Source organism: Drosophila tropicalis, unplaced genomic scaffold (assembly GCF_018151085.1).
Source record: "Drosophila tropicalis isolate 14030-0801.00 unplaced genomic scaffold, ASM1815108v1 contig_586, whole genome shotgun sequence".
Lineage (NCBI taxonomy): Eukaryota > Metazoa > Arthropoda > Insecta > Diptera > Drosophilidae > Drosophila > Drosophila tropicalis.
This window is the reverse complement of record NW_027173062.1, coordinates 45,753-111,197: the sequence shown is the minus strand read 5'-3', so window position 1 is coordinate 111,197 and position 65,445 is coordinate 45,753. Positions and strand designations below refer to the sequence as shown.

Sequence of the window (65,445 nt, the reverse complement as noted above, 5' to 3'; positions counted from 1 at the left end):
ATATGTATGTAGAGTTGTTCCTATTAAAGCTCGCACGTTTTAGTAATATGTCAAATCAAAACTAACGCGCAGTCTCCGCACTGCATTTGCAATTAGTTAACAATACAAAAACAACAACAGCAACGACTACAACAACAACATCACTCAGAATCTAACAAAATGCAACCGCAAATTAAATTGCTAACAAATTACAAAACAATTAGAAGGCATTCCAAAAATGGCAGCCCACGACTGGAAAAAATGTCAAGATGCGCCAAGCATTTTAACTAAATTCAAGTGGAATGAATCAAAATGTCATAAGATAAATACTCTAACTTAATACATACAATCATATAATTTGAAAAGTGTAGAAGATTATAACAAACAATATTTTGGTTAGTGTTTCTTTAATCTTCTAGTATTAAGATGGATGTGGAAAAGAAACTCCCGATTTGTTGGATTATATAAAACCATCGAAAAAGTTTGTTAATACAGTAGAAAATCTATCAAGTTTTTAGTTTTTCAAATGTGTTATTCAAAGACTGATAAAAAATCAACTTCAATAGATTGAAATATATTCAAAAATTAAGTCATAAATGAGTTGTTTCCAATGCTTATTAACTTAAGACTTTTACGACCTTAAAGAAATAATCTGAACAAATTTTTGTCTCGGAGTTGGTTATCTAAGAAATTATAACTAAAATGTATTTGAACATTTATATTTGAAATACTTATTCTTTTAATGAAATAAAATAATTTGTTAGGGGAGTCTTTTGAATGGACCCATTTAAGCCCGTTATTAGTTATAAAAGAGTACTCACCCATGGATTTAGTAATACTCAAAAGAAAATTACAAGAATTACGTTAATATTAAGGTATTTCCAATTGGTTGCAAATCCTATGTTAAGAGTCTCCAAGTCTCCTCTGAGATTAACAAATTCAACTAAAAAACAACATATACCCCACATGGATTAGGGTAAAGAACATATTTGCGGCAAATGTAGACAAGATTTGCATTTTGTTAACAAGTTTGTATTAATTTGACAGCTGCAATTTCAATTGCCTTATTCTATTTCTGTCTCTTTATTTTTTCAAAAATGTATTTATTTATATTTTTTTCTTTTTGATGGCTTTACCGAAATTGGCCTTCAAAAAAATGCTTTACGAAACGAAAAAAATGTCGATTAATTCTAACAAGTTACTTAGGTGGTCTGTTGCCTGGCAATTGTTGGCTCACGTTTTCCCAACTCATGTCGTTGAGCGGCATGAAAATATTTCAAATAGTTTTCTAATAGACATATGCATGAATGAAATTGTTTTTCCCATTATGGTTAGCGATTGGTTTTTGTTTTTTTGAAAAATGAAAACTGCATTTCATGCCCATAAGTGATTAAAGTAGCGATCAAAAATGCCAAGTGTCAGATTGGAGAAGATGTTGTTGTTGCTACTTTTGTTCTGAGAATTGAAACCAAAAAAGAAAAAAAAAAAAAAAAAAATCAAATTGTAATTAGCTGTAAAACTGTTTTCAAGCTTGGATTTTCTTCATTCATAAAAATCGAAATTATATTATTTATACGTTTCGTTAATGGTTTAATATCGGTTCTGATCATTAAAAGTTGCAGCTTATCAGTTCAATAATCAGCTGAAGCCAGAGTCACAATGAATAAATGTATGAGTAAATACATATGTATATATGTATGTATTTTGGTCCCGGTTGATTTTCTCATCGTTTTTTTGATTTTGTTGTTGTTCCTCAAAAGACAATAAAGTTCAGAAATGTTTAACAACTTCTTCATGTTTGATTCGGAGTTGGAGCCATAAACTTGAACTTGATTGGGTTGATTGGGATGGGTTGAGCAAATACAATGGCTGTTTGATGTCAAAGCTTATCTAATTTTTATCTCTGCTTTCTAACTCAAAAGTAGTTTTCACCTCCTCAGCCTCTGCTCCCGGTTGCTCTTCATCTCCATCTCTCTCCCTCTCTCTTTCTCTCAGTTTTGACTAATTAATTAATATTTTATGAAACACAAAGAGCAGCGGGAGATGTGAGTAGAAGAAGTTTGAACATTTTTTTTTTTAGATATAGGATTTATTTGGCAGTGAGAGGAATTTCGGGTGATGATATCATGATACATATGTATATATGTGTATGTGTATGGCGTATGATCCAAGCGAAGGGGGGTCGCAGCAGGTGTTTATTCCTATACCCACACCTCAACCCACTTTACCCCATCACCTCCTCTCCATCATCATCATCATCATCGTCGTCGTCATCAACAACAACATCTTCTACATCATCATCATTATCATCATCATCTGCTTCTTTCTCTTTGTGTGAGTTTTGTGTAGCAGCAGCTCTACGCAGCATGCTATAAAATGTTTTTTGCTTAATAAATAAAAAAATTAATTTTTATGAAACGTGTTTAAAACAAACAACAAAGATTGATTGGCCAGATAAGATATGTATATAGACACGCACACATGCATACACCTAAATGCTTATCAAAGAAATGTGCCAGCATGTGTCTTGAGCGTTTTTCTCTCTCTCTCTCTCTCTCTCTTTTTTCCTTTGCCTTTTCAAGTTTTTTGTCTCAGTCTTTTGTTTTTTCTTCCCCTTTTTTTGTGTTGCCAACGTCGCAACATTTGGCGCTGTGTTGTCTACGACAGCAACTTCATGAGCATCATCGTTCCCGGCTAAAAATATATGTCCAACAACAATAACAACAACAACTACTTGATTCGTATACGCCTTGCAATTTAGACTTAACTTAGATAGTTTCTCACTAGTCAACAAATGTTTGAAATAAATAGACATTGAAGATGCCTTCATAGGAAATTTTGAGGAAATTTCGAAAAGTCACCGTTAGATACATTGTTAGTCATTAAAGAAGTTTGCAAAGATGGCAAACATTCTATCGACCTATTAGAAACTGAAGTCATAGATGAAAGTTATTTTCTATGTTGTTCGTTTTGTCGTTGCTTCAGACCTTTACTATGTTGGCTACTGTAAAGTTAATATGTATACAATATAAATGAAATATTTATACTTATTTTTCTCACTCTCTTATTGTTTGTGTGCATTTTGCGATTTGCCTTTGATAAATTAACCGACAATTACCGATTACACAGTGTCACACCCAGACATCATGTATATTTGTATGTATTTATATGCATATTTAAACACGTAATCATAGGTATGTGTGAGTATGTTCAATATATATTGCTTGTCAATAGTTGATTTTATTGTTGCTGTTATTGTCGATTGTTTATTTGTTTAGCTAATGGATTTATTTGGTAAACAGCTGTCGCATGCTTTCACATTTGTCAAAAGTATATACAGATCGAAAATAATATATATTTATACTCTTACGAAAGGTAATATAGCTCGATAAACAGATAAGTGGATTGTAAAGCCATAAAAGAACAATCGCAATTATGTAAACTTGATGCTGTAATACGATTTCTTAGCTAAATTTGTAATGTTAATGGAATAACTACCGAATTTCGACCTACGATTGATTTAGATGAAGCAACCCACAGTCCCCGGAGTTATGACTTTATTTGTCATTGATTCTTTTAGAATCAAGTTATGATTATCAGACATATACTCTTCTTCATATCCACTTACATTTCTAAGACTAGATCTACATAGATTTCCACATACATACATGTATCTATGTAATATCACTTATACGACGCTTTAACCCATAAACATATAATGATTTTTTATAGGTCAACAAAAGTGAGCTACATAGGTTCAAAAACTGGCGAAACCCCTATATTTACACTTTATATTAATGATATGCCATAACCCTCAGCAAATCTGAACATTTAGAAGAATTAATATTCTTGCCTTACGCCTGCAAAATGCATAATCTAAGTTGGAGCGTTCTCCAAAGGTTTTCTAAGAAAATTTACCCCAAACACACCAACAATGCTTATAGGGTTATGTTTATTTGAATATTTAAAATAAAATAATCTAAAGTATTCCACACAAAAACAAAATCTTTTGGTACTATGTTAGAAGTTTAAATAATTAAGATAAATATTTGAACTAACTGACTTTACCATTTCCAACTAAGTGACGAACTTGCCCATCTTTCTTTTATAAATAAGTAGATCCGAATAGCTTTGGGATATATCAGATCTTGGATTCAAATTTTAGATTATGTGTTTATTTTATTTCGTTAATGACAATTATTTGACCTGATCAAACCCAATTAGAATTTAATTTTAAAATTATGCATTAGCCAAATGTTTAAAGGCAAAATACAATTAATCTTTTCATTTATTTTAATTATACAGCATTTTTGATTGTTTCTCCCTCTCTCTCTCTCTCTCTCTCTCTCTATCACTACACTGTATTTGGCATTTGGAATTCCCCATTTTTGAATTCCCCAATAGCAAGTTTGTGGCTTAAGTCTTTTGTATATGTCTTCACTTTCAAACTGAGACTAAAATTGGAGAGCCTGCAGCAAAAGCAACTACAACAAAACGGAGAACTTAAAATTCCTTTCCATTTTGTTTAGCAGCAGCAGCCGCGGCATCAGAATTAATGTCTTGCGATAGCAAATTTAATTTATTACGATAATTTTTCATTTTTGTCAACGAAACGAACCCGCGCGGGACAGGCAGAAGAACAAGCGCACAGAAAACACACACACACACAAGCACAGACATTTGGTGGACAAAAAAAGAAGCAGAAAATACTTAAAAAATAAGCTCAAATTTGAGTGTGCCGAGTGTGTGTGTGTGTGTGTGGTGTGTGTATTTGGAGGAACGTGCGATAAGCGGGACTAATAATGGCTAATAAGCCATTAAAAAGGCATAAATTGTTTTGTTAGCACTCTTAATAAATTCCAATGAAAATTGTTTGCACTTGATCGAGGGTGAATAAGGGACAAATACAAGAAGAAACACAAATACATATGTACATGTGTATATGCAGATGGGCATGGTCATGGTTCTCTGTCTTTAATTTATGTTAATGGACGCCTCACAACAAATTGCCAATGCCCTTTTTATATTTTGTCTCATTTTTATTTTTACAGATTTTTAATTTCACCTTTTTGTTCCCCTTCATCGTTCTTGTTTGCATCTGTCTGAGCCTGATTCTTGATACCCTACAAGCGCAAATAATTGCAAGAGGTATATGGATTCTTGATATTTAACGAGGAGGGTCTGATAGCCTCTCGGCCAGACATTAGATAAGATGACTACTTTCAAAGTATCATCCAAATCAATCTCATGGTGTTGTTTTGACTATGGAAATCAAAGCGGATTTAAGAAACTGGGGAAAAAAGCAATAGCAAACAATGTTATGATTCTTATTGCAAGGAAGAGCTTGGCTATACTACTCATTCCATCATCATATTTTGGTTTAAGGAAGCAAAGATTGTAAAATCTATGCCCACTACGGTCCGCGAGGAGTAATCATTTGAAAAGTACGTGTGGATTATATCCTGCATAATGTTTTGAGTATAGGAAATGCGTCCAAGTTTAGGTCAACAATAATTATATTTTGGCAATTAAAAGCTGTCCACATTTTGGTTAAGAAACTGACACTAAAGACCCCTTTAGAACAGTGTTTTATGGCGTTTATGGTAATAGAAGCCACGAAGAAGCACATTTTTAGTTTGGAGAGCTAAAATAAGTCTATTTTGAACCTTTCTTAAAGAAGTTTTAGCATTGACTGTCAATATCAAGAACATAATAGTTAAAGAAACATATAAAGAAAGACTTAAATACCATTAAGACGATCAAGAACAAATCCAAGGGGGTCGTCCAAAGATGACAACCGCCAATCCCAAAATTTCAGACTTTAGACTCTTTTAATTTAAGCCAGTAGTTTTACAGTTTCTTTATTATTTTGTTTTTATCACACTAATACTGCTTTACAGGGTATTTCACCGTCTAATTTCCACGTGAAGCCGTGTTGTTTTTTTCTTGTCGGCACTTTAGTCTTTGTTCTGTTTATTGTGAGTATCGATTGTTCATTGTATTGTCTCGCTGTGGGTCTGCTTAATGTGGTGGCATTCTTAACGAACTTCAAATTTATGAGTTAATACAAAAATAAGCCTACAAAAATCTTTTTTGCCTCTTGCTTGGTGAAATTTCATTTCATAAATAACTCATTTAATTGCCAATTTGCACTTAATTTTTGTTTTTGCTTTTTATTTGTGTTTTGCATTTATATATATGTATATATATTTTTTTTAGCTGTCGTTGTTAATTAAGCTCTCTCGCATATTGCGCATACGCAGCGTATGCCCAAATTAGCTGCAGACTGAGAAACGAATGGAAATTGCTTTTGCTCTTTTGACCTTGTCTCGAGGCCCAATATGGTTATGCTGATTACCAAACAAAACTATAAAACAAAATCACAAATCTATAAAATATAAAAAATAATACAAATAGGCAAACTATAGGAAGTTGTCAAGCGTTTTGCTTTTTTTAAGTCTCAACACAACTTTTGTCACACTTAGCAACAAAAATAGTTAAGCTATAATATTTTTCTATCTAGCACCTTTATAGATTTTAGCTACAATTTCAATTTGGGGTACATATAATAGATAAACAGTTTACTTTCTTTCAGGCCCAAAATCTTAGTCTTAAAATTACATAAAAATGTTAAAGGGTCAAATTTTATTTTTTTTTTTTTTTTTTTTTCTGTTTTTGGAATGTATTGTTTCCTCTACAAAATTTTAAGCAAATCTGACAAACATTTTCCCAGATATTTCTCAATTTTCTGAAACTCTTATGACGGTACCCAAAATTTATGGAAACCAATGAAAAATTATTTCAAACATTACCTTGTAATAGAGTCTAGTCATATCATTTTTTGATAACTAGTTTAAATAATTTTGTTTTACAGACAATATAACAACCAGCTTTTGCCCTAAAATTAAACTTTTGCTCATCCGGTTGCCATTTTGACAATTGGGCTATACCGAGGACAAGATTTCAATTTCAATAATCTTTCGGTTTTTTAGTTTTTCTTGGTTCGGGAAACGTAATAATGAATAATGAAAACTATCAAAGACAAAGCGCTGGGAAGTTTGACAAGGGAAATATTGGTCAAAGCGATTCCTGTCAACATTTGAAATCGACAAATGAAAAAAGCATTATAGTCCAGTTTATCTCTGATAGTTTTCCTGATATTACATTCAAAAAAAGTTATTGAAGAACATCTTTCTGGAGTTATCTGCAAAATAAATAGTTATTATTGCACAGTAAAGTGTATTGTTTAAAAACTAATACACAGTTCTTAGCTGTGGGTCTTTTTTTGGCAAAGCTACATTGGCAAAAGTTTTGTGAGAATTTATTAGTCATTTTGCGGTTGGTCAGATTAGCGACTTCCTTTTTAAACATTTTCGACACCCTCACCAATTAATTTGTCCAAAATCTTCTTATCCCAATCGTCTGAGTGTGTGCTTGTGTGTGGTCCTTTTTGACCGCAAAATTGCTAATCAGCTCACACTCATAAAATTTATGCAGCTTATTAGCGCTTCTCAAATATATTTTGTTTTTTGTTCACCCTTCTCTCTTTCTCTGTGAATCTTTTGGCTGGCAAACAAATTAGCCTCGCCACTTGATGGTCCATCTGAGATGTAGACGGGGGATCCAAAATAATTTCATCTTTAGCGGAATAAAAGCGAAATGATGTTGTTCCCTGCTCTTCTCACCCAAAGTGTCTATGTCTACACCTTGACTATAACTTCGATGCGATTCCCAAGACGAAACAAAGACATTAAAAGAACAGGAATGGTGGCAAGGGGTGTGGGGGAGACACCAAAAGAAATACAGAAAATCATATAAAAAATCGTTAATAAATTTCACACAGGGGCAAGGGCAGGCCAAGATGCCGGATTCAAGATGCTGCGTGAGCAGCTGCAGCAGCAGCAGCACCACCAGCATCAGCTACCCTTTTATGTATGTATGTGTGTGTGTCCAGCTTTTGGGTCCGAATACAGATAATCTAAAGTAAAACTCGTGGAGCATAAATAAAAAAGAAATTACTTAATTTCTTAATAATGTTTGTTGTTGTTGTTGTTGTTGTTGCTGTTTCTGTTGCTGTTGCCAATGGCTTGTTTCGACAACTTTTTTATAATCCTTTTAGAGCGGCGGCTGCTTCTGCTTGCTGCAGTGCCTCAGCCGCTTGTGCGGGCCGGTTATATTTTTTTTTTCGATTTTGTTGTTGTTGTTTTTTTTTACATTCTGTTGAAATGAAATCTTTATTTCCTTTCGTGACTATAATTAATAATTTTTGGTTTTGTTTCTTCTCCTTTTTTTTTTTTGGTTTTTGTTTTTGAAAAGAAGGAGGAGCAGATCACTGATCACACCACACATACTCACACACACACACACTCACACACTAACACTAACACACACACGTAATCATCATCATCATCTTGACCCATTCCGAGGCCAAGTTGCAAACAAAAAATTGTTTTATGTCTGTAAATTGTTGGCTGTTTCTTGTTATTATTGTTGTTGTTGTTGTTGTTGGTTTTTGTTTTAATGTTTGCTTTGGTGGCCAGCAAGTCTCCTGCGGTTTGCCTTTAAGACTTTTTGGGTGGTTACATTTTTGTGGCATAAAGCAAATGCCTGACGTAGTAAATCATTTGCTAATTAACCAAGCAAAGTTTTAGGTAAAAGAACTTCAAATGCCAAGAGACACAATGAGCTAGAGAGGGATCCGAAGCAGTCACGTGGGCCGATACCTGCTAATTTGAATATAATTATATGGAAACAATATGGATGATTAAACATTTTTCTGTTCGTTTTGCTTCAAAGATCAAAGTAAGGCACGATTATGAATTGAGACAAATCAATTGTTTGACGAGCCTAAGAAGGTTAATATATATATATAGCATAATTTATCTTCTATATTCCATTTAAGCAGAATTTTATCATAAATATCCTTAAAAGCTAAGTAATTTCCTTTCTATTTATGCTCCACGAGTTTTACTTTAGATTATCTAAAATGTCATATACATAATTTTTTTAAAAATCCTTCATTCAGTCGCAATTGACAAACCCCTAATCTTAATATAGATCTGTTTTTAAGTACAACTTGTCAAATTAAACCAAATTTATTTCTTAAAAAAAACCAAATTTGTACTCTAATATTAATTTCTTGATTCTTAAGAAGCATTTTAATAAAGTTATATCATTCGAAATTGTAATATACTAAAAAAATGTCTTCCAAAATGTTGTTTGTATTAATAAGACCTTGAAGTAATATATGTACTTATCAGAAATAAAATGATAAAAAAATCCAGATGTTCCAAATATCTATGTATTAATAATTGAGTTAATATTTATATTAATCTTTAGAACAACATTACAAACATTTCGAAACGGAATTTCGCCCAACTTTCTTTGCCTCGACGTGGAGTGACTTTCTTTTCTCTGGAATACTTTATATAGGAAGGCAAAGTTGTTGCCCCTCACAGATCTTTCCTCTGATCTGACTCCTTATTGATTTTTGCCAACTTCAAAAAAACAATGTGCGCTATTCATTGTCGGCATTTGGAGTTCTCTCTTTTCCTCCTTGGGTTTTTGTTTTTTTTATTATTATTTTTGTTTCCCGCAGTGTGCCAAAAAGTAGCCAAGCGTGTGGCGGCTGCTGATCTGCCCATCTTGGGGCTTACAAATTAGAAATGCCAACAGCAGTTGCCGCCGCTTACAGGATGAAGACGAAGCTCTCACACAACTCACAGCATGCCTATTGGGATGATGATGCTCATTCATCATTATCATTTATCATGCTTAAATATTTCAATGCGTTTTACGTGCAAAAACTGAATGAAAAAAAGTGTTTAAAACAAATAATAAAAATGTCTGTATGTTTGGTTGGCCTTTATGACAGGTAAGTAATATGCATACATATGTATTTGCGATTGAAGACATATATACTTATTGGATACATATACATAATTCTAATGATTTGTAATGGTTGCCACGTTTTGGAGGCTAGCATTTGAACTTTTAGAAGAACTAAAGTTTTTCTTTAACTTTGTTTCCCCCCGTTGATTAAATTAATTGTGTAATTAAATTGTTTAATCTGATGAAATATCTCTATTAATGAATATAGTCTCAATTGTTCATTAGTAAACTATCGGTTTTAACTAGAATTGCGAGCCAGGTTAATCCGCAGAATCAACGATTGAGGCAAATGTGGCGATTTCTAATTTGACAAAAGGTGCGCCCCTCGACACTCGACAACTAATAAAGTATATTTTTTTGCTCTTTCTTTATTTCTTATTATTATTTATGCCAAAGCAGTAACAATCACAGACAGCGTGTCGCTCCCAACCCTTGAGCAATTGGTTGGACTTGCCCCTTCCCCCTCCAATGCGATGGCACCCCTTTTTAAAAATAATTAATAACAATAATTTGCTGCACGATAAGAATTCCATTAAAGACGCAAAATGTATTGATCAAGTTAGTGATGAGGGAGGGCGGCGGAGGCGTGGCATGAAGCAATCCAACGAGTTTAAGCCTCAATATGCCTTTGTTTCATTTGGTTGGGGCTTTTTTCGAGTGTGTGTGTGTGTATGTGTGTGCTGAAGCACTTTTCGGTTGATTGTCGATGGTTGTTATCTAGATTAATCCCTTGCGGCAATATACATGTATACAAAAAAAAAACTGTTCATTATTGAAATCATTGTGTTGATGTTAAAGTCTTTTTTTTGTAATTTTTTTTTCTTTTGATCGTGTGTAGCACTCGCAGCTAGACATTTTGGCATTTCATGACAGTGGAACTCAGTCTCAGCCTTTGAAACTTGGTCTTCTTCAGAGTCGTTCGGCTCTGGGTCTGATCTGGGACTGGAGTCTTGAGCTTTTGTCATGGCAGACATGATGGCAACGCCAAATGCTTTTGTGTATTTTCCCCTTTTTTGTTTGTATCTTTTGTTGGAGGTCTTTGGCTTTAGGGGGACGCTTATAAATGGTCGAGGGTAGCTTAAGAATACATATATATAGGTCATTAATGCCTCTCACCATTTGGAATTTTAAGTGGATTTCGAGTAAAATGAAAACTAGTTCCATTAAAGTTTCCTTTAGAATATTCCTAAATTGCTTTCAGTAATATTAATTAGTAGGTATTAATAATGTTAAATAATATTTTGATCTCTTCTTTTTTTGAAATTATTGACTTGAAGTTATCATTAATAAAAAACTGGTTACAAATTGTCAAAAGACCATGCCCTAACAAGTTCCAAAATGACTTCAAACTGTTTTGAACTGGTTCAAACTGATCTTACATTGGTTTTTAAACACTTTGAAAATTGAGTCAAAACTGGTTTCAAACTGGCTAAAGAAAGGTGAAAAATTTTATATCCTGGTTTCTTTAATAAAAGACTGGTTGGGTTATGGTTAAAAACTTATTCGAAACAGGTGTTTCAAATGATTTGAAATATTTATATGAGAGTTTTGCTTTAATCAGCCCTCGATAATAGATCGACTGATCATCGTTTCGCTCAGTTCATGTGCGGGTGTTATTGGTGTGTTCTTATGGTGGGCCAGCCCTCCATACTTCGTGCTCCATGTATTTCTTCGGTTTGCCATCATCATCTTCATCATCAGCATCAGCGTGATCATCATCAGCAACATCATTGTCATCGGGGTGGTCCAATTGTACTTGGACTTGAACGATTGGCTGAAGCTGTGTGTGCCAGAGCAGTTGCCGATGCCGCTGCTGCTCACGAATTGCATTAAAATTGCAATTTCAGCAGCGCGCAAAGTTCATGTCAGACATTATGTTTGCTTAGCTTCAGCTGTGACTGTGTGTAGTAGGTGTACATAACTATATGTGTGTGGGTATGTATAGGGATTCGGCGGGGCCACACTGGCTGGCTGGTTGCAATTTTGAGGGAACGGCCATTTTATTTTATTTTTGTGTGGTTGCTGTTGTTTGGTTTGGTCCCATCTTCTGTTTCAGGCAAAAGCCACGACGATTTCAACGCTTTGTCGTGTTCGCAGTGCGATTTCTTTGCTCTGCACCTCACCACACTTCTCACTACCGCCTACTTCTCCAGCACCACCACCATCACCACCACCACCCTGTGTGTCGGGCCTGCTTGCCTTTCCCAGTCTTTCTACTAAGTACAAGAGTTCTTGAGCTTGAAGTTGGGGCCGAAAGTAATTTATTTCTTTATTGTTTTACGAATTTACAATGCAACTGGGAGAAGCAACAACAAGGCAACAGCAACACAGCCATAACAATCACGCCGCAAATGTTGTTGCTGTTACTGCCGCTGTTGTTGTTGTTGTTGTTGCGTGTTGCATTTGGGGTGACCACCTTGACTGCCAGATGCTGCCTCAACTACACAGCTTTAGCCTGAAGGCTCTGGCAATATTCTCTGTTCTCTGATCTGCTCTACTCAGCTCCAGTCTTTTCTGTTCTGTTTGGTTGTATTCTGTTCTGTTCTGTTCTGTTCTGTTCTCTGTTCGGTTCTGTTTCTTGCCTCATCAGTGTCAAATGCTCTGGCCCAACGGTCGTCTCTGTTGGCGTTCGTCTCCGCTTCCTTGGTGTGTGGTACGCATGCGCCTTAAGGAATGCGTTGCACGAAATGCAAAATGTCAGCAACGGCGGCCCAATCGAATGGTCAAGACTGGTCGTCGACTGGTCGTCCACTCACTCGCCTTAACATTCCTTTAGTTCAAATGGAATTTCCTTTGTTTTCTGTGAGAAATTTCAAACCAACACATAAATTGTCGTAGGCGCAAGTCAACTCCTTACCCCAAAAAATAAAACACAGCAATTGTTACTGGTTCCAGTAGCTTTTTCAGATGTTGCTGCTGTTACGTTGATCATCATCATCATCATCATCATCATCATGATCATCATCCGTAGTAGTAGAAGCAGCAACTTTGGCATTTAGACAATTAAAATACTTCAAGTGTTTGTCTTTCGCTCAATGTCACATTTTGTTTATTTATGTGCATTAATTCGCTTGGTAGCTTATAAATTTTCGTTAAATATACAAAATACAAACAAAACAAAAAACAGAAAACAAACAATGAACCGAAACTGAAAGCGAAAAGTTGAAACATTTTACTGAGTGCCAAGTTCGTTGCCTAAGTCTTTCGTTTCATTGTTGTTTGTTGCTGCTGCTGCTGCTGATATTTGCATTGCTTTATTTGCCAAGTCAGTCAGTCTATTTTTAGATGAGAAGTCCAGTCGATTGACCGTCCAACCACTTACACAATTCGCTTACATTTGCGAATTGCTTATTCAACTCAATCAAAATTCCTAGGAAAAAATTCCCGACTCGTATCATTTACAATTTACACTTGCTGCTGGTTTGGTCATTCAATAAATTGGCACTGTCAGACTTCTTCCCCACAACCACCGCCATCTAATCCCCCTTCTCATCCACTCTGACAACATTTTAACTAACTGCCTGACAAATACCAAACAGTATAATTTTTCAATTAACAAATGATAAATCAAACTAACACCAGCGGGGGCAGAAAATTATAAAATTGCAAAATTGAAATTGAAATTTCAAATGCAATATTTAAGTCTTTATTAATGGCCCAATGCCTCGGTGCTCGATTCGATTCATAATTACGCAGATGAGAAACTATTTTGTTTATTTAATGCAATTAAGTGCATGGAACTTGATCTGAGTGAATTGTGCAAATGAAATGAGCAAACAATCCAATAAAAAAATATAGATTAAACACTTAAATGCTCTACAGGATAATAAAAAGTTTTGCTTTAAACTTTCGCTAGAACTTATTAGAAATTTGTTTTATAAGACATTCGATTTCAAAGTATCGAAAATGTTCGAGCGTTTTGCTAATATAAATGGTAGCCCTAATTTCCTAAGCGGAAAGTGAGAAATCATCTTAAAACCAGCAATTATCTTATCCTTTGGCCCCAAGCCAGGGATTTGAAACAACTCGATTAAGGCTAAAAGCAAATTCTTTTGAAAAGTTGAACGATTTGAACGCAAAAGTGGATTCATTCTCTTCAACGTTTAAAGGGTATCAAAAGATCATTAATTCTTTTAATTAGTTATGGGGCAGGGCGTATGTATATAGAAATACATATGTAATAAATGTATAATATCTATTTAATAAAATATGCTAATCTCGAATAGTTAAAGTCATTGGCATTTGTAATTTATGCTGATTAATTGTTTTGTTTTTTTCCATTTAATATGACAATTGTCAGTAACTTGCTGTCGATATCATGCAGTAGCAGGCACTTCCGTTTTTTTTTTATTTTGTCTCCTTTTTATTTTCTTTCCTCTTTTTGTGCACTAACGAAAGACTTAGGCAACGAACTTGTTGCCCTCATTAAGGAAAGCTGGACTAGCTTATATGCTAATACATGAACACAGATACATTCATATATGTATGTATGTTACAGGGGTGGCATCGGTTTCACATTGTGGGGTCCTGCTGATGGTGGTGCGGCTGCTGCTATTGTTGCTGTCAGGCCTGCCACTAAACCTGGCATTTATAGGCAGCACCTGCTGCCTGTTAGAGACATTAATCCATGGCATTTAGTTACGCTTTAATAAGATTTTTTTTTCTTTCCTTCTGCTGCTGCCACAGATGCTTGTTTGGCTGCTAAGGTAGCCACCAAGTCTTCTGGCTTTTGCATGCATGCAGCATGCCAGAGAAGCAAGCAAACGGCAACCCACGAAGCTCTCTGCAGACAAAGCGACGCGGACAACGCTTTCCCACTTGAATGTGGCGGCTGCAGCTGAAGCTGGTGTGGCGCCCCATTTTAACACCCAAGACTATGTCTGTGTGTGGTTATTAAAATGCCGAGATTTCTTCTTGATACCCTCTACTAAGAAGCATGGCAGGTATTGCATAAAATTTGATGCAGACTGCTTGGTTGTTGAATCGCTAGTCATGTTTTTGTTGGAGTCAAAGACAAGTCCCTTATTATATACTTATTATAAGGTTTCATTTCAATTTGAAGTTCCTTCTTCAAACATTTCATTGTGTCTTCTTCTAACTATTTCAAATATTCTTAGATAATAGAGTATTTCAGCAGTCACATTCGCTCATATGTCTGTATGTGTGCAACCTTTCATTTCTCAACTATTGGAATTTCAATAATGAGGAAAAAGTTGTTCAACAACGATGGGTATTAAGTTCTGCATGCCATCGTGATCATCATCGTCTTCATCATCATCATTGAGTTTGGCATTGGCATGCAAATGCCAAATGCCTGTGGCTTTTGGTGTATATGTCTAACCATAAGATCGCTGAACTAGTTAATTAAGGCCCCCAACTAAGGCTTCCATCCATTACGAGGAAATTACACGAAATTTCGACAGAAACTCAAAATCAACAACAGAAACTTGCATTTGCTGAAAGGTTAAACACACTTGAGTTTTATACACTGTATAACAACCAACCAACCACTTAAAGATCCCGATCCAGATTCAACATAAAGACCAAAAAAAAAGACCCAAGCGCAAGCAATTCATTCATATTTGTATTTACTTAACTTGCCGATCTTGATGTTGCTGTTTGATGATGATGATGAGGAGGAGGAGATGCGAGAATGACTTGCAACAACTTGGACAACAACAGCTGAGCGAGAGTCGACGATTCAGTAAGTTTTTTGTGGCGTTGTTGTTATTGTTTTTTTTTTTTTTGTCTGTTCTTTATTCATACACGCTTATGAAAGGCCAAGTCGATCTCATATATGTATTTTATGGGACGCCCGTTGCCGTGTAAATGGAGTTTCGACAGCCTAATTGGAGATCAACGCAGTATAATTGTCTGAACCGAGGGCTGATGCTGCTGCTGTTGAGGCTTTGGCTTGGGTATCTGGATGAACGGACGGATGCTTGCTTGGATGGATGGATGGATAGATGGATGGCGATGATGATGAAGTCGTGGCCCGAGAACAGGTGAATGAATTTGTGACAGCCAAGACAAAGGCAAATGATGTATTGATAGCATCTGTTTGGTAGCTGTGGAGCATATATAGCGGCAGGACGTCTGCTACCACAATTCCTCAACCTGAATGTGAGTCAAAGAGATGTCAGAGAGATTGCTTTGCATTGTACCTTAAAGATGGAGCAATAAAAGGAGACTTGAATGCAAATTGATGACTGCAATTTCGATACATTTAGCTCCCTTTTTATTCCCGAAGGCCTTTGACACATATTCGATAGTGATTTAAAGGTGAGAGAATAATACAATTTATATTCAAGATCATATTGATGTAAAACATATTTTTTGAAAAGTCAAAGGATTTGAAGGATTCAATATATTGTCTTTATTTTCTAAGGTTTATAGTTCAAAAAATCTGGATTTAAAATAAGTGTATTTACTTATTAAACATTGAAACAAACAAGATGTAACTAATTCAGTGTAATTAAAGTAACTAAATTTCTATAAATTTAAATTTTTTTTAGAGAAAACGCTGTTCAAGTTTGAAATTTACAGAAAAGGAAAACTCAAGCTAATAGTTATCTACTTTCTAAAACAATTTGAAATGGATTAAAGTTATCCCAATGTAGTTATGCATATTTAGTACTCAGTTTATTGGATTTTGACTTAGGTCTATTTGATAGGGTAATATTTAGTTTAGATGATGAGAAAAAAGTATATCGACATTTATAAAGAAAACTTACAAATGCAAAGATAATGGCTTTTGATCTGTTTAAACAAATATGTGGATGTTTCAACATATTAGCTCTGATAAGACGACTTTGATTAATTGTCTAGTCAAATAATTGTATATTATTTAAAACAAAAAAATCCTTCGAGCCGGATTTGAACCAGCGACCTATGGATGTCTACTGAATGTAAATTTACCGCTCTACAGTCCACCGCTCTACCAACTGAGCTATCGAAGGTATATATAGAGCGTGCTGCCAAACCAGATTGAAAAGCCAAAAAGTGAATGGGCGACAACTTATCGGACCAGTGGAATGCATAATTCGATTTTGGGTTGTTTTTTTTTTTGTATTTCGGTGAGATGAAAAGACCGAAGTATAGTGTGAAGAAGGGGGCCACCTAATATGTACTACTAAACGGTGATCATCTCTGAGGTTTGGGGTTGTGATTGCATCGGATGACTCAGAAGTCATCTACATATGTATATCCATTGCCGTATCCCGATGCCTGTGGCCAAAATGACTCATGCCACGGCCATGCCATGCGTTAATGTCTCTAAGCCAGAGTCAGTAGTTCTTATCAGTCAAGTGCTGGTGGCCCTTGGCCTAGGCACAAACTGTTGCTGCTTCGGTAGACGGTTCGGGACGGCAAAGTGTGTTCTCCGATAAGCTAAAGGGGCAATTTTTGACGGCCAAAAAGGTAAGGAATGAAAACAATGGAAGAGGGGGAAAAAATACTTAACAAACCAATTAGGATGCCACAAGAAATTGTAAAAAACGACGGAAAAATATCAGTTAATCTATATATACATATATATAAATTATATATATGACCAAAAAAAAGAAAACATCAAAATCAGCGGGCTAACCGAAGCATGTATACTCTTTTTGGGTTGCATTTAAACCTTATGATTCTCTGACTTATTCTTAATTTATGTGGCCACTTTGGTCATGTTCTTTTGATAAACAAAATGGATATACACGTTAATATAACCCTTCAAAAGGGTATTTAAAAAGGTTAGAGTTGAAGTGCTCGAAGTCAGCGGAGCGAAAAAACTGACAACTTACAGATAATTACCGAAGTAAGCAAGGGCCAACATCAGGACGATGGTGATACAGAGAGAGAGAGGGGGGTGAAAGACGGGAAGAACGAAGAGTGAAGTGAAGGGTCGGCAATTTGTGTGTGATCCATTGAGTAAGGTTTCAAAGTCGAAGACCAACTTGGATCTTGTTAGATAAGAAAATGATTGCCCAGCAGCATCCCGCAGTGAGGGCCCAGGTTGAGGTTCAGGTTGCCCTGTTACCCTGTTCCCTGGTTCGAGTTATTTGTAATTTGCCCAGGTAAATATGTATGTTGAGCAATAAATGTTCATAATTTTTAAGAATGACTCGAAACACTTGGTTTTTTTTAGTTCTTTTCCTCATTTTTGGTTTTTATTTTTATCTACTAGATCTTGACCTTAGTTGTCGGTAGAGACTCTTGATGTTTGGTATCAATTTCCTGCTGAGGATTGAATGAAAATTTCACTCTAATATATATTAACAATATGTGGGCGTTCGTTATCACTTGCACAAAATCTAAAACTAAAAACTAAAAAAATTGCCAAATTTCTTGGAAATTTTCACAAGTTTCAAATAAGTTAGGTTTTTTTTCTGCAAAAATCCTGCACTGTGTGTGTGTGTGTGTCTTGTCAGTCACTTTGTGTGTGGCAAAGTGTTTTCCCTTCTGACTCCTACTCCTATCTACTATAACTATGTAGCGCATCCGACCGCCCGATGAGTCATTTAATTGAGCCGAAAAATTAACTTTGTAGTGCATCTGCCAATCGAGGGATGGTTAAATTAATTTACTGACCTCATGATAACCAGCCAAAAAACCAAACTCTCACATGACTCATCTTAAGGAATTTCTTGTGTGGTATTGGGTTCTCTCTCTCACCCCTCTCTTTCTCTCTGTTTGTTCAGACTTTTATTGATGCTTACTATAAATTTATATTTTACCTTTATACATACATTGGAATTGCATTTGATGCTGTAATATTTCCGATTGATTATATATATTAATAGAAATAAGAGGTCGCTGGTCAAAAGTCTTGAAAGTTCTAAGGAATTTCCCTGTTTAGCATTATCAACCAAATGCACTCTACAACAAAATTACAAGCACGAAATTTTAACCCATTTGAGTTAGTTATTGTGTAAAAAGATTTGTCAATTTAAGACTTAAAATTTGTAGTACAGAGTTTATAGAAATAATCTATACTATTTGACATTTATTTACCAGACTTATCAGCATCAGCTAAGTTCACTCAGCTGTTTGTCAACTGTAAGTGAATAAATAGATTTTTTCGCATACTTCATTTGAAAATCATGGGCCTAGTAAAGGGGGAGAAAAGGGGCTTAAAACTATTTTAAACTTTTTAGCGTTAATCCATTTGGGTCTATCTTTTACATTTTATGTACATTCCTTGGATTGTAAATGGGATTTCACCCCTCCTTGTTACGCCCATGTGGAACAACAATTTGTCCAAGTATAAACGGGCAAATGGAAATTAGACATACTGGCAGATCTATGCAGATCATTATCAGTTTGATTTCGATTTGAGTTGCCTGTTTAATTGGCATTTTAATGGCAACAAATTGCTTGTTGTCCCATACATCAACTGCTATACTTACGTATACATATATACATATGTATATATGTACTTACTTTCGCCCGATATGAAGCTTTCTGGTCACGCTTGGCCTTGCCTCCACATTGATTGAAATGACACTCTGTACTTGATTTCGTTTTAAGTCTTTTATCAATTAGTTACTACTTATTGTTAGTGGGTAGTACCAACAAATATGTATATATATCTGTATATATGTCTCTTATCTGCCCAACACGTTTTAATAAATTGCACTGGGATTTTATGCTGCGATAAGCAACTTTTGGCTTTTGTTTTAATTTGTCTCAACTTTTGTTTTTTTTATTTTTTTCTTTGTTTTACTTTGATAAGCGCTTTAAATTGACAAGTTGGCACTTGGTGACGACAAGACCTTCGATAGCTCAGTTGGTAGAGCGGTGGACTGTAGATTGGTAATGAATTGAATTATGTAGACATCCATAGGTCGCTGGTTCAAATCCGGCTCGAAGGATTTCAATTTTTTTGTTTTCCAACTATTCCGAAATAAGTGACATAATTGAGGAGAAAGATTGGCGTATTAATTGCTGCAGTAGACAGCGTGGGGCAGTTTTATAAGAGAAGAAAAATATTTGGAGACTAATGAATCACATACAGGGTGCGTACGGTATTTGAGGACAAAGTGGTAGTAAAAAAAAAAAAAAGCTTATATTTCGAACAAAATTTAATAAATCTTCACGAAATTTTTACATAATATTTATTAGTTGTATATCTATAAATTTATTCAATAATATTTCCATTGGCTGCTATAACCTTCTCGATCCGGGACCTAATACGATTGCATGATCCTTATTCGACGATCGGCCTAGTATGTTATTTTTCATTATTGTAATTCGGTGAAAGAAACTTTTCTATCTTAAGTGATTATTACCTATAAAAATAGAATCTCTATCTCTTTAGACTGACTTTTATGCGATCGTTTAACTATATCATATGGCGGATTGACAATAGATATAGCACGTTTGACTTGCAATATCCAAAGTTGAGATTGAGAGTCGTCTCGAGTCGACATGATAGATAAAATATCTTTTACTTTAATATCTAAATAATAATATAAAAATTAAGCACTTCCAAAGAAAGTCCAACACTCGGATTTCCATTCTTTTGCCTCCCTTTCTAAAAATTAGAAACTAAAAAACATCAATTTTTTTTTTTTAAATAGATTTTTTCATTTTATATTTTTTTGCATCTTTGTTTTTGCATCCTGCAGCTACAATCCAGCTATTCATCATCATCAAAAATATTGTATTTTTGTTTGTTTAAATAAATAAAATAATAAAAATGTTTTATAGAAAAAATTACATATACAATTCATGCTCTGCAACATCAGGCACGAAGCGATATCGAGTCGTGGTTTTTCTTTTTTTGTTTGCTTTTCAGTTTTTGTTTTTTTGTGTGTGTTTTTTTCGTTTTTTTTTTTTTTTGTTTTGTTTTTCGTTTCTCATTTTCATTTCATCTATGTATGTGTATATATGTGTATATATATATATATATATTTTAATTTTAACATGCTGAGCTTAACTGTTAACTCTTATGACCTAGATTAATTAACGTGTACGGATTTATTCGAGCTTAGACTAAGAAAAAACGCATAGGTTTAGAATTACATTTTTTGTTTGATTATTTTTTTTTTTCTCATCTGTTTTCATTTTGTTTTGCTTTGTTTTTGTTTATTTTTTTACAGTTATAATTAAGAGTTTTACTTTCGGAACGAAGTTTCAATACCGTTGCGTCGATATGTGTGTGTGTGTGTGTGTGTGTTAGATAGTTACATGTGTTTAGGGTGGAGGTGGTGGGTGGGGAAGGGAAAACCCCTTTTCCCCACAGAATAATTTCAAGTTACTATATTTTCGTTTACTAATTCATTTACAAGGGTTTTTCTTGGCCTATAAAAGTATTAACAAAAAATTTATTACACAAACAAAAAGGAAAGAGTTTTTCCTTTCCTTCAAACACACATTAAGAATTATTTAGTATATATATATATATGTATAAATATATGTATATATAGAATAACATTAGATTTGTAATTATATTTAGGCTTTTATACAATTTGTTCATGTTAGTTTGCTGATGGCTATGGCTTCTTTCGGAGGAATTGGATTAGGGTTTGTGGATCTATATACAGTTGGCTCTGCTCAAGGTTTACCAAAGCCTGGCTGTGGAAACTCTCTCTCTCTCTCGCTCTTTCTCTCTCTGGCTCTCGCAGTATCTCGGTTTGTTGGTGGGCGGATGGATGTTGTGGTGTTTTTGGGTGGGTGGGTTGGTGGGTGGTTGGATGTACCTTGGCTGGCTGCTCCTGTGGGCATGGCTGCATCATCTATACAATTAAAGTCTAACGATTTACACTTAAAATTCAAATATTCAGTCCATTTTGTTTGCGTTGTGTTTAAAGCATTGACGGCTTGGAACCAAACAGCATTTGATGCTCTTTCTCTCTCGCTTTCTCTCTCTCTCTCTCTCCTTTCACACTCTTTCTCTGTCTCCGATTCTCTTGCGATTATTGGTTTTTTACAATTTTTGGAAGCGATATGGAATGCAATTGCCTTTATCGACAACCACAGCCCACCACTGTCATATCCTGATAGTTTTTGAGCACAACTGTACTTTGGTCATTGAGATAGAGCATGGAGATGCCCTCCAGCTGTGTGGGCACACAGCACGCCTTTGGTACCTTCCCTGGATCGATATTATTGACTAAGGTTTGCACAACCGCATGATTTGTTGAATTGAGATGATCGGCTAGCGGGAATGGGCACTTGCCGTGACAATAGAAGGCATCATAACCCGGTGGTGCCACAATCCAATCGCTCCAGCCGACATCGGCAAAGTCCACGTAGAGTGAATGCCGACGGCATGAGTCCTCGTGATTCTTACGCCTCGACGGTTTGCGCTGATGCCGACGATTTCTACCACCACCATTGCCACCGCCACCACCACCTCCGCCACCACTCACATCCCGTATGGAGCGCGCCTTATGGCGTCCATCGTCGGTGTAGGTGAATAGCAGCGGTTGCTTGTGTTGCCACTGATCGTGCGCTTCGTCCGCACTGCGGCGCAAGCGTACATGATGATGCGGCGCCGGCTTGAGAGATCGCATGGTTCGTACCTCCACCAGCAGGCCGTGGTTCTTTTGCGGTGTATCCAGCCACCGATCCACAGCCGGTTGTACGTCTAGACTCACCGTTTCGGTGCTATTCAGACGCACTGTCTTCGAGTCGAGCAAAAAATAGCTTGGCTCACGTTGTCCCCTAATGCCCAGCCTGGTGATGTCATAGACCAACACCTGGTAGCGTGTCCTGTTGGCTGATGATTTCGCTAATGCCGGACTTAGGGCATCGCGCGTCAGCTGCAACTCGGCCGCCTTCAGTTTCTCCTCCGCGGGTATGCTCTTGACATCGAAGTGCAGCCGAAACCGATGATGATGTGGAAATCGATCGTCGATTTTACTATCTGCAACACAAAAAAGACAAAAACGAAAGAGAAAAAGAAACAGACAGGACACAGTTAGAAACAACATTTTTGGTGAGCAGTTTAAAAGAAAAATAAATACAAAATATAAAAGGAAAGGTAGAAAATCACACGTTAACAATCCCGATCCAGTTGTTTTTGTCCCAGCCGACTTTTTACAACTGGCGCCTATGCTAAAGACCCGGGCCCACCCCTGCACAAGGTGCAACTTCTGCACGGTTGGGCGAAAAATCTTAATTTGAATTGCCGCCGACACCATCACCATCGCCATCACCTCACCGTCACCACTACCACCATTGAAAATCCTGACAATAACAACAACAAAGGGAACAGAGTCGTAAATTTCTATGGACCGAGACCAAATGAAATCTATGCCTCATACTAAGACAACAGACAGCCAACCGTTGGTTCGGCTTAGACACTTGGCTTTAAACACTTTGCGGCACACACTATCGGGTTAGCTACCTGCCAAATCTATATCTACATCTTCTATCCCCTATTGCATTTCTCTCTCTCTTTCGCACACTCTCTTTCCCATCGGCTATTTGGTTTATTGTTCATCTCTCTAATCCTGTGGAAAATAATGCGAAATACGCTTTAATAATAATTGTTATTTTTACAAATACAATATAAAAGCCATTTAGCGCATGCGCTAACTACTCCTGGTGTAATTCGTATGAAAAATTTCAAGGTCACATTTTGGGTTAACAGGTAAAAACGGCCACTTTTGGGCCGTTATGTGTCCTTTGTAGCCGGCGGCTCAATTTCAATCTGAAGACTCAGCCCCTCATCGTTGCAACCTCTTTTGTCCTTTCATTTCAAGCTGCGGAATTTCCGCGTGATTTCATAGCGCTTGCGTGAATGATGGATAGCAGGTATGCAAATCACCTCAAATGGATGAACTAGAATTTCAGGGAAAATCCCGCATTGCTCTTCATTCGCATTCCGCCTTGTAGGGGAAAGTACGCGTCGAGTGTAATTCAGTTTTAGTGTTTGAAACATATTTACAAGCCTGTGTGAACCTTCTGACAACGAGCAGGTGGAACTTTATATTGTAGGTATAACCGTCATAGAGTAATGGAAATTTCGGGAGAGTGTGGAAAAAACTAAATTGTGGCTAAGTTTTTATCGAAATTTAACAAATGTATTAAGGATTTTAGATGAGAAGAGACTAAAGTGGACTAAAGGACTTTTACTTTCCTAATTTCATTAATATTTTTCAGTTTCTTTCTGAAAAACTCACCTTTATGTGTAAAACTTCGAACTGTGTTCGCTGATTTGGTTAATAGACCCGGTTTTGGTATATTAACCGAATCAATTTCATGTCCCATTATTTGAGCATAGAGCTTTTTCATTGCCTCCGGTATGATGATTTTGGATCTATCGATTTTTGGCGGCCTCTTCATATTGAACAGCGATAGTAGACTGTTCTCGATTTCGACTAGAGTTGATGGATCTGGTTTCACTTTGTCCTTAATTATTTCTTTATTGCTATATGTGGAGGGTTCGTCCTCCCTAATGATGGCCTCAGCATTGGCTGGCACATTGATGGCGGCCACTTCCTTATCCAATATAAGAGTAGTGCCATCCATATTCATTGAATATGGCGTATCCACAAATATAGATGCAGCAGTTGCTGTTGTTGTTGTTGTTGGCGATGTTGTTGATGTTGCAGGTGTTGCTGTCGCTGATTTGTGATGTTGCTGCTCCTTGATAGCCATTTTTATGCTTTGTTGTTTTTGTTGATTTTTATTTTTATTGATTTTATTAACTAATTGATTAGGTTTATTATGATTTAGATTTTTGGAATTTTCTAATTGGTCTGTTCTGGTTTTATGCACTTCGTTAAATTGCAGTTGTTTTTGCTTTTGCCGTTGTTGTTCGTCACTTTTACTAATTTTATTATGATATTTATCACTATCACTGCTTTTGTAGAGTAACTCGTTAAATGGATTAAATGCTTTTGCTAATGCTGTCGTTGTTGCTGCTGCTGTTGTTGTTGTTGTTCTTGTTGCAGATGATTTAATCGCTTTTGTTGCTGTTGATGGCGGCGTTATTGCTGCTAGAAATCTAACTGATATATCCTCGGTGCTAGCAACTTGAACGATCGTTTGAAAAGTCGCCAGCACTGCCAGGAGTAGAAGCCATGCGCGCATGGTCGCTTGTAACTCTGAAACGATACAAAAGCATAGGAAATTGTTAAGCATTCGTCGAAAGGGTTAACACCAACACCACCAATACATGTACGTGCCCTCTCTCACTCTCTCTCTCTCTCGCTCTCTCTGTCTCACACATTCGCACTCAAAGAGAGAGAGATGAGTGCATTCAATATAAAATGAAAAGATTCCACTCACACTCAAATTTATAAGACCATTGCTCAAGTTAGAGCGACACAACTAGCAGTAGAATTAATCGCTCTCTCACTCACTCACTCCCTTTCTCTCTCGCTCACTCTCTCTCACTCTGTCATTCACTCAATTGCTGTGATCTGTGTGCCTGCGCGCGTGTGTTTGCGCGCTTGACGACGTGCGGCGCTCAACTGACAATGCGGCGCCCGAGCAGGGGTTCTTCTTCTCTGCAGGGCAGGTACAAAACAACTAACTACAAAAAACTACGCTGCTGCCTCTGCCTCGGCCTCTGCTAAGCTGCAGCTTCCTTTTAGACACTCTGGCCCATTTTTATGGCCCACACATAGGTTAAGGGTGAGGCTGCGGATGAGGATGAGGGTGAGGGTGAAAGGTGCATCATCGTCATAATAATATAAAAAAAATGGCTGTCCACTCTTTTACCCAAGAGGGTATTGGCGCGCGTGCGCTGCTCTGCTGTTCTCTACTCCGCTCTGCTCTGTTCCCACATCCATTTTGCACTCCCTCGACCGTTCCCATTGCAATTGCCATTCCGTGTTGCAATTTCAATCGCGGACATTGCACCTTTTGGTGTTGGCTTGACACACGATCTTTTGGGCCATAATCGGCATGCCTCATTTTATGTCTACGCTTAGAAATTTAATATACCAGAGTTGATCGCTCTGTCCCTCTCTACATTCACAATCGTCGTCGTCACAGCCCCCCCGTTCGACCCCACCCGAATTCGAGAAAAGTGGGTTCAATGCAGTTTGGTTATTAGAGAACTTTTCGGTCGTCACAATTTGTACAGACTTATCGGTTTTAGGTTTTTCTTTTTCTTTTTCCTGATTTTTGATTTATAAACAGGGCGGCTTATTACAAACGAGAGAAGAAAGAGAATACCATAACGTAAGTAAGAGGAAACTTATCTAGAAAATTTATGAAAATTATTAGAAGTATTCTATATATTTTGGTTATAGGCAATAAATTTCATAGATTTTATCTCAAGATGAGCCCAGCAAAGGAACAAAAAAGGTGAAACTAAGAGAGAAAGAGAGAGAGAGCAGCACACGTACACACAGACGCACACACAACAAATTACATGTTGTTTTTCACATAAAGATTAAAATCTTATCTTGTACTAAAAAACAAAAACCAAGAAGGGAAAATATAGTTTTGTTATATGACAGGGCGCTTGGGTGCAAAAGGAATTTTGGAAATGGTTAAAGATGGCACACGCTGGGGGGTGCCAAGAGGTCTCTGTCTTTCTCTCTCCCTGAAATTCTCATCATCAGCCATCAGCCATATGGGGGCAGTCAGCTAAGAACAGAGATCTAACAGCTCTGATAAGGCTAACAAAATACATAGTAAGGAATGATGATGATGATGGGAGGGAAAAAGAAAGGGTGAATGAAATTTTTCATAATTTTTTTTTTTTTTGGGAAAATTTTCATAAATATTTATAAATTTCAATATATATTTATGCCATGAATGCTTTTATGATTTGTTCATAATTTTCTTGTTTGTTTTTAATATGTTCCACGAATTTTGTGGTCGAAGTTGCGTGTGGCATACTATTTTGGTAACAATATTTAAGTAACTACCTGCCCCTGCCTCTGGCTCTGGCTCGGGCTTTGCGCTATGTGGCTTGTAACCAGGGGGTTTCCCCTTTCGATTCTATTGACCATGGTAAATGCATTGGTTTTTCCCGGCACTCTGTCCATTCAATATTAACCATAGAACTAAAATGAATGTAATGCAGGTTCTGAAATTCCCACAACGTATATGTGAGCAAAAGAAGGAAGAATGCATTGCAAGTCGAAAAATTTGATTGATATCTTTAATGCCATTTGGCGATTTTATAATATAATAAACTATGCCAAATATAATCTCAGCAAGTGCACCACAAACCACACTCACCCACACACAAACGCACACCAAACACACACGCACACACACACACAAAGCACACTCATACTTAGTAATGGTGATGTATCTTTTAGATACAATAGATCTCGACATAATTTTGTAATTTATGTCTCTTGGATATTGACATTTCTTTTTGTTGTGCCTTGGCATTTTTGTAATGCCGGCAGTTTTGTGTTGTTATTTTATTGTTAAAGGACTCCCATCTTTATAACATTTAGTTTATTCTTCTATCAGAACGGTACTTTAAAATTTTTTTATTGTTAACCTTAGAGGCCAACAATGCTCTCCATTGGATTCTTGGAACGAGAAACACCGTACTCAATCAAGGACAATACAAAATTATGATATATGTGGAGAAATATTTTGATTGAGCTGGAATATGGAACGATTCGTTTCAAGTGTGAGAAGAAAATCACGCCCCAATTGGAATTTTCTATATAAAACATACAGAAAATAATAAGGGATGATAATTACTAATATATTAACTTATTTATATTATGTGATTCCTTTCTAATTAGAACAAGTTCTAGTAAGAAAACGAAAAACTTTTTTTCAATAAATCAAAATTTATATAATTTTCCATTAACAAAATAAACACAAACTAAAACTTTTTGCCACTTTCTGTTCATATGTACAACTATTTGATTGTCGATCGGGTTATATGAAAAGGATCAATTTTCATTAAAGATATTTGTCACATTCCCCAGACTCGAAATACTTTGGTATCAAATTGTGCCCCCTGAATATGCATTTTATGTTGGGGTCTTTTGTGTGCAGTTCTCACAGATACAACAAGTTCATATTCGTTTTGTTGTTGTTTCTTTATACATATGTTCTGGTTGTTTTTTTTTTTTTTTTTTTTTTCTGGGGCACATTTACATAAGCTTAATGCAAATGTGAGACCCTGACAATGATAATGATAATGGATAATGTTGATTACTTAAGTTGAGTTCAGTTCAATTTGAAGAACTCAACAGAAGAAGACGAAAACTCGCACTCACCTCAGTCTTATAAAGTTTCCTATGGTTGAATGATAAGTTGTGATATATACGTATGGGTTATATCAGACTTTTCAGATGCCTGTCTGTTTTCAACGACTGACTGATTTGTCTGACACTGTGTGTGTGTGTGTATATATATTGATTTAGTTATTAATTTGTTAAGCCTTATGATTATAGACTTTAGGCCGTTACATATAATATTGATGGATTGCCGCCGCCGTCTGTCTGTCTCTGGGTCTATGTCTGTGGCTCTGGTTTGTCTGGTCTGACACTTTCTGTTCCACTGAAATTTATGACGTTTGTTATCGAGCGGCTTTGGGTTACACATACCCACAGAGGCATACACACGCACACAAGCACAACCGCGCGCTTACACACACACACACAACACACACACAGTTGGAATATTTGCACAATTTACAGCTGTTTATGGCATTTGATGAGGCTTCCGTTTTAAATCACGTTTGTGTAAATATATATATGTGTATATGTGAATTGTATATATGATAACAGAGTGTATGGAATTGGTTTTTCCTTGTATAGTTTTTTTTTATATATATTTGAATCGTTTGGCTTTTCGCTTGCGATAATTGTAGATAAAGTAGATCAAGTTCTTGTTAAAAATTTTATTGCAGCATTCAAGGCGCCGAGGGTTTTTGCTAGCTCGTGTGGTTTCTGCTGTCAGAATGCCGCGGCACATGACACACTATGAAAAACGAGTATCTAACCGATATACTCGACATTTATTTCCTTGTTGTGATTTCACTTTCTTTTCATTTGCAATTTGGTTACTTTGGGCTTTAAGCCTATGGAGCAGGCTCGTTGATTTCCTTCTTTCCTTTCTGCTGACACCACAAAAGTAATCCACATATTTTCCAAAAGTGTTTTTCTCCAAAAACAAAACAAAAAACCGAAATGTAAACGAACAAGCCAACAACAATGGAAACAAGTCGTCGTCAATATTGAATACAAAAATTTAATTGTCTTGTCTTTTTGATGATTTGTTTATGCAGATTTCAAACACAACACTTGGACATGGATAAAGACGATGTAGATGTATCTAAATCTTTGCTTTAGATATTTTGATATGCAACTTATTATTATTATTTTTTTTTTTTTTATATATATTTTTTTGGCTGTTCGAATTTCAGGGTTTCCCTTTACAACTTGTCAGTTGACATTCCATTCCAAAAAGTCGCACACACACACACGCACACCTAATACACACACGACAGCACTTATGGCTTTTGATACAAAAATTTCCAATATTTCTTCGGTTGTTATTTAAAAATTTTTGTAGTTGTTGTTGTTGGAACACGCGCTTTGTGATTGAAGAAGATTTTAAATTGAAAGCTTTTTTTTTTGTGTTGTAATTTTGTATATTTTTCTTTTTGTTTGTTGTTTTGTGTGTTTTTTCTCCTTTTTTGTTGTGTTTATTACATTTGTTATTGTTACGCCAAGTTTTTCACTTTGGTTTCCAGTTCGACGTAGCCGCTTATTTCTCTCTCAACACCGGGCCAGCAGAAATTGTAAGTATAAACTCGATCAGCGCTGTTGAACGACTAACGCCTTCATGTCTACCTGATTCAGATACAGATACTCAGATACAGTAACACACGACGACGACGACGAGCGACGACTCGTCTTCGTCGAGTTGTAGTTCGGATCGTTGTTGTCGTCATCGTCGTCGTCGTCGTTGTCGCTGCCGTTGCACTATGGTCCAAAATCCAGATTTTGTGGCATTAACTAGAAGGACTGCAGTTACAGAGTCGAAGCTTTGCACATATAACCATGTTAGGATACAAAATATAAAAAAAAATTGGAGTGATTGACCTCCCATACAGCGTATACGTAATGTGTTTTAAATCAATTTGGGATTAAAATAACTTTAGCAATTAAAAGTCAGCAACTTAAATTTTAATATTATATTTTGAACTGTTATTAATAAAAAAAAATGTTGTTTCTTGATTAAGCTATGCACACTATAAATAAACATCTTTGGTTTTATTTTATATAAGATATTTTCGACAATTGCTTCTAAAATAGATGATAATATAAATTTACCTCGAAAAACTCGGAAAAAGTAATCCTAACATAATATAATTAGAGTGAACAGAGTGAGCAGCTGACTAAACACCTGACTTTAAAAGTGTGCCAAAATTTCATGCGTGCAGTAAAAACAAAAATATTTTTATATTGGATATATTCAAAGTATTCTGTCCAACAAGAAATTGTTTAAATACGATTTTGTTTTAACAAATTTTTGGATTAATGCCACAAAATGTGGATTTTGGACCATGGTGCGTTGGTTGAGACTTTGACTTCGACTTCGACTTGAGAGCAAATGTCTCTCCCTTCATTTGATACTCTCTCAAAGTTTTCATCATCATCATCGGCATCATCATCATGATCATCTTATTCTTCCGTTGTTCATCATTATTATCATGATCTCGTCTAGCGCCAGTTTCCCAGCCAGCACGACGTCAAAAAGTCTCCTTTACTCTTTCACTCAATCAAACTGAAATTGAGTGCGAGTCCCATTGCGTCGACGCTGCTGCGGCGTTAACGCCGCTGCTCACACAGACGCACACAGAAGGCGCAGTTAATTGGTCGATGGCGCTACAGCGGCTGCTGCTGCTGCGTCGACGTCAACGCAATTTTTGAGTGCAAAGTTATGAACTTGGGCATAAAAGATCTTAGGGAACAGCTTAGGAAATGTCGCAAGGATTTTCACATATGGAAATGGCGTATAAGAAAATCGTATGGAAATGACACAAACAATTTCAACTACATGTCTACACTGTTAACCCACATAAATAAAAAATAGTTTTTAAAAACCATTCAATAAGAATCTTTAATTCAATTATTGAACCTTTTTGTGATAAGCTTTAAACTATTACTTACATATATTTTTTTGTGCTATCTTCTAGAACTATTAAACGGAGAATATGTCCAATAGGGGACTAGTCCGTTTTGCTTTTGTGATCCCAAGTTCGAAATAACAACCTCAACTCAATTTACTCTGTCTTGAGGAGAAGTTGCACGAGCCAAGAGGTATAAAACCAAACTGTCTCGTCTTACAGAGATCTTGCATTCCTGGAGCTCTGGGAACTCACTGCCAGCCCAGTCAGCGCCAGCCAAATAAATGATCATAAGATTCTATACAGATCTACACACAGACACGGCATGGATCCGGATAAGCCCAAGACTAGAGTGAGTGAGAGCAAACGAGTCGAAACAGTGTTTTTTTCTCTTTGTTTGATTGTTGTTGTGTTTCGTCGTCGTTTTTTAGAGGGTCTCTGTGTATGTATGTGTGTGTGTTTAGGTAACGAAATCCTTAACAACAACAAAATGAAATCAAAAAGTCGGGAATTAGTATAATTTTATTGGTTGGCAAGAGGTAAAACAGTCAGAGGCGGCCATAAGAATGACACTCTCTGGCTCTTTCCCACACACACACACACAGAGACCCAAAGCGAGTAGCACTAATACAAATGCAAATACATCTAAATGCACTTTAAACTGCCTTCTTGTTGGTGTTGTTGTTGGCCCTTTTTTTCTCTTCTGTTTGTGGAGATGACTTGGCTCTGACTTCACTTGGCTATGGCACACCCGCGCAGGCGCAGCCAACATGACTGCCTCAAAGGTCTCTCGATCATGATGATGCCGCAGTCGTTGTTGTTGCTTTTGTTGTGGTTGTTGTTTTTTTATTTTTATTACCATCGAAGCAGGTGCTGCAGACCAGCCAAGACGACGCTGCCTCATTGTGGCCAATAGGTGGAGCTGCTTTGGCTAAAATAGCCAAACACGCAAAGCCCAAAATGATGCACGTTTTGAGCGCGCCAATTTCTTTAGTTACTCGTGGGTATATTGGTCAATATGGACATTTACTTGCCTTTAGACTAGCTATTTATCTGTTAACTAGTTAGTATATATTCTTTGAAAATAAAACAACGACTGCTGACTTTATGTACCTCTTAAGAAATGGTGCAAGTTTCTTGGCATCGAACTTGTATGGGGACTTAATATCTTTTGGAATTGCCAATTGGGGCTGCACCACGTTTCTTTAAGTTTTGAATCGAAGGATCTACCATTTGCCGAGCTGGTGGATGCGATAGTTGATTTTTCAACAACTTCTCAATTCCGAATCACTTTTTTTCCATAAGCTAATTTTTCTATGCCAAATTGGGAACGGCAATTCCTAGTAGAAAGTAGACTGCGAAAAGTAATGCCCACCCCAAAAGAGATGTCTGTGATTTGTTGTAATGATGTAAAATAAATGAAATTAGGTCGACAAACATTTATTTTATTCAAGAGGTCACTGCCTGATTGCCTCATACTCGGTTATTGGCATTCGTGTCCTTGATTCTAAAATGGTTTATTAAGTAAAAACTGTTCAATGCCTACAAAGTGCTTGGATAAGTCAGTTATAATCTCGAGGGTATTTTTCCAGTCTAGATCAGTTTGAATTGCAAGTATGTTTTAGTTGCATGGTTTAAGTTATTATGTATTTGTATTCTTGTTCTTTGGCCTCAACTTGGCAGCTTCTCCTGCGTTTCTCTACCTCGCTGACTGGCGTCTTGAATAGTCGCGACCGTTGTCTGAGTCTGGGATAGTGAGTCGGTGGCTGGAGACTGGTCAACTTAAGCGTTGCCAGACATTGTGGCTTTCGTCTAGCTCATAGGTTTGAGCTCTTCTTTATGGTCATGGCATGGGTTTGGTTTGCTGGCGCCAAGGCTGCTTAAGTAGCTGCTGTCGTTGGCTATGGCCGATGCCTTTGTTCCTGTTCTATTCGGTTTCTCTTTTTCTTTCACTTGACGCCTGTCTGGGCATCATATTTCGCAGTAATTTGTCAGATAGAATTCTATCCTGCCAACCGGAAGGGATAACAACTTGTTATTTTGGGTATTTGTTGTCCGCGTTTAATGTGAGCCATGGTCCGTCACTTCTTTATAGCAAATCTCTGTCGTCGCTTTGGCTACTTCAATGCCCAGCCTTCTTTGCGCTCCAACTACCAAGTGATTCATGCCCATTGGCGGAAGAAAATGAAGAAAAAAAAGAACCACACAAACACAAACACACACACACACCACAACATACACATACATAGAGAGAGCAGAAGAAGGCGGCTCCAAAATGCCAACGATGAGTAAACTCTCCAAAGATCCTTTTGTATGTTAATCGCCGGAGCCCAACAAAAGCCGCCGCCTTCTGTTTGTCTGTTGGTTGGTTTGTCTCTCTGTATGTCTGTCTGTCTGTCTGTCCGTCTGTGTGTGTCTCCCCCAGTTCCATCTTTGTCTGTGTCTGAGAGTGTATGCGAGTGTTGAGTTTGCATGTATGTATGTATATGTGTTTTGTCTCATTCTGTGTGTGCTCCTCCTTCGTTTTGTTCATTCTTTTGCCTCAGCTCCCTTCCTGCTCCCTCTCCCACGCCACATTGGGAAAGCGAACAGAAGATACAGATTCTTGGACAGCTCTCAACTTTTAATGGCATTTAATTACCTTTCTGCTTATCGGACCACCAGAAATTTTGTAGTGCTATCGTTTCTGTCGTTCTTCCTTTGATTTTTTGCAGCCCTGGAATGCTGGCCTGATCCTAGGACCTTCACTTGGCCCGTTCACCAACGTCGTCGCGCCAGTTGCCCGGCGCTACTTTCACTCCAACACACAAATCCATTATCAGCTGCACTTCATTTATCAACTCTCGGCTCATTTATAACAACCTTTGCCAAAAAAACCAAACACACACACACACACATCACACGAAACTCCTTGAGTTCTCTAGCCTGGCGGCTGTCTAGATGATGACCACATGCCAGGCCTTTTGCCATTTGCAGCCTCTCAGCAGGATCATGATCCTTTTTTCTTGTTTCTTGAAGCTGGTTTTGCATCCTCCGTTGTTGTCCCTGGGTCGCAACGGGGGCATGAGTTAATTGTCATCCTATAAAGGAGGCTGGACGAGAATGACGTTAAGGATATGCAACTAAGCAACTACAGGGCGAGGAAATTGAGTTAATTTCTAGGCAAGAATCAAACTCAAGAGCGAGATGCTCAATTAAAAGGGAATCTGATTAAATGAGTTTCATTCAGTTTAGCGTAAGGGAAATGCTTTCATTTCGATTGACATATTCAGTTGACTTCTAATTCTTTAGCTCTGATAATAATATCTTGCTTATATATAAATGATTATCTTAGATACAGCAACTAATTAGGAGTTAGGGTTTACAAATGCTAAGTCGTTTGATTTTTTTTGCCCTTGTATTGCTAACATGGTTAACCATGTATCTAAGCACTTCCTCATCCATAATAAGCCTTCAGAGATCCTTTGTTCATTGACTTTCATGGGTTTCAGCTAATCAATTACCTTCGCGTTAACCTGGTAACAATGCGGCTTGGCATTGGCACGTGGACATCAAATTGAGAGCCTTTCACTCGGCCACACTGTTGGCGTGTTTTCAATTTGATGGAAAGGTGACAGTCAGTCATTCAGTCAGTCTTTCAGCCATCAGGCTGACAAAACAACCAGTAGAAAGACAACAGGAAGACAAAGTAGTGGAAGAAGAATACACTACAGACTTCAGAGTGGACAATTGTCCAGTCAATGTATCGAATGAGTTCGAATTGTTGCTTGACTGGCTCAAGATGCTTGTTTTTGGTTTGGTTTTCGTCTTGTCTTTTGTTCAATTAAAATGTTATTATTGTATGTAGTTGTTGTTGCAGTTACAGTTGTTGTTGTTGTTGTTGCTGCTTCTGCAACTGCAACTACAACTGGGGACTCCAAGTCTAAGTTGCATTTTGTGAAAGCTGATCCTTGGGCAAACAACAAACGACAAACGTTTTGTAAGAGATATATATATATATATAGAGAGAGAGAGAGAGAGACAGTGAGAGATCTGAGAAGCGGGAAGCTGGAATCAAGGGAAACGGGTCGCCGTCTTGATCTTGTGGTAATTTGATGCTGCCGCCTGATGTTTCTTCTTGTTGTCTCTTGTTCTTTTGTTGTCAACGGCAGCGTTTTGTTTGTTTATAGAGTGGATAACAATGCCACCACTAACTGACTGACTCTCTAAGTGACTGCTTCACTGACCATTAGCCTGTCCTCCGAGCCCTGAGCCAGGACAATATGCCAGCTTGTAAACGCTTGATTTATGCACTTTTGATGGAAACCCAATATCGGTAATAACAAAAGAAACAATATAACAACCAAGTAATAATACTGTTTATCCATTTTCTTTTAGGTTTTTTTTTTTTTATTAGCGCCATTCTGTAATTTGTAAGACCCAGGCTGCGGGAGGCTTTTTACACTGAACGAAATTTGTACATTTTGTCATAATTTACAAATTGTTAAAACAATTTCAACTACTTAATTCGAAAAGGCTAAGTAGACTTTGAGTATGTCCATGGATGAAACTTGTACTGTTAATATTATTAAGGAATTGAATTGTTAAGAAAGTCAGCCTTTAGAGAGTTTTAAGACTCTTCAGTCTCCTTATTTTTAGAATTAGTCTCTTGCAAACTTAACTATTTTTGGCGCTCTGTGTATAGATGTTGTATTTATTGTGTTGCAAGTTTATGTAAGTTAGGTCAAAGTAAGAGAATTTTCATCATAATCTTTGCTATTATCGTCATCATTGATCGATACCTAGCCACATGGCGAGTTCCACTTGCACTCCACTTTATGGAAACAGTTTGAATTCAAATTAACACAGCAGGCAGTCCTCCCCCCTTGGCCCCTTCCTTGGGTATAGGCATTAAAAGTCAATTGCAATTAAGTCGTGGCTTTCCCCTTCCCTTATCTATGTATATTTTCTTGTTTTCTCTAAGTTCCTTTTTTTTTTTTGGTTGCTCTGGATATGTGTGAAAATATCAAAGGTAGAAGCTCGAGGCCTTCAAGTGGGCCACAAATCACAAATCAAATCGAGAACCGAAGCAAAGTCCAAGCGCCATCGATAAAACTTAATGGCCGCCCATAACTGTTAAGTTGAATGGCTGTTGCAGGTGCCACGCCAAGAGCCCAAAAAAAAAAAACAAATTCTTGAAGATGGAAAATTGCAGCACCATCAGCAGCGGCAGCGGCATTCAAATTTATTACTAATTAGGTGTGAATTGTATTGCAACAAAAAGGTGGCAACAAGTGCTGCAGCATGCAACATAATCGAAATGGGTGCTAATTGAATGGAGGCCTTTGATCTGACTATATCTCTCCGTCCTCTGCATGTCTATTTATTTACAGCAATTGTAAAACACAACACAAATCGTGCATAAAACAAACAAATTGAGAATTTTCGGCATGGCCAGGTATGGGTCCTAGGTACCTAGGGCAGGGGTACATACATCGTTTGCCATGGCACTTCATGTAATCGCCCAGCAAATGGTTTTATTTTTCCAATCCGTTAGCTGCACATCAAAATCATCATTAACACCGTTAAATGGAGCTCGACAAAAAACTAAAGCAAAGTGTCAAGTGGCAAGGAAACATCAAATTTTATGATTTCATAAATATTTAACTCTAGATTTTGAAGTTTAAACTTCCAAAAATGGAAGGTTTTTTTTTTTGGTACAATCTGTAAAAATTGTTGTTTATACAAACTTTCCCAAATATCGAAACGAACACATTAATTTACTTTGACTTCGATGATGTGTTCTTGTTGTTGTAAACACACTTTTCAGTATTTTCAGTTGTTGTTGTTGGTTGTGTTGGTGGTTCGTCGAGCTATGCGGCTATGTTGCTAGTGTGATGTTTTAGTTGTTAACACATAAACTAATTGTAATGGCGCAATAATCGCCACTTACATAAAATGTTGCTTAATATTTATTGTTGATTTTTATGTATTTGGTATTTCATTTTTAAGTAGTTTATTAATTTAATTGCTCTCACTCGATGTGTAATAATTTTATGAGAATAAATTGGTATTGCCATCATCAATAAACAGTGATCAAAGAGTGTTGGGAAATCGTATAAGAATTGCCCATTTAGCTGTAATAAGTGTTGAGAACTGTCTGTGAGTTAATTTTACAAAGTTAGCTGTAGTGTTTTGAGTTTACCTTAAGCCAGTAATTGATTTATTTAAGACAATTGTAAAACTTAACACAAATTGGTAATAAAACATAAGGATCAAAGTCAATTATAGCATCGAGTTTTGCTAAACTTTTATATCATATCTTATGAAATAGATTGACAGAGTGTTGAAAAGTTAAATAGCATAAAAATGTGCCAGTGTTGGAAAACTGTCTTTAATTCTATTCTATAACAGATTGACAAAGTGTTGTTTGTCTTGTATTTTATTGCAATTGGGAGAGATTTACATGTTTTGTGTGTATGCGCACTTTTCTAAAACGTAAACAAAATGTTTAAAAAGTCAAATTGGCCGATTGGCAAATGGATAAACCTCGCATATTATGCGATTCGTTGGATTCAAACCGCTCCTAATTCTTGTGAAGAACAATCGAAGTAGCAAAAACTCTGTGCCAATTTGATATGGTTATTTATGCGCCAGACCATAAAGTTATGTTACATTTTCCATACATGCATATGTAGAATGCGATAGCTTCAGATACTTTACTACATCATATCAAAATGATCGTAAAATATTCCATCTAAGCATCTGCGAGTACGCACCTTCCAACAATCCAAACAAATTTTTGAATGCAAATGCATAGATCGAGGTGGAAACATTGTTGCCAAGATGATAAAATTGTTTGAGAGAATCTGTCACCTTGTCGCTATAAATTCGAAACACAGATCCAAAAACCGCAACGCAAAGACCCAAGTGGGAAAAGAAACACACACACACACACAAACGCACACACTTCTCTGGGTGTGGAAGGAAGGCATTGAAGTCTCGTAAATTGTAAACAAAAATTATTGCAACGATTGCCAAATTAAGTGCAACCGCAAAAAATGAAATTCAATTTTGTGCAAAATGCAATTTTGTTTGTTTGTTTTACCAGTTGTTGTTGTTGTTGCTGTTGTTGTGGTTGCACACAAAATTGAGATACAACGTGGCCCAAAGTAGAGAACTAGAAGAAGAATTAGCCTTTCACGTATTTTAGTCTATTTTTAGGTCTTTTGGTTAAAAGTACGTTGTAACTTGTTTATTTATTAGCATTTTGTTTGACATTGAAAATAATTTATAAACTTTGTCTGCACAATTTATAAACTGGATCGGGCCTACACATAAGTATTTACGCGATTTTCATTCATAGGGAATTCATTCCCGATTCTTCTCTATTTTCCTCCAGCCTTATTATGAATGCAATTGCCTTGAGCTTGCACAGATGTTTGTGCTCTCGAGCAATTTAACTGTAGGACCAAAAATGGTTAAAGTCATTCATGTCAGAACCCAAGCCAAAGAAGCCGCAATTGATCAGTATGCAACATGTTGCATGAGGCAGCAGCCAGAGTTGGAGCCACAGCCAAAGTCAGAAATCGAAGCAGCCGCAATGTTGTGGCAACAACAATTGCAGGGGCAATTGCTATAAAATGTTGCCAGCTGGCATCTTGTAAATGCAACGCATGACAATGAACAACGAACAACTGCTCCTCCCCCCGACCATCTTCGGTCCCCCAGTCCCCGTCTTATGTCCCGTTTTGGTGCTGGACAAGAGTTGGGAGTGAATGGCCCGGCCCACAGTGCGTATGAATGAGAATCGAGAATGGATTTGGAGAAGATACCAGCGTGATTGTATTGCCAAGTCCATCGATTGGATGGGGCAATGGGGCATGGTGTGTGTGAAATCATTGAAAACTCACGCATCACGCACGCATCTCGCATCTGACACAATCTCTTCTAATTTCGCATGCAGCCGCTGACTTGGACTCAGGACTCGAGTGGACTGGACTGGACTGAAGAGACTCCTCTCGATTGTCAGATCGCGTGCATTGGTCATATATGGCATTGGGGCGCGCATGGCGCACGTTTTAATTAGGATAATGAGTTGTTTCCGGGCCTCTTCTCATTGAAAACTCTGACTCCTCAGACTATGGAGGACCAGTTGCAACATGTGACCATAAATGGCTAGACCATGTTGGAATTACAAATCGTTGTAAGTTTAATTAAAAATTAATAAATTTATGAGTTGCCATTCGCATTAGCCATGCCAATTGACTGACCAACAAACCAACCAACCAACCAGCCAACCAGTCAACAAACCATCTACAACAATGCCACGAATGTTGCCATGTTGGTTTCTTCTTCTGGCCTCTCCATTGATTTATGGCCCTAGCCTGGAGACTCGCACAGATCACTGGCTCAAGTCAGAGAGAGACTATCAGGCGTCGACTTACTATATGCTGTGTACATATGTACACATGTACATACGTATGTGTGTGTATTATTTTTTGTTTCCATGTTATACTCCTCTTGTCCTGGCGCTGACATATAACAACCGCAAATGTTTGAACTTCAAGGCGCACCGCATACCAATGATGAGTGATGTGCCCTTTGGCTACTTCAGTTGCGTTGACTAATTACCCAAACGAACGAATGAACGAACAAACGAACAATGGAACGATTTTCCAAAATTCTGCATATAAAATTAATCAATTTAAATGGGGGAATACATTTTTTAAAGGTAATTTAACATTAATGAAAGTAAATGATACTGAAAATACTTTCTTTTCTGTCTTTCTTATAGGTAAAATATAATCACAATTCAAATAAACGTCATTGAGATCTTATAAAAGGTTCAAATGATTCTAAAATCTTTCTTTAGAATATACGTATATTCCTTTCTAATATGAAATACAGCAAACTGAAGCCTTTCTATATACATTTCTTCCCATGCAACCACGGTTAAAAAGTGGCTCATCGTTGGTGGGCTTCGGCAACATGACCAAAAAAACAATCCAAAAAGAAGAAATACATCTTCAGCTCTTTAGAGAGGAACATTTTTTTTGGTGGACGCCCAAACAAATACCAAATATTAGCGCTTACCCTTTCAACGCTTATATACTGTATGGCGCTAAGTCGGCAATCTCTGGGATCTATGCATGGTCTCCGGAATTGAAGTACGTATGTATGTATGTATGTATGTATCTTTCGGGATGGACTCGTTGGCACTTGGTGTTGATGTTGTTTAATTGCCTTAGCTGAAAGACGTACGCATGTCAAGTACAAATCAAAGCGAAAATCGAAATAGATACAGATACAGATAGACTCGATTCGATTGAGATCGATACAAAGATACATCTCAAATGGGGTCTGCGTTAATTTTTTTGTTTATTAAGCGGTAAATATCAAAGTTGAGCATAAATCAAATGTTAGCTTGTACATATACATATATATATATATACGTATCGATATAGATACTTGTACTATAAGTTGGCCTGATCGTGTTCTTGTTGCTGTTTCGAAACTTTTTTCCTCTCTCTCTCTATGTTTTTTTCGTTAATTTGTACATTCTACAAAATGCAACTTATATCTTTGTATCTCACGGTCTGTTTGTTTGTTGGTTGTTGTTGGTTGCTTGGTGCTTCTAGTGTTTGTTTGTATAGCCGGTGTAGTACGCTCACTTGCCACTGGGTTCTGTTTAGTTTCAGTAACCATTTTCCAATTAACACAAAACGCGTGTTTTTCACCTTAATTAATACAAAACTTTTTATCAATATTTGCAATAAAAAATCAATCAACAGCATTTGCAATTAATCAACATCAAAAGCCAAAGGCAGCCAAAAGACGAAGAAAAAGAAGAAAAAAATCTAAAACAAAATCGCACCTGTTCTCTTTCTCTAGTCAATATACTTAGTAGCCATAATAGATACAGATACACTTTACATCTATATGTATGTATATATAGATTTCAAGATTTTACCTGTGTATAGAAGAATAACAACATCAACAATTAAGTATTTATAAGAAGAACAAGTTGCTGCCACGCGTTTTGCGTTTTTCGGCAATTTTCCAGTGAAAAAATGAATTTGTTCTTGGCATTTGTATATATTTACTAGTATACAAGTGTACATATACTTAGATATACATACATATATTGTAGTAGTTTTGTAGTAGAACTTGACCTTTTCCGATTTTTTGCCATTCCAGGTATTTTGCCCCCCACAACAGCAGCGGGATACATTTGTTTCCCCTCATCATTCTCAGATGAGAGCATTACAAATATTAGCTTATTACGCTAGATTCATATGAAATTAGGGAGTACCTAGGAAGGGAAGATGCAAAAAATTTATTTTCACTTAAGGTAAACACATTTGGAAACACTTTTCTAGAAATTATTGATTTGTGAATTGCTTTAATCTGATTTAATACATACATACATATGTATATATATTATAAGTATTTCCATGAACTATCTCTTTAGCTGCGTTTTCAATTGATGTGATGCATATAAGCAATGAATATGCAAAATTTTAATAGCATTTGGCATGAGATTTCACACAGAATGATGTTTTCCATTCTATAATTTTATATCATTTGATCGGTCTGGAGGGTTTTATTACAAAACAGATTTTGTATTTTGGAAAATTTTTCATGTTCATTATATCCTGTCAATTTATATTTTAAGGTTTTATTAATGGGAATTAGACCAATCACCTTAATGATTGAAATTTAGACACTATTGAAGTATCTTTAATATATTTTCTTTATAAAGTCTATAAAAATGTGAATGGTTTTAACAAAGTTTCTACAAAGAAAGTAAATTCTAGTTCAAAGAACTTTAGATAAAAAGGATTTGCTGGGAGGATAATAATTTAAATTAAAAGGATTTGCTGGGAGGATAATAATTTTATTAGCACTTCAACTCAATCGAAATTGGGCGAATAATAAATCTTATTTTTTAAGTTTCATAAATATTACAACTAATACCTTTAATTTTAGGTTTATTCTAGACCTTAGATTCTTGCAATAATTTCAAGGTATGTGTAAATAATTTTGTGCTGGGTACATTCAAGTCGGTCGACTTATTGACTTTCCAATTATTATTTAAATTTTATGATAAAGAAATTGTTGTGTTGTTTTTAAATTCATTTCGACAAAGATTTAAATAGGATTATCCCAAAATAAGTTTTTGTTTCTCTTGGCCATACAAAAGTTATAGATTTCATGGAACAGAGTCCAAAAGTTTTGAACAGACATATTGAAACATTTTGCATTGTGCATTTGTTTTTCATATGGGAAAGAATTGTATCTATATATGTATGTAATCCATATTCAAACAGAAATGTTTGATTATTGTTCATTTCGGTTTATTTAATTGAACTATTACATTTTGATGTCTATTCACTTGACTGGACTTGACCTTTCAATGTTACATACATCGTAGTGTATCGGTTGTGCCTGAATTGTCGCAGTTCAAGCATCTGTTTCTTTTTTGGATCACCAAACATCTCATAGTCTGTTGCATTGTTCCACTTATGGCCAAACTTTGGATTAACCCTCCTACACACCTTACGATTTTCCCTCTCCGTCTCACTCTCGATCGGATTCTATCTCGCTCGCATTCACATCGACAAGTTACAGGCCAAGCGTTGAAATTAAACCAAGTGCATTAATTTATTACACAACAAACAGATTGCTTCGCAAATCAAATGAAAATTTACGGCGCATGGAAAAGATACAGAAGGAAAAGTGCATGGCAGCCACACGGCGGACTCTTGGGCATAATCAATACAATTTGCGCTTTACGCCTGGCTGGCAAACGACAGGCCAGAGAGGGGATCATAGGAGAGAGAGAGAGATAGAGAGAACGAGGGAGAGACGCCAGGAACGATCACTCTAGACAGACAAGACGGCATGTTGCCTCTGTCCGTTGCCTGCCTCTGCAATGGCCAACTGAGCATGGCCAACAAAATGCTCGAAGAGTGGCGCTCGTGCGCATCCATCTAAGCAGACGGGTGGATGGTCTTGGGGCAGGAGAAGTGGCAAGATCAGAGCAAAAGGAGACTTTTTGCTGATAATACACGCATGCCACCCACCATTGTGGCAACCTAAAGTGATCGTGCCCAGCATAAAGTGCTACATTTAATTGCGCGCCAAACCAAAAACGCACCCCCCAACCAGCCCCAACCCCACATCGCACTGCTCCTCTGCTCTTTTGTGTGCTCGGCATGTAGCGCACTTAATATTTATTGTTTATTTACACAAGCGCGTTTAATCGCAAAGCGCAAACGCGCAATTGCCCAAAAGAAGGCCCCCTAGCCATCGGCATCGCCATCGCATCGTCACCTCTTTAGAGTCCAGAGTGTGCCCCCTGGATCAGAGAGCATTGTGTGCGAAAAGTTTACCTTAATATTGATTCTAGAGACACTGAAAGACGGACACCAAAAGAATTACATAGAAATAGAGAGAGAGAGAGAGAGATCGTGAAAGAAGCGTGGGAGGAAAACCGTTTAAAATTTCCATGGGTTTTTCTTCTAATTCGTTGGGTTTGATTTTTAGACAGAAACTGCCCTAACACAGTGGGTCAAAAGTTGACAAAGTAAATACGAAAATTATGTATTTAGCTTCCAAATTTTGCAACTCTTACTCTCCGATAAAATCTTTTCTAAAAGTCCTCCTCAGATGAAAATCTATTCTTTCTTGAAGTTGTCAATCATCTAATATTAATGGGCCAATTATTATGTTTGGTTTGGGTTCGTCTCTTTTTGTGTTTATTTTATGCCCACATTGAATGGATCACGATGATTGTACAGAAATTAATTGAAATATCATTCGCATGCCAATTTTTTTTCGTTTAACTCCTTGGGCCTATTTGTCCAACTGTGGTCTGCCCCGAAAAAGAAGAAGCAGAACTTTCATTAAATTGACTATCGACAAATTTGCCTCTATGGGATGGGTGGGATTCTACCTTATTGCGTTTCAATATTTTGTTTTGTGAAAATCTTGTGTATTTTGTTCGCACAGGCTCATTTAATTGCTAATTTATGGTGTTGTATTAGAAAACGGGCGACTGAAACGCTGGAAGGGGATGTGCCAAGGGGGGGAGCTTAGATGGGCATTTCTCATTTAGTCAGGTAGCAAGGCCCCTTCAAAACATTCTTTTTTTTTTTCGCTCTCTCTTCTTTTTGATAATTGCTCTGATTTGTTGGTTTTGTTTGGTTTTTGAATGTGTTTTTGCCAAATCAATTTTTGCAACTTTGTAGCGATGCATGCAGAGCACAACAGAGGGTGAGATAGCGGGGGAGCGGAACCGAAGGGGTACAGCGAAACATAAATAAACAGAAAATGAGAAAATTCAAAAATTATAGTATCCAAGTATCTTAAAGATACACACACACACACAACATACGAATCAGGGATTTTTCCCACCAAAAAACCAAAAAATTGTTACATGTCATAACTTGGTAGAGGAAAACAGAGACACTTGAGAGACCCGCAGAGAGTTCATTAATTATGCAATCAGAAGTAGCGGCTAGAGCGATTTATAGGCATAAATGTAAAGATGAAAAATTTGCATAATTCCTGGAAGGCCCCGACCGACATCGTCATCGATCGTTGTAGTTGTCGTGCCGAAATCTACCATATAAAACTGAGCAAGAGAAACAGAATGAAAGGGTGAAAGAGAGGATGAGGAGGAAGAAGGGGGATAGAGAAATATGCCTGCTCAAGTGGCTTAATAGCTGGAGAAAACAAGTGAAGTTCAACAGTTTGGAGAGCACTCGAATCCGCCGTCGAAAGAAAACACTCCAAGGAGGAATCACAGTCGTCGTAGTCGTTGTAGTCAGAGCTCGGGAATCGAACTCATAACCGGGAGTTGGGGGAATCTCCCAGCTCAGTTGTTGTGATGATGGTGAAGATGATGATGATGATGATGCCTAGCCACGGCCTATTGAAAATGAAAATAACTTAATGCAAAGAGGCAACGACAACGTTCAACTGTTCATGAGCAAACAACAGAGGCAACAACATGGCTTAACTCGTTGGCTTCGTTGGCTCTTAACGAGGCCGACATCAAACAAAACGTTGGACCACAGACCAGAAACAGAGAGAGAGCGAGAGAGAGAGACCAACTGAGGCCGGCTAAAATCTTAAAGCTGGTCTTTACTCACTGCTATGCAAACAATTCCTAGGCAACAACTGCAACAACATGGCATCTTTACAAGTGTGTGTGTGTGTGTGAGTGTGTGTTACTAACATTTCACTCAACATGCTGGATTGTGGTCCAAGGCATAGCTTAACAAGAAATTAATTTTACTTTAAAAAGTATCGACCCAACAGTTACCCTTGATCTACTTCGACCTTATCATTATCAAAGTTTTCCAATGAATCAAAATGCTTTTCAATATAGATTCATCCTCATTCTGGAATCCATTGATCTATCCATCTTTACTCAATTCTTGAGTTATCTATTTACAGGGTGTTAGCACCCTTGCTAGCATATGCCAAAACCAGACCGCTCGCTGGTAATGTGAAAAATGTTTAAATCAAATATTGACCAGAACTCGAGCCTCGAGTCCAGTAAGTAAGCAAGTACAAGAACATTCAGAGCTCTGGCGAGGTTGATGATTTTTCAATTTGGGTTTTGTAGTTTTCCGCTGCGGTGGCGGAGAAGCGAGAGATAGGCCATGCAAAGCAACTCCAACTCACTTTAAAACAGTTCATTTCTTTTGTCAAGGCTTCGGACTGTTGGCTCATTGTCAGCCGGACAGTAGTTGGCCTTTTACATTTTGCCGCTTGGTAAATGTCGCAGGCAAACAGCTACCGCTTGTTGCTTCTGACTGCTGCTGGCCCAACTTGGGGACAAGATAAAATATTTAAACATGTTTAGTGATTTGCTGTTAAGTAGTGGGTAATGCACAGCAGAGATGATGCGATGATGATGATGATTGTGGTTATTGCTGATCTTCAATGCCAGGGCCAGGGTGAACTTTGCCCATCGGACAATCGTCAGGTATGAATGATGACAGCTTTAGCGCTGCCGACGATGATCAACGATTGGGGCAAACCAAGGGAGCGTCTGTGGCACAGGCAGAGGTAGCATGCCGCCCCAATGTTTGTTTATTTATTTGCTTTTAGCTGTTAATAATTTATGTAAGAGCGTGTGGGCACTTGGAAAATAACAAACATTTGGCTTCTGCTTAGGTTGCCCCCTGCCTCAGCCTCAACCTCAGTATCTGCCTCCTGTATTTGCCTCACCTTCATCTTGTTCAATCTATCTTCTAGTTGTACGATTAGCAAGGAAAAATTATGATTTTGAACTTCGATTTGGTTGTGCCCATCTCTCTCTCTCTCTCTCTTTCTCTCTCTCTATCTCTCTATTAACATTGGTAATGAGCTTTTTAAATGCATTTTGTGTGTTTGTGGAAAGCATTCAATGGCTTTCCCACTTTTGTCCAGATGCTACGTATCCGTGATATTTGTTGAGCCATTGATTGGGTAACTAATACACATATTTAGATTGATGGAAGAAAGTAAAGGCATGATACTTTCTTTTTAGTTTTGCTTAATGAACAAATTAAAGCTTAAAATTGAATACCTTAAACTCAAGACTAGTTCAAAACACTTAAGGCATTTAAAAGTTTCATTCTTGACAATAACATTTCAACTGACATGAGCCTGAAAAATTACTAAATAGTCAACTAACTAAGACTCCATAGGTTTAAGCTTAATATATATTAAATCCCATGTCCATTAACCCTTATTCGAAGTTTGAAGATATTTCAATTTCTGGAATACATTTCAAATCTGTTGTTTCTGCTTTAAAGTTTTCTTTTATTTGAAATTCATCATATGTTCTACATCTGATAGCAAAGATTTGAAATTGTATTTAAGATGTATACGAGATGTAAAATCATTATTTCTCACTCGAGATCTATATTGCTGAGTGATTTCGATTTCTCATGAAGCGTTTACTCTGCCAAATTCATCAATGCAACTCAAATTCGAAAACAAACAATTAATTTTTATGAAAAAAGAACCAAAAAAAAAAAAAAAAAAACATCTATCGAAATATGCAGAAGAATTTTTTCTTTGCTAGCTGCCCAAAATATAATACTTACAAATTGTTCAAATTCTATTCCCAGAAATACACTTTCAATTAATTTTCACCTCTAAACACACAAACACACACCTACACACCCACCAAAATTCAAGAAAAAAAAAGTATTTCCCAAAACAATTGAAATCACTGCGAAATTTTTGCAATGATTACGTGAGAGAGAACATATAGCAAAAAAGCCCAAAAAATAAGACTACAACAAATACAAACGAAAAAAAAAAACAGGTAATATGTTTAACTAAAAAATAACTAAAACAAAGCAAACACAGTTTGCAAAAAAAAAAAACTAGAAAAAATTGAAATAAATAAACTCAATGCAACAATAAGTAAATATATATCTATATTAAGTAGCCGATTTAAACAAAAAGCGGAAAAAACGGCGAGAAACAAGTGGCATAAATGAGGAAAGAAGTCTGCGGCGGTTCATATAATAAACAAATTGAAAACTGGCAAAAGAATTGCACATAGCGTACTTAAAACATAAACAAAAGGAGCCAAACCAAAAACCAAAAAAAAATCAGAGAAAACATAGGCCATAAAAATTTCAGAGGCACTTGGAATAAACGGCAACTTGTTTTTCCACCAATAGACAAAATGCCAAAAAGAAAAAGAAGGGGGAAAAGAAACAGAGCAGAAACAAATGTAGTCATGGGAACCGAACCAAAAGATATCCTGTAAATTTTTAACGAATGTTATCAATTAGTTCTTAGAATAAGAATAACGTAAGAATAGTACTGAAATCTCCGAGTCAGATCGAAGCGACAAAGGGCTCTTAGGATTAGCTGATGCATCCTTATGGATGAGTGCTATAGACTTAAGAAGTGATATAAGGAATATTTATAAAATCGAAGTCGCATTAGCGAAGCTCCTTATAACTTTCACGGAGGATCATCAATTTTCTCCTCCGAATCACCATCTTAGCCCAAGAATCATGAATAGTCTTAGAAAATTCAATAAGAATGTCCAACGTCGATCTCTTTTACCCTCGAATCCTTTTTTAACTCATTGCATACAAACATGATTTTGATAAGTTATATCTTACTTTTTCAAAGTTATATTATGTTAATAGAAGTATAAATACTATGAAGTAACCTTATCCAGGAAAAGTTCATATCAAATATTTTTTTTTAGTAATTGAGTCTAATTAACGATACTTTTCCTCTGTAAATAAGGGCCAATTCCAACATACAATTTATGTTCAACAAAAACTGAAGCCATCTAAAGTAACCGAGATAATGGAGTTTTGTATATTGCTCGAATTCGATCTACCGAATATACCATAGATTTATTTAAGTACAGGGTATACTGAATTGATATTTATGTATGTACAAAGTCTGGGAAAAAAAGGCGAGAGAGAGATATTGAAGTCGGCTGCTTTTCTCAGAGAGATGATCCCTTGCTGTGATTTTTATGCACAACAAGCGGCTGCAGAAAAAAGAATTAAGAAAAAACATTTTTAATCGAAACGAATTAATGAGCAGCGCAGAAATCGAAATATTTTTTCCTCTTTTTCTTTTTGTTGAAATCGTTAAAAGAAGCACACGCCTGTCGATGATGATGATGTCCTGCAGTGCCGAGCACAGATACAGATTCAAGCTAAAGATGCAGATACAGATAGAGTATCTTCACAATTGGCCTAACCTTGACCAAGCCGCCCAGCTGGGCTGATACTCATGATGATGATAATGATGATGAGGCAAACTTTTGCTACACAGTATTCGGCCAGTCAGCCACCTGTAAACGTCTTTGCCAACAGAAATCTGTCTAAATATTTGCCAATTGATTTGTGGTCCGATGCTGTGTGCTGTGTTCTTGGCGATTTGGGCCCCAAACGTAGAGAATGAACGTGTTTCCGAGGCCAAAAGCCAGAAGAAGAAAAAAAACACGTTAAAACATATTGCATACATATGCGCGTTGTGCCGGCCGGCAAAATGAAAATCATATGTACATATGTATCTGGGAGTATGTATGTCTCTGTATCTGTATCTGAGAGAAGGCATCTTTCTTTTGGCGCTGCTGTTTTTCCACTGCTCACCAAAAAACAAAAAGAAAAATTTATGTCTGCTCATTAGCATCAACGAGCGCGCCTCGACTGGTGCAATTAACTTTTCAAAGTATTTCAATTATTTTAATTTATCCATGAATTTGGCTATACGAAAGTTTTTATGGCATCGTGTTCCCTATCTCTCTCTGTACCTCACTCTCTTTCGCTCTGTCTCTTTTTTTTTGGGAAATGTTTTCCTCCAGCAATGTATACGAATTTAATTTTTATGGTTTGATTATTAAAATTTGTTACATAAAAGTTTCCAAAAGGTAAATCATTGGATTTAAACTTTTCTCCTTCGCCCCATACATAGTTTGTGGTCATGGGTAATAGTTCATTTACCTGGGTAAGGTTAAACCTTGGATGAAAAGTTTCCCCCTCTATGCCCATTAAACGGTCGTGAATTGCGCACAATTGTTGATGTAAATATTCGCCGAGGAAATGAAAGAGCCCCAAACTATAGAGCATCGCATAACTTATCAGTGAATTATTCTGATGAACCGGAGAATGTTGAAAGAGTTTTTCCCAAAATTATATGACCTTAAATCAAATCGTTGTTATAAATTTTCAAAACTAATGAGGGAAATCTTTTGTCTTGAGTGGAAAATTTCAAAAGAGTTTTGTTTTTCGGGCTTAAAAGTTATGCTAATGGTTTGAAATAATGAATCGATTGGAAAACTTAAGCAAAATCTGTATTTAGATTAATGTTTCTACCTTGCTGATGTTCAATAGATGTTGCATGAATCTCAATTTGTTTTTTAGCATTTTATTTTTGCTGAACTAAATTCAGTGCCTATAGCAAGTCAAAAACCTAAATTTTTTGTATGTTTTTGCCCTAATAATGCAAATTAGAAGATCACTTATCAATATGAAGGTTAGAACAGGGATGAAAATTGATCGAAACTGATTTGCAATAATAATGTATTTTAATTTTTAGATTTTTAAACAGAAATTTGTTGTGTATCTAAAAAAACTGACTTTTCGTTCATTTCCAATCGATTTCAAAAAAGTTATAATTTAGTTTTTTTTAAATGGCTTTAAACACTTGAAAAAAATCATGATAAAAGTCACGACTTGTTGTGAAAATTGGCACACACTTTTGTTCCCAAGATTTTAATTCAGATTGGAAGATATTGTTTTAACTTAAAAAATAAAAGGGAAGAATTTTTAAAATATATCAAAAATTGACTAAATTAGAGCTTCATAAAATCAAGGTTTATTGGAATAAATTGATGTTCATTGACATTGATAATAAAATTTAGAAAACTTACAGATACCCAAAGATTAGAGTTTTTATGAATTTTCAGAATTTTTCATAACATATTTTTCTAATGCAGGTCTTCAAAATTTTGCTCGTTTTGATTAGCTTTTTCCAATCCTGATATATGCATGGCTAATCCGACACTGACGATAATCACATTCATTGTAGTGAATCGTACCCTCGTAAAGTGGGCTTTTTAAAATCGTTAAGTCCTTAAATGAATTACTTAGATATGTTTCGATTTATAAATATTTTATTAGGTTTTTTTCATGTTATGGGAAACCATTCCATAAGATTTCTTTATAATTAGATAGCCTTTTCAAAAGATTGTTTTTATGTTAGCTATGTATTCCAATGGTTCAATTTGATGAACTGGCAAACTTTATATCAATTAGGCACAAAAAATCTTAAATACCAAGGTTCCCTCTCTTAATTAGGGACGTGATGTTAGTAAGCACAGATATAAATGGCTAAATCGACTTAACTTCTCACGTTGACCAATAAAATATATGTGTAGTAAACAGCCGAATAAAAATAAACCCCAAACTTGCTGGTGTGTAACATAATACATAATTAACAAATTGTTTAATTGTTATCAATTGCATCAATCCCGATTCCCATTGGATCAAATAGTTTGTTCTATTGAGAATTTTCATTTTATGGCAAGGACTTTAATCATTAAGGATATCAATACTTTCTGCGTTCTAACACCTGCCTTGATGCGATTTTCGTGAGCAAAATTCAAAGTAAACTTTATGGCAACCAAAGACTATAACTTTTCCCATGCTTCCTTTACGCTTTTCCAAAATTTCGACATATTTATTGAGTTGTTTTGATTCTACTTAAATCTCTCAGCGTGGAAATGTGCTTATAGGTAATAATGATGAGTCTTCATTTAGATAAAACTGGCGCCATCCATCTTCAGCCCACTTCAATTTGAGGGAATTTCACAATTTTTCCAACACAAAAGATGCATGTCATTGTAGTACTTTTAAATTGACCATTTCGCATATTTCGACCAACATTTTATTGGGTCGATTGTGAGAGACAGAGAGACAGAAAGAGAGAGAGAGAAAGGGATGGGGGCATGAAAAGCATAAAATAAAAGAAAAATCCCCATACCTAAATGCTCGTAAATTCACATACCACAGAGAGTTGGGTGGAAAAAATAACACACTCACACACATTTTCCATGGCGGCATGCCACAGATTTTTCCACAATACGCACAGCACACCAAAACACACACACACACAGCCATTATGAATTCATAGCGAAGGCCAGAAACGAAAGTTTTCCATCATATATCATCAAACAGGGCAAAACGGGCGTACGGAACGGAACGGAACGCTTCTCGCCCAAGATCATTTGTCTGCCTGTCTTTCTGTTTGACTAGCTACCTACCTTTTCTACTTAGCCCCCACATTGAACACTTCCTGAAAGCATCCAGTTCTCTCAAACTTAAATAGTTCAAATGAATTTAAGTGTAAATTTCTTTTGGCAGTTGCGAATTAAAAAAAACAAACGAAAAAACTTAAGATTAAGCAAAGGTCCCCATCAGACCCCGCGCACTTCCAGCTGAGCAACCTGATCTGATCAAGCTCTCATCTTCAAATCGAAGGCATTAGTATCTTAATCATGCATGTCACGGTCACAAATTGAAACGATCCATCAGACAGATCTTCCCTCTTCTCACTCTCTCACTCTGTCTCTGCAGCAAACTCGACTTTGCTGCGTTGCGACTCGACTCAATTCGACTCGAATCGCTGTTGACGTTGCTTTGCTGTGTTGCAACCAGTTACCAATTACATACCTATGGCTTGGGGTCGTAACTATATCTGGGCTTACGTATATACAAATACTTATATATATATATCTGTACACACACTACACATACGTATACGTATTTATTTATATGGCCACCTCTCACACTTGGCTTGGATCAGTTTTGCTATTGCTATTTTGTTTGGTTAGTGGGCCGCAAAAATCTAGATATTTATAAATAGATCGGCTAAAATTAACTTTTGTTTGCGGTTTTTGCCAACAAATATGTGCATAAGTAATTGTAATAACACAAAATGATATCGCTTTGAACTGGAATATGGGAATAGATTATCAAAGTAGCTAATTTCAAATAAAAACATATTTGCATAAGAACTCTTTTTTATAAATATTTTACTAATTGTAAAGGACGACATCCTTACATTTTTTATATGTAATTTTGGCACAAAATATTCTCATCCATAAAATTTAACTTATCTAATTAAAGTAATGAAGTTCATGTGTTCAATAAACTGAAGATTGATTTCACTTCCGACTTATTGTTAGACCGAAAAGCATTTGATTAACGATTTTAAATTTATTTAAATTATGTTTTTAGGAAGATAAGGTAGGAAAAATTTGTTTGTTTTTTTCAGAATTTCCAACATTTTAAAGTTCTGAGATATCAAATTATGGAATAAGACTTTCTCTGACATATGTATAACCAGATGTTTATTATTGATTTTAAAATATTTGAGATGCATAACATAATCAAAATCTTCTTGAAGAAAAGGTTTTCAAATTCTTTGCACTGCTTTGGTATATGAATTTCTGTAGTTAACATTGTGTTATTTATAAGAGATTTCCAAATTCATAATGATATAATTCATTAAACTGTTAGAAATAACCATGACAAAAGAAACAAACGTGACGTTTGGAAAACAAGGGAATGCTTCTGAATACATAGTTTAAGACTTTCGACTTTACTCTCATAAGAATTTTTTTGTTTTTTAGGGATCTCAAAATAAGTAACATCCGCAACCATATATAAAAAATAACTATAAAATAATCTTAAATGGTGTTTGAGGGCGAGCAAATGGCGAGTAATAGATTTTGTGATTTCAGTTTGTATCAAAATTCTTCAGGAACGTAGAATATCTCGAAAGTTTAATGATTAATAAACGTGGACTTTAAGGGTTCTCCAACCGATATTGGCTATCCTATATGCTTTAAATATTTAAGTTCTAGAGTTTACACATGAATTGTGTTTTAAAAATATTTTCTGTAGCCAATTGTTATTCAATATTTACAAAAAATACATACGTAAAACCGACTTGGAAGGAATTGAACTGTCTTATTTCAAAGGTAGCCAATATAATTTACTATCATTTGAGGCCTTAAAAGTAAAATAGATTAACCCAAAATCAAAAATGTCAACTTTATATTTGAAAAAAGACAGCCTTAGGTCAATCTTCCATAGAAGAATATTTCAAAGGCAGAACAATAAGGTCAGTAGGTTGCCTGTATAGCTTTTTCAAGAGCTCCAGAATTGCAATCTCTAAAAAAATAACAAAACTAAAGTAAAAGCTTTTTGTGTATCATGCCCTTGTAAAAAGGACATAGTCCCTAAATATTGGATATTTGCCCTTAATGATATCCTGACTAAACAGTCTTTCTTGGTTTTACTATTCATAAAAAATTGCAGTGACACAGGGTATTAGCATGTCGACTAACAACAAGTGACTCATTAGATATGAATTTGATTGATTTTCTTGCAAATTTTTAGCCATATTAGTTTCTTATTGCAAATTTCTTTCCAGAAAACTAAGCAAATGCTGGAACTGATTGAACATTTTGCCTGTTCCTTAACTGGTCACTAAACTACTGTCACTGCTGCTGCTGCTGTTGCTGGGGGCCACATGCTGAGCTTTTCGGGGTTTTCACTTTCAAAACTGCCTTGTTGGATGCTGGCTAGTGGCCGATGGCTGATGGCCGGTGGCTGGTGGCACGACTCATGCTTGACGCCAATTTGATTGACAGTTTTGCGAGATTTGAGTTCTCTTTGACAGGAGACAACTAAAAAACGTTGCGTGTCACAGTTAAGTAAAACTTAATTAAATTATTTAGATTATGTTGGTTATTTATTTAACAATTTTTGTAGATTTGAGAAAGAGAAAGATATAGAGATGGAGAGACTTGGTGATACTTGTTGATCTCTGTGCATGCTAAAATAAATAAATAACCAATTTTTAATTGAATTTCTACCTACATTTTTAACCTGTTTGACGGCATTCCGTGGCAATCAACGTCGCTGCCAGTTGGTGGAGTAGTCGTCGTTGTTGTCGTCGTCGTTGTCGTTGTTGTTGTTGTCGTCGATGACGCTGGTAGTAGATGTTGCTGTTGTTGTTGTTGCTTTTATTATATGCATAGTGTGGTGTAGTTGCTGTTATTGTAAATTGCTATAGCCCAAGCGCCGTTGCGTTGCCGCCTTAGCAAACCTCGTGCTGTTTTTTCTCTCCCTCTCATTTGCTCTCTATCCCACTTTGTGTCACAACTGGACACAGCAGCAGCAGCAGCATCAGCATAAGCAACAACAACAATTACAAAGAAGACCTTTTTTTTTACTTTGTTTTTGAAACATAAGCTTATCAGAAGCAAAGTTTCTTTGACTGAGAGAAGAGACTGCGCTGCTGCTGATTCCGCTGCTAAAGTGAAGTCAAGTGAAGTGATAGCCGCTTCAGCAGCAGCAGCAGCAGCTGCAATGGATGCTCGAAACGCGTGTCACTTAGTCACACACACCAATTTATACAGGGTGACTCAGAAAAGTATTTAAGACATTTTTTTCAAATCAAGTTTCTAAGAGTCCAACAAAATTTCTTGTTAAAACTTTTCATGCAAGGTTTCCTTAATCTTTTCTGATTTGTGAGTTTCGGATCATTGGGTATCCCTTAATAAAATGAGAGTTTAGGGTTAAAAATGTAGTAATTTTCCAGAAGGATTCGAGAGGATTCACAGAAATTGCCCGACCCACAACCGAAAAAAGTTTTAAACGATTAGAAATATCAATATTTTGAGGGGGCCGTTTGTGAGGCCCCACAATTCAATTCAAAAACCTAAAGTTGGTTTGCTTTGAAAACTTTTTTGATTGGGAAACAGTTTAACAATTTAAAAATGACTTTTCAATCTTTTCACCTTTCTTGAACAGGTTTAGATATTTGTCTACCATTGTGGATGTCTTAACCCGAAAAAGTCTTTAATATTGAAACAGAAACTATTAGGACATCTATATGGGCCTTAAAGCTAATTATTTTTGTGAAATTTGGTGCAAAAAAAGTCAAAATCTCTTAAGACGTAGTTCTCTATTCAGAATTTGCTCCTTTTGCCTTTCTATCACTCCCTTTAAACACAAAGTGCACCTAGAAGAAGAGGATGTATTACATATTTTTTGGTGTCATAATAAGTTGCTTGAAGAGTTTTATGGTTTAATTGATATCTTTATTCCAATTCGCTTCTGAAATTTATACAAAATACCTTGTAAGCACCCTGTATATCTATAAATGTGTCTGCGTGCCTGCCTGAGTACTTTCTTGTCACTTGATAACCGATTTGCATCAATGAAAATGGAACATTTAAGAGCCAGCGAGACAAAAGCTTCTATCTGGAGTGTGAATAAACCACAGGATGTTGACTCTGACTGTGACTAACTAAGTGAGACTATCTATTTATCTCTGTCTTGTAAACCCCCTCTCTCTCTGTCTCTTTTGCATTGCAATTATGATAATTACAACAATAATAAAAGAGTCAAGTGCTGTAACATAGTTAATGCATTTTATTTTTATAGCAAGAAGTTGTTACATAAAAATGTAAATTGCCTTCAGTATGATTATAGAAATTTTCTTAACATTTGTCGTAAATGTTAATGTTAATTTTAATGCTTTGTTTGCATTGTTTTTTATGGCTGCTTCCTTGAAATTCTGTGGTTACGATCAATCTAAATACATACATACAAACATATTTACATTCATTTAAATGTTATTATGATGTTTGCTAGCACTATAAGTTAATTAATCTTGAGCCTGGTTAGAACTCTTCACAACCAACCGAAAGTGGTTCAAAACTGGCGTATCCAGCTAACTGTGAGGGTTACACTGGAAACGGGTTATTCCCTGTTGTTTTCTTCTTCAAAGTCTTGTAATCCAATATGTGTGTGTGTGTGTGTGTGTATAGATGTGATTAGAATCAAGATTTGTGCTAATTATAGAAGATATGATACAAAAAACAAAAGAAAATGTGTCAAAATAAACACAGTAATCTAGAAGGAAAGTAAAAGTTATTGCGAAGAAACACTTAAGCTGTCGGAAAAGTTTTTAAAGTTTTTCGATTTTATAAGCATTAGAGTTGAAAAATCTGTAATTGACTGAGCTATCCAGTAAACCGTTAGAGCTATATTCCGTCTTGTATCAATTGGAGTGAAGTAAAGTCCATACTGGGTAAACCTGTATCCTGGCTCTGTATTGTGGGCCAATATAAGGCGATTCCAGCCAACATTTTTCACGAATACTAATAATTACAAAAACAATTTGGACTCTGTGCTCTTCAAAACTATGCTTGGTGTAAATTTAAATGGTAAGATCACCTGTCCACACTAATTGATTAAGATCAACAATAGGAGCCGCGACTACTTTATTTCGACTAGCATAGCCATGCCCTTTATATAACTCATTATATCCTCTCCTACGATTACAAATGGTTTCAGCTTATGATAGTTTAGATTACGGTCCTGTACTTATACATATATTCTATTTATTGTTCCATAAGTTTTTGTTCTTTATACCTTTTCGAACCTCTAAGATCTTCTTTTTAAAAAATGTTATTTACCCATTTGCACAGACAAGAAATTTTGAACTTAAAGTTTAGAAGTGGCTCATGATGTCTAAGAACACAATTTCTTTACCGATCGAGGGTGATATTTTATTGATCAATCATTTAAAATCATAAAAAAAAACTATTATAAATTAAATTAGTTTTCATTAAAACATTTATTGGTTAGCAAATAAGAAATTTAATGATGTTGCCAAATGTATTGTACATCAATTGCGCAGAGAACAATAAGGATTTATCTATTATTGCCGGAAGGTTGAAACTTAGTGGAAAATAATAAATGAAGAAGTCATTGAAGAATCTGTCATTAATGGACATACATTACACGAGAGCCCCAAAGAAAAAAACGAAATATTTGTTCTGAATAAGTGATATCCATAACACCACTTTTACTTACAACAGAACCGAAACTTATTTAAATACATTTTAATATAGTTTTCATAGTTTTGTTATAGCTTTTTGAATCGAATATATTATATTTATATCGTTGACCCATTGCATAGTCTTCCTTAGAACACGCAATCAATGTTGAAACTTTGAACTGATGTCATATCATACCCATATTCTTGTAGTTAGAGATTGTCAATTTGGGTTGAGAGTGCAGTTATTATACCCGTAAAAGTTTACAATGGACTTAAAGCCATTTATTTCTGCAAAGAATTATAAAGTATTCAGATATCTTTTAGAATTAGCATGAGATTCTGTTGCCGATTTTCCCAGATCTTCCTATTTCATTAGTCCAAGACACTTACCACAAACAAGTTGAAACTTGCTAATGATACTATTAATAAAACAGTTTGAAATGTCCGGTTTTTCTCATATCAAGGGTTTTATTTTGACCCGATCTTTAGCTGAGACTCTTAAGTTTAAATAAAAACCTTACGATTAGCCCAAGGAAAACATCTTTCGAATCAGATGTACAAATGACTTTACAGAACTTAAACTTTGGCAAAGCGTCCAACAGTTTATAAAAGATAAGTACTAAGTAAAGATTTAAATAAAGTTTAAATATAATAATTTATTATTGACATAACTACTAAATATTGTTTTTAGTTCATTTGCTTAAGTTTGAGTCCTAATCAGTAGTTCTTTTTCCCCATTCTTAAACCAATTATCAAGTGAACTAAATTCCCAGAATTAGGGCAATGGAAAACTAGGGATATCCCAGAACGACAACAACACCAGCAACAACAACAACATAAACAGCAGCAACTACAACAGCAACAACAACTGTAAGTATTGTGGGAAAGAGGAAAGATATGAGCTATGTATGAACATTTAATCGTTTTTTTTCTTGTTTTGTTTTTTGCTTGTTGTTTTTACAGCAATTTCAAGTTCGTTAAATCAAAAATTTCGCCCTGGGCCACAGCTGATATTGGTTGATGTTGCTGCTGTTGATGTTGGTGTTGGTGTTTGCTGCTGCTGCTGCAGGCTGCTCTGAGTAAATGTAAACAAACCGAAAGCAATTCAAACCCAAGCAAATCGGCCCGCATAACTGTAAATTTAAATGATGTCTCTCCATTTGAGGCTTATCGATGTACGAGTATGTTATGAAGGCGCGCAAAAATACGGCATAAATAAATAATTAAAATGAAATACAAACACACACACACACATATAGACATACCCGAGTGCCAAGTGATTTGAACTTTGAAGGCAAGACAAGTTAGGCTTTGAGTTATGAATTTATCTAAAATCACAGCATGTTGCCGTTGTCGTTTGTCGTTTGTCGATTGTCGTTGGGTGTTGTTCGATTCTTAACCATTTGACAAGTGGTTTGGCCCAAGTGTCAGACGTGATAAATCATTATACTATACATAGTATATTGCACATATGTATATATGTATATCGATTCAATCTACAAAGTATTCAATTTATGAATATTATTGCTATTATCAGTGAAAGGCCAGAAGAAATGTGTTTGCATATTAGCACATATCAAGTATACGCCACATTGACTTAGAATTGTATTCGAGAAACCAGTATAACTAGGTTCTTTTAAGCAGATGACCTTAAACAATATTTCAGATTTTCTTTATACTTCTTTTCGTTTGCTTAGCAGATGACAAAAAAAAAAAAGAAGAAAAGATAAAATAGTTTGTCTCTGCCACCTTGAGACACGAGTTCATTCATCTTTCAATTTTGACAAATTATGATTGACAAAATAAATGACAAATGAGTTTCGCATAAATATTATGATGTTACCTAAGTCTGAATTGTAAAATATTACATTTATATTAAACATTCAACATTAAAAGAATACATTCGATTAGTCTTCTTCAATTTTATTCATTCATGTCACCAATAAAAAAATAAATTCAGTCGACTCAAATCAAAAGAATAGAATATTTTCAAACATTCAATTCTTTATCAATTTAAATTGAACTTAAATTAAAGATTATATTGTAATAAAATTATATTACCCAATCATGATTCGTTTTCACAAATTTGTTTGCTCCACTTATCTAATATTTGGTTATTTTATAAAACGAATACTAATTTAAATTGATTGCATGTAGCCCACCCCTTGCCTCTATTGGCTGTTACCATTTTGCCTTTTAGGCGCCACATCTAAAGGCGGAAATATTTCAATTTGCCAACTACAATATTCGAGCTCGAGCCAAAGTCCAAGCCACCAGGCAGAACTGACCAAAACTGACTTTCAACCACGAGAGCCAAAGCCAGTGCCAAAGCTAGAGCATTAGTTGCAGTTGCCACCTGCCACACAAGCAACAGCAACAGCAATTGCAATAGCAACTCCTACTCCTACTCTACGCCGGCTTCACCTGCATATATGCAATTCAAGTACAAGCGAAATACCAATGAAATTTTTGCATGGAAACGTGATAGCAAAAGTTGTTACTGACCAGGCTCAGGCTGAGGCTCAGACCCAGACCAGAGCAGGCAGGTTGCTTTGGTTTTGTCGTCGTTTTCGTCGTCGTCGTCGTTGTCGTCGTCTTCGGTCGCATCTGCTTGTGGAATTTATTTATCGTTAAGAAATGCGTGTAAAATAAGTGAAACTATTGGGAGGCTGCCTCCTCTGCCTCCCGCTTATGGTCCAGTGTGACCAGTTTCGTTTTGCATGCAATCTTGGAACACTGAAGTGGGACAGAGAAAGGGTGGCAGGAGACTAGCGGCCAACAGCCAGCAGCCAGCGACTAGCTAATGCCACCACTTTTGATAAAATGTTGGCCTAAGCCAGCAAAAGTTGCCTTCCCCATGCTGATGACCAGTAGCCACTTAGGTGAAGCATGGAAGGGGAGTCAAATTATTGCCGCATTGCTTAGTTGTTGTTATCAGCAATGTGATTTGCCAGGCCAGCAAACACGGAGATGGGAGATGGAGCCACTTCCAACTTGTTGCTTGATTGCGTGCTCATTTTTTTTTTTTTTTTTTTTTTTTTTTTTTTTTTTTTTGTCGAATTTCTGAAAGTGGTAGACCTTCATAGTCGTCTCATCGTAGTCGATGTCGGTTATTTCATTATTGTATTTTTTGTTTTTTTTTTTTTTCGCTTTTTGTTTTTTTTTATCAGGTTTTTTGTTCGTAGCTATCAATTTCACACCTAGCCAACAAGTTTCTATAGCCAAATATTTCGTTGAAAGAAAAAAAAAATTGTACAAAAATCTCACAGCAAACAATTTTCATACCCTCTTAACTGTAGGCATAAAGGATATATTATTGTTCACAAAGTTATATCTTCATTCGTTAGATCTTAAGGACTAAGAGGGTTAGAGGTTTATCCTCGCCTTATATAGAGGTGCCAGGTTGTTGTCATTTCAGAAATTGAATAATTATTGTAAATAACTGTCTATTTGAAACTTTATTGAAAAAAGTGTATAAAAAAAAAAAGTGTATATAGGTCAGTAGATTTGTCATCATGTACAGAGTATTAACAAGTCGACATTTGCATTTTTTATAGAACTGTATTTTTATATACTTTGTACACTTTGTTTGACCTTTTCGAAATTGCATCGCAGTTAATAAACACAATTGGGTATTGTTTATCGAACTAAATACGCTTTCAATTTGATTTAGTATCTAAATTCTTTGTTTATGCCATTCAGTTTAAATGCAAATCAGTTTAAAGTATATGTAATCCGATAGGGCCATAGATTTCAGTTTAAGCCAAACACTTATGCAATAGTAATCGATGTCAACTGACTGACTTGTGCTCCACTCCACCACCACCACGCCCATCGAGTCACATGCAATTATTCAATTAACCAAATGGCGCCATAAATTATCAACCTTGTCCATGCATACTCGTACCCAGATACATTTCCCGATCGAAGGGTTTTTTTTACCCCTTCTCTCTCGATTTCTTGTTGTCGCGCTAATTGTGAATTGTGTGGAATGTCGTTGATTTAGTTCATCATTTGTCTTAATGAATATGCAATTAATATGAAAGATTTATATTTGAGAAAAATTAATTTGATTACAGTACATATTAAGTATTTAATGACTTTTGCAAAGGAATAGTCAGCATTTCCTTAGAACTAGTGGGGGAAAACTATTTCGATTTGATTAAATTAGTTAAATCACATATTTCTTTCCATTGATTTGTACTGGCAGGTAACTATTATCTACTAACTATTTTACTAATTGTCAATATTTTTGTACCAGTTAAGAGCTTGGTTTACGAATTCACAGATTGTGATTTAGATTACTAGCAAAACTTGAATGAACTAGACCACATATAAAGAAACTTTACTTCAATTTTGTAAGAACTTTCAACCACAATCTAATCAGATATGTTGCATGAACACATATTGAACCGATTTGTCATATAACTAGATAGGTTCAATCACGAATTTCACTATTCAAAAGTCAGGCAAATATTTGATTTGTAACGGAAAATGTTAAAGTTTAAACAGAATTTGTCGGCTTTTTGTTTTTTGTTTAAGAAAATATAAGTTATGAAGAAAAACTTTGTCACACGACTGCAAAAGCAACTTAAGTAAATTGCCATGACTGAAATTTAAGTAGAATTAGCAACAAGGCTTTGAATAGATGGTGTTCTTCTTGTTTAAGAAAAAAAAAAAATCACTTTTAGTTGAATATTTGCCATTAAATAATATTAGTCTTGCATTTAATATGGATTATTTTGGCGTTAAATTGCTGAATGCGTTTTTCCATTGGATATGGCAAACCAGCATGGCGTATGCGCGTTATTATTAAATCTAGGGTTGCCACCACCCATCAATTTCGTTCTTACTGTCGCTCACACACACACACACACAAACGCAGACTAACACACACACACACACATATGTATGTGTGTATGTATATCAATCACTCACGCACTCACTAGCTGATTTTGTGGCTTACCTTGTGCCTTACGACGACCGATTTCAGCAGCTTTCTAAAATCCACAAATCCTTTGGCTGCAACTGCAACAACAACCAATTCTGGCAATTCGCAATCGTTGCATACATTATATTTATTCAGGATGTATAATGATTTAGATGAAACACAGGAATCATTTATATATTTCGATTTATTATTATTATATTAACTTTGTTGCTTTTCTCTATATAGATTGAAATCACACACTTCTTTGAATATAAAAAACTTCACATTGTGGATAGACAAAGCTTTAGGCTTGGCTTGTGGTTAGCTCTTGGCTTTTTCGGTTTACTCACTCACACTAACACACATACACACACACAAACACACACACACAGAGACACGGTGATAGAGACAGAGAGAGTGAGCGAGGGAGAGATACACAAATATACATATACGCATACGCAGACACATGCAAATGGATAATTTTTATATTTATATATGTATTTTTTTTTTTTTTACATATATTTATATATGTAGGTATGTATGTATATATATCAATTTTTTTTTTAATCGCGGAACTCGAGGCAAGTTGAGATGAGACTAACCGAGACTTCGAGAGGCTGTGTTGTTGTTTACTTGGTGTGTGTTCTTGAGGCTGCTGCTATCTCGCTTAGTTACTGATGTTGTTGTTTTTGTTGGTTTGTCGTTAATTTTTTTGATTACATTATTTTTTTTTTTGTGTTCCCAGTTTATATTATTTTTTGTTTTACAGCCGCAGAAACCGCGAAATGTTACAACAGAGAACAGAGAGCAAAGGGGTCCAAAATCAAAAACAGAAAAAAAAACTGTTTAAAGAACTATCGACAGCAACAACATCGACACAAACATACATATATAGAAACTATATATACATAAATATGAATAAATGTATATAGATGGATATATGTATATGTATTTTTTAAATTTTTATTTATTTTTTGTTTTTTTTGGCGACAAACAAAACGGTTCCGTACAACAAGCGTTGAGCGCAAAAAACTGAATGAGCATCCAAAGCGGCCGAGGCAAGGCAAACTGGCAAAGGCAAAAGCGAACGAAAAATCAAGCAAAACCCAAGCCAAGCAAATAGCCCCCCAAAGAGTCCCACAGAGCAGAGCGGAGACGAAGCCGTCGCTGAGAAGTCGCCGCAGCAGCAGCAACATCAACATCAGCAGCAGCAGCAGCAATAGCAGCAACCGTGGCGAGCTAGTTAGTTAGTTATTTTTTTTTTTTTTTTTAACACGTAGTAGTAGTGAGAGTCGATCGTTACACACACACACACATACATACAATTACAAAATCTCACTATATCAAGTTGCTTAAGTCCACTCAAAGCGCCATTTAAGTTGAGTAATTAAAGCAAGCGGCGAAATATGTATATGTATATGTTGATATATCTCTCTTTCTTTGTATGCTAGTATAAGTGTGTGTGTGTGTGTGTGTGCGATTAATTATTAATCAAGCCAAAAAGAAAAAAACAACAACAACAAACAAACAAGTCCAAGTAAGTCAGCACAGCTGAAGACAATTACAATAAATATTTCAACTCTCTCAGATTCAGAGTCAGAGTCACATAAGAGTCAATCGATTAGAGTTGGACTTTCTTTGGGTCGACCTCTCTCTCTCTCTCTCTATCACCCGCCTACTCCCTTTTCGCACCCTCTCTCTTTCTCTCCCTATTTCTTTGAAATTTGTTACACTTGTTGTTGTTTATTTTCTTTTAACTTTGCTTCTCTTAAAACTCTTCAAAGTGTTTAAGACAAATCCAAATTAAAGCCAAATCACTTTTTATGAAGTTACCAGATGGTTTTTCTTCAACAACAACAAAATTAAGAGAGATAATTTTTTACAGAAAAAGGTTTACAACTAATTTGGGCATATAATTTTGTAAAACACGACTGTAGGATACCCTGCAGCAGGTAGAACAACAGTCTTTCCCAGGAGTCAGAGATTTGTATGCCAGTTATACTGATAATATTCTTCAATCTCTGAGAGATAACTATTCCCCATTAGTCCCTGCAGTTCTTAACCCTTTGGGGACAACGGTAAGGATAAATTTGAAAAACCCTACCAAAACTTGATAAGCGATCCTGTGAATTTTTAGATGGAACTAAGATGGATAGATCGTCTTAGAGTATCCAATCTCGTATTTTCCTACCTCATACTGCATAAGAAGATATAATTTCAATGCTAAATATGAATAACTCTTCTTTTCACTTCCCACATTACGTATACGCAATGTGTCTCATTAAACGTTTTTGCCAAAAGATGGTCTTAAGTCATATTAGCAATTGTTGCTGCTTCTCTAGCCATTTATAGTAAGTATTATTAAGTACAAAGGCTTTGCTCTCGTTCATTTTTTTTCTTGTTGTATATTGTTTGTGTTGCTGCTGCTGCTGCAACATCGTTCGTTCGTTCATCGTTCGTTGTTGCCGCTGCTGCTGTTGTTGTTGTTTTCGTTGTCGTGTATTACTATGAAACTTGTTCATTGGAATTTTCTAATAAATCAATAAACGCAGACAACACATTGTAACATGATGGGCTAGGTGAGCGGCGGGAAGTTGGTGGCACACAGCTGGCGGCGGCATCGATAGACAGTGAGATGGACAGACAGCAGATAGACGGACAAACAGACAGACAGACAGATAGTTGGACAGGATGGACAAATGGACAGACGTACGCATCGCACAGATTGCGCACTTTAAAAAATAGACCCGCGCGCATTTTGAGGTTATGGAAAATTTATATAGTTTTTTAATCAAGATTATTGACTATGGCAACAGCAAGTACAACAACAACAACAACTATAATAAGCACAACAACAACTTTTTGCAACACTTTCACATGAATATAAAGGAAATTGCATTTAGCTTGACTTGAGTTTCCGTAAATAAACCAAAAAAGGAAGTAACAATTAAGTTGAGTTTTTTTTTTATTATTTTTTTTCGCATTTGATGTCTGTCATCAGCTATTTTTTCTCTTTTCGTAATATGCTAATATTTTTTCTAATAGCCAGTTTCCCCCTTGTCGATGCCCCTCTGTAATTCGTCACATTCCTTGAGTATAGGAGAACTGAAAAAGTTGCAGAACAGGCGGAGGCACCTTGTGTGTTGCCTTGTTAAACGAGCCTGCAACACCCCAGCCCAAGAACGACAACAACATCAGCAGCAACCAAGCAACAAGCCACAATAAACAATGTTGCAAT

The 65,445-nt window shown here is 36.2% G+C and overlaps 1 protein-coding gene and 2 non-coding genes across 5 annotated transcripts; 1 reads left to right on the top strand and 2 right to left on the bottom strand.

The window, feature by feature from the left end:
- Nucleotides 1-16,731: 16,731 nt before the first annotated feature.
- On the bottom strand, nt 16,732-16,829 carry TRNAY-GUA (transfer RNA tyrosine (anticodon GUA)). Its single transcript has 2 exons — nt 16,793-16,829; nt 16,732-16,767 (listed from the first exon to the last, which is right to left on the bottom strand). It is a non-coding gene; the product is annotated as a tRNA-Tyr (tRNA).
- A 2,798-nt stretch (nt 16,830-19,627) lies between these two features.
- TRNAY-GUA (transfer RNA tyrosine (anticodon GUA)) lies at nt 19,628-19,727 on the top strand. Its single transcript has 2 exons — nt 19,628-19,664; nt 19,692-19,727. It is a non-coding gene; the product is annotated as a tRNA-Tyr (tRNA).
- Nucleotides 19,728-20,426: 699 nt separating this feature from the next.
- On the bottom strand, nt 20,427-62,339 carry LOC137575645 (protein decapentaplegic-like). Of its 3 annotated transcripts, none has more exons than XM_068288278.1 (3): nt 62,244-62,339; nt 23,988-24,914; nt 20,427-22,726 (listed from the first exon to the last, which is right to left on the bottom strand). In XM_068288278.1, exons 2-3 carry the CDS (start codon nt 24,898-24,900, stop codon nt 21,822-21,824), a joined length of 1,818 nt encoding a protein of 605 aa, XP_068144379.1. In that variant the 5' UTR covers nt 24,901-24,914; nt 62,244-62,339; the 3' UTR covers nt 20,427-21,821. The 3 variants fall into 3 exon arrangements, with proteins under 3 accessions (XP_068144379.1, XP_068144380.1, XP_068144378.1); XM_068288279.1 differs by lacking the exon at nt 62,244-62,339 and adding an exon at nt 29,460-29,573; XM_068288277.1 differs by lacking the exon at nt 62,244-62,339 and adding an exon at nt 28,020-28,343.
- Nucleotides 62,340-65,445: the final 3,106 nt, after the last annotated feature.

What these genes read in the sequence shown, in the direction of transcription:
- LOC137575645 (XM_068288278.1), bottom strand. Translation starts at nt 24,900, where the DNA reads ATGCGCGCATGGCTTCTACTCCTGGCAGTGCTGGCGACTTTTCAAACG. An exon ending in TCGAAGTTTTACACATAAAG is followed by an intron (nt 22,727 to 23,987) that starts GTGAGTTTTTCA and finishes TTTGTGTTGCAG; the next exon opens with ATAGTAAAATCGACGATCGA.